This window comes from Trachemys scripta, chromosome 3, assembly GCF_013100865.1.
Source record: "Trachemys scripta elegans isolate TJP31775 chromosome 3, CAS_Tse_1.0, whole genome shotgun sequence".
Lineage (NCBI taxonomy): Eukaryota > Metazoa > Chordata > Testudines > Emydidae > Trachemys > Trachemys scripta.
Window position 1 is genome coordinate 98,863,493 of NC_048300.1, and position 62,761 is coordinate 98,926,253.

General features: G+C 41.6%; 2 protein-coding genes across 4 annotated transcripts; one reads left to right on the forward strand and one right to left on the reverse strand.

Moving 5' to 3' along the window:
- Positions 1-4,570: 4,570 nt before the first annotated feature.
- Positions 4,571-27,870, reverse strand: PEX3 (peroxisomal biogenesis factor 3). Its single transcript, XM_034765502.1, has 12 exons — positions 27,798-27,870; positions 22,580-22,711; positions 20,216-20,297; positions 17,298-17,341; positions 14,626-14,750; positions 12,345-12,411; positions 12,189-12,243; positions 11,728-11,896; positions 9,388-9,458; positions 7,977-8,099; positions 5,884-5,980; positions 4,571-5,396 (listed from the first exon to the last, which is right to left on the reverse strand). Exons 1-12 carry the CDS (start codon positions 27,868-27,870, stop codon positions 5,313-5,315), a joined length of 1,122 nt encoding a protein of 373 aa, XP_034621393.1. The 3' UTR covers positions 4,571-5,312.
- Positions 27,871-28,013: 143 nt separating this feature from the next.
- ADAT2 (adenosine deaminase tRNA specific 2) lies at positions 28,014-44,363 on the forward strand. 3 transcript variants are annotated; one of them, XR_004645099.1, is made up of 7 exons: positions 28,014-28,132; positions 29,976-30,080; positions 35,295-35,445; positions 36,049-36,155; positions 37,125-37,197; positions 37,315-37,445; positions 43,251-44,363. XR_004645099.1 is itself a non-coding variant. In XM_034765504.1 (6 exons), exons 1-6 carry the CDS (start codon positions 28,088-28,090, stop codon positions 37,353-37,355), a joined length of 522 nt encoding a protein of 173 aa, XP_034621395.1. In that variant the 5' UTR covers positions 28,014-28,087; the 3' UTR covers positions 37,356-38,700. The 3 variants fall into 3 exon arrangements, 1 of the variants encoding a protein (XP_034621395.1); XR_004645098.1 differs by lacking the exon at positions 43,251-44,363 and adding an exon at positions 38,561-38,700; XM_034765504.1 differs by lacking the exon at positions 43,251-44,363 and having other exon boundaries at positions 37,315-38,700.
- Positions 44,364-62,761: the final 18,398 nt, after the last annotated feature.

Below are 62,761 nucleotides of genomic sequence, written 5' to 3' on the forward strand. Positions count from 1 at the left end.
GTGAAGAAGTGGGTGGCTATTGCAATCTGGAAGCTGGCAACTCCAGACAGCTACTGATCGGTCACTAACCAGTTTGGAGTGGGAAAGTTGATCATTGGAATCAAGTTGATGCAAGTTCGCAGGGCCATTAATCACATTCTGCTCAGAAGAACCGTGACTCTGGGTAACGTGCATGGCATTGTGGCAGGCTTTGCATAAATGGGTTTCCCCAACTGCGGAGGGGCGATAGATGGCACACGTACTTCAATTCTGGCACCAGCCCACCTAGCCTCCGTGTACATTAATCGGAAGGGATATTTCTCGATGGTTCTCCAGGTGTTTGTGGATCACCGTGGGCGTTTCATTGACATTAACGCAGGCTGGCCCGGAAAGGTGCATGATGCGTGCATCTTTCTGAACACTGGCCTGTTCAGGAAGCTGCAAGCCGGGACTTTTTTCCCAGACCAGAAGATCACCATAGGGGAAGTTGAAATGCCCATTGTGATCCTTGGAGACCCTACTTACCCTTTAATGCTGTGGCTCATGAAACCCTACACAGGGAGCCTTGACAGCAGCAGGGAGCGGTTCAACAACAGGCTGAGCCCATGCAGCATGACTGTGGAGTGTGCCTTTGGCCGTTTAAAGAGCTGCTGGCGCTCTCTGTATGGAAAGCTGGACCTGGCCGATGACCGCATCCCCGCAGTTATATCTGCGTGCTGTACCCTCCATAACATTTGGGAAGGGAAGGGTGAAAGATCCACTCAGGTATGGAACTCAGAGGTTCAACACCTGGAGGCTGAATTTGAACAGCCAGAGAGCAGGGCTATTAGAGGGGCCCAGCGTGGGGCTGCAAGGATTAGGGATACCTTGAGGGGGAAATCTGAGGCTGAAAGCCACCAGTAATGCTGGTGCCCTGCACGGGAGTGAAGTGCAGTGGTTCCAATGTTAGTAGGAATCTGTTTGCTACGCTGACTTGCAGTGCCTGTACCTTTCCTGGGCTAAGATATCTTTTACTTTATACAATAATAAAGAATGTTTTCAAAGCCAAAAAATCCATTGAAAAGAAAAATTTATTTATCGAAAAGAAACACAACTACTTCGGAAACAGAAGGGCAAGGGGGTGGGGAACGGTACAATCACAGATTTGTGTATGTCCTGTCTGGAGTGCTGTGCAATGAGTGCTGCACTTCAGGATGGCTATACTGCATGGTGATGGGGGTTGAGTGGGTAAGAATCATAGTTTTCAGGGGAAGGTGGTGAAGCTACAGGTGTTGGAGGCAGCTGGTGGTGGTAAGAACCCAGATGTTGGGGAAAGTGGGTTGGAGGTGACATGGGGGCATAAGGGAAGAGTTTTGGGACAAGGGCTGCGGGGGCGGGTGCAGTGCTCCGCCTGCATTGCTATGAGCGCCTGTATCGAGTCCGCTTGATGCTCCATGCTTTGGTGCTGGCGATCCGCATTCTGCTGGCAGACCCTTCTTTCACTCTCCCGCCACTCCTGCACGCCTTGATTTTCATTACTTGAATGTGCATTACTTCATGCAACATGTCTTCCTTGCTTCTATGTGGTCTCTTTCTGATTCTTTGGAGTCTTTCGGCCGGTGATAACACGGGCGGCTGAGATCTCAGGGTTGCATCTGTAAAGGCAAAATGCAACACTTAACAGAGGCAGCATTGTTCACACCAGACAGAGCAGTGATTCCCCCGTACTCAAGGGCAAGCACAGTCTACACAATAGCATAATTTGCCCATCCCAAAGCAAGCGCGCACAACCCCTGGGAGCCCCAAAATGGTAAGCACAGCAATCAAGCAAAGCGTGACTGATTGTTTCACGGCTGTATTGCCCTCTGGGTTTGTGTGCCTAAGGGAGAGCCAACAGCGGCAGGGGGCCCTTATGCTGGACATTGTCCCCACATTTTCCACAGGAGTTCGTCCTGGAAGATATCTCGCTGCTGAGGGTGACCCGGGAAGCAAGGGAGGTCGTCTACTGCAACATGGCTTCTGCCCTGGCCCATATGCAGCTTGCCTGTGTGCAGCAATGGTCCCCCTGCCCCTCAGTTAGCCTGACTGGGACAAGGACCACAGTGGCTCTCCCGAGAAACCTGCGCAAGCGCATTGCCCAAGTTCTGGATGAGACCTTTGAAGAGATCACTGAGGCCGATTACTGTGATGTGAGAGAACACATCAATGCCCTAATCTGCATCTAGGCATGCAAGAGCCTCCTCGCCCCAAGAGCTCGCAGTGAATAGCTTCCTTCCCAAAATAAAAGCCGCTTACCGGGAACCGCCTCTGGTGTTTGTCCTTCCCCAAGCACCGGCCGCACGCGACTGGCTACCTTCCTCCTGGCTTGTGAACAGCTCCTGGCTGCATGCATCTAGGGATTCCGGGGTGTCTTCCTCCGCCTCAGCACCCTCGCTCCTGCTTTGCTCCTCCTCCTGCCTTGTTGCACTTGGCTCTGAAGTGTCCATGGTGGTCCCCGGAGTGGAGGTGGGGTGACCCCCAAGTATCGCGTCCAGCTCTTTGTAGAAATGGCTGGTCGCGGGGGCAGCAACGGTTAGCCTCGCGGACTTTGTGGTAGGCGTTCCGCAGCTCCTTCACTTTAATCCTGCACCGCAGTGCATCCTGGTCATGTCCTTTGATATCTGCCCGAAGGTATCGTAATTCCTATGGCTGGAGCACAGCTGAGACTGGACAGCTTCCTCCCCCCAAAAACTGATGAGGTCCAGCAACTTGCCATTGCTCCATACTGGGGCTCGCCTGGTGCGTGGAGGCATAGTCACCTGGAAAGATTCGCTGAGAGCACTTCACGTCTGGCTGAGCAAACAGGAAGGGATTTTTCAAAATTCCCAGAGAATTTAAAGTGCGGGTCTGACAGTTGGTCACCTGAGGGCAGGGCGGTAGAGTTCAAAGTGATGACCAGACTGGCTAGCACAGGCATTGGGGGACACTTCTGGAGGCCGATCAGAGCGCACTATAGGACCAGGGTGTCCACACTGGCGCCGCAGCGCTCTAGCGGGGGCGCAGCAAATGTTATTCCACTTGCCAAGGTGGAGTACCAGCAGCGCTGTAGCTGCGGAATCAGACCGCTCTACATGCCTTGCTAGTGCGCCCGGGGCTCCTTTATTGCGCTGTAACTTCCAAGTGTTGCCAAGGCCTGAGTCTAGCAGAATCTCCGCTATGCTGCAGGTTATTGCTATGAGGAGTATGGTTAATTTTTAAGAGTTACGGAGAACTTGTGCAACAAATCCTTTCACTATAAAAGGCACGCCTAGTGAAGGATATACAATAAAGCAGAAAAGATATTTCTAGAAATATCTGGACCTCTGCTGCCTTCTAGGCGTATGGCTGTCCTTTCAGCAGCATTGTGTCCCCCCAGTAATCACTTTCAACTCACTTTGAGTATTTAGCAGTTCCAGGTTTAGCCAAATGTTGCTTTCAATAGCACTTGTGGGAGGAAGCTGTTTAAAAATCATTCTAATCCTCCCTTCCTCCTATGGCCTGGGCTGTCCATTTATGATGCCCTTTATCTCTTCCTCAATACCCACTTAACAAAATGGATGTAAAGATTTGTGTTTCAGTGACTAGGAGGCCCCATGGGCCAATCAAAATTGATCTTTGGGTAATCAGTATCTGCTGTCCTACTCTTAACAGGACTGTGGTATTGAACATGGTATAAGTGCCTAGGCAGAATTCTAAATCAAGGAAGAGATTAACTAGGCTGTTCTCACAGCCTTCAGAAGAGTCAAAATCCACTACAACTTGTTTTGTCAAAGACATTTGTAAAGAAGCTTCAGTGCCACATTTCATTTCTAGAGACCTAGGGAAGTTAGTACAGTAGTAGCGTCTATCTTACTGCAGAAATATTCATCATTGTCTATATTCCATTGTATATCCTACCCTGGGCAGCAATCCTGCAAAGCGTTACACACATCCATAGCGTTACATACTGAGTAGTTGCACTGATTTTAATAGAAATACTCACAACATATAAAGTTATGCATGTGCTTAAGTCTTTTCAAGATCAGGGCTTTAGTCTGACTGGCTGCAAGTAACATTAGTCTAGGAAAATCATGTAGGTGTAAGTATTTCAAGCAGCTCCCATAGGTGAGGAATTTAACACAAAATCTTAACTAAATTTCACATGTAAAATTATTTATTGTGTAAAATTTAGGAGACTGTGAATAGGAATAGGCCTGAGTTACAAAATCTGCACTTCTGCTATAGTGATGGGCATATTAAAATTCTGAGTGGTGAATTGATGTTATGCACCTGTGCTGTGTGGTTCATTTAGCTATTCTTAAGAGTTAGACGATGCTGTAGTTGCTCTTATTTATGCTGATTGGGTTTTTAAATAAGTGCCTCGTGTGGACTTATAAATTCATATGTACATGAAAATTGCTCTCCAGTAGTCCTACCTTATGGGCCAAAGAATTATATTTTTCTAGTCTTTGCAAATTTCTGCAGGAAACTAATGAAAATAAATGCAAGACTACTATAATATAGAGAAATTTATTTTGATATAAGCAAAGTTTTTAAATGGTGGTCTATTTAGGTATAGACATTCTTTTATGTTGGTAAAATTATTGCACACAAATTTTACATTAAAATTCTTTATTGCAATACAGACAGTGTACTGGGATCAAAATTAATACAAAGTAAGATAAAATATTTACAAATGTGTACATCGATAGCTGTTCATCAACAGCATAAACACAATAGACCCTAAATCAATGTATTCTAAGTCTTCAGCAAGAAGGCAAGCACCCAGAACTTTGGTCAGGCACCTGCATCAGTTGGCAGAGACTTTGTTTTTGACTCTGGAATATTAAATTTTCCAGGATGGCATTTACAGTATTGAGGAAAGAAGAATTTTTTTAAAGTTTTTGTAGCGGAAGGAGAGAGAAGCCTGACTTCACCCATCTTACTGTCTGTTGCAGTTTCTAGAGTTTTATGATTAGAGATTGCTTCTTCCAAAATTCACCACATCCGAAGCAAGTCAGTTTTAATAACTGTAGGTATCTTAATATTGGCCTTTTGTGTTCAATAAAAGTAGTTCTAAATGAATTAATTAAATACAGCTGAAACCTTCTTAATGCAAAGTCTTAGGGAATAGTGATTTTTCCAAAAAGAACAAGTTTTTAATCAGGTGTTGTAAGCAGGATTCTATTATATAAACAATAGCGGGTGCATTCCCAAGTATTTCAATAAGTGTATTCTTTCTGAAGGTCTAACAATCCTACGCCATTATGAAATTAACCAAAATCCTTAAGTTCCCACCTGGTATTCACAAGGGATGTACTATATGAAGACATGAACTGTTCCTTTTGATGCACAGTTCACTTCTCTAATTGTTGAGAAGAACTAAAAGCTTCATACACATTAGCAGCAAAGTCTTTCATTTGTTCCATCATCAACAAGTCCTGGAAGAAGATAAAAAATAACTAGTTTAAGAAGCATCACCTTTTCTTGCTGAAGTACTTTGTCATGTTTAACATGTGTGAGTCTGATACCAGAAAGTGTTGAGTTTTTTTTACTCAAATATAAAAGTTTGTCACATTTGAAAACGAAAATTGTGATCAGAATCGCCAAAGGAGTCTGATCAAGAGATTAGTCTGCATTCCCCATTTCCCACCATTCTTCCCTTCTTCTCCCCGGTCCCCTCCCTACCCCCCACTAACAACAGCAGGTGGCAGGGATGAGTGAATGAGGGGGGGAGGGGCCTTTTTTTGGGAGAGGGAGCCTTTTCTTAAGTGTCACCAGTTGTTCCCACTTCTTAAAAGAAACTGAACTAAAACTCATCACATGAGAATTGGGCAATATAGTTTTGATATAAAATGTTGCATTTAACAATAAATATTTTAGCAGACTTGGGATACTTTTAAGATACTAAGTACAAAGGCTTCTTACCTGAATAAAGTGACTAGGGGTTTCACTGCACACTGAATGGATCTGTCCATTTATGATGGGTATTATCTTTGCCAAAGGAAGACTGACACTACAGAGACTAGAAGGAATAAAAACACACAAGAGGGCAGGCATAAGCTCCCTTTTATATTGCAAAAACTATATATAAACTCTTTGGGATAGCTATAACTCTGAAGAAGTAACTTCCATTTCTTTTACCCTTAAAAGAGTAAGTTTCAGATTTCCATTGTGTGTGGTTTTAAGTTTACTTATTTGTTCTTTATCAGGTCTTTTGTTAAAAAGCACACATATAGAGAACAACCACAACAAGCAGCAACTGGTCGGTTGGTGACTGTATTCCATTCAACAACATAGGTGTGTCACATGTAACAAGAACTATAGTTCAACCAAAGTTTGTACCGACTAAATCACTAGCTATGTCAGTTTGCAGTCCTATCCTCTTCCAAATACTATTGGAGGTAGCGTGAGGAGTCAAGTAGGATAGATGGGAGATTAATAACAATCAAAAATATTACAGTAATTGTAATAATTTAAATAAGTGATACTTAAGGGGACTATCAAGCATTTATAAATAAATCACAGTTTTGCTTTTTTGTTATTGACAATGATCATCTGTTTTTCTCACCTGAAAATCATTTTTAGAACTGGATTAGTTTTCAGATAAGATGTTTTGCAATTGATTTCAGTGTAGCCAGGATTTCACCCAAAAAGTACACACATTTCACTTTCATCTTATTACTAAATACAACAAAGTAATAAAGCCCCATCCACATCCCCCTTTCACAGTCAGCCTTAATGCTCAATCCTGCACTGAGACAGATCTTTGTAAGCAGATCCCTGTACACACGTAGAGCCTCACTGAAACCAACTGGGCTCTCACTAGGTGCAGGTGTTTGCCTACATGCCCGCCATTGCAGGATCAGGGCCTAAAGAGTGTGTTATAAGGGAAGTGCTATTAAGTCAAGCTCCCTTGGAAATGCCCACAATTTATCTATTCTGATAAGTATTTCAGCTATAAAATGACCCCATATTATTCTGTGTTTATCCTGTGTGGGTTTTTTTAAATCCACTTTGCCTTTCAGCATCCACTCTTCCAGGAAGGACCTATTCTGCATTCAACACACTCCAATTATTGTACAGCACTGTGTAGTCTGACAGTATTATACATGGAACGTAGTTCAGAAGGGGTTAAACTAAGCATCTGGGAGTCAAGGAGTGAAACTTCATGTCAGAAAGAGTGCTAAAACAAAGTTTTATAAGGAGGAGAGTGTGTGTTAAGAGGTAGGGGATTAAAACAGACAATGGCATCACAACAGGGATGAGTCTGGCTCAGTGGCTAGGCAGGATCACCTGTAGGACTCTGAACTCAGGGTTTGTAAAAACTATTGCTAAAATAATTATAAAAATAAATAAAAAAGTAAGCAGTCTATTAGAAGAGGCACTAGACTCCAGATTTTTTAATAGCTCATTATAATAATACACCATGCAAATGAACTTCAGGATCTACAAGTACTAACGTAGCGTGTATTTGGTGGGAGAGGGGCATGGCAACTCCTGACTGACTTCATGCCAGTTATTGAAGAGATCTGGAAATGGTAAGTAAAACAAAATGAAGAACTTGTCTGCCAAAACTAACTCTCTCTTCCACCCAGTATGTTTGGTATTTTCCCTGAAGTATCCCATTGTTTCAATAGTTGCTACCAGCAGAGTAAATTCTAAATAAGTCAAAATATAATTAGTGAGGCGGCACGCTCTAGCAGACTAAGCACAGGATAGAGAGCCAAGAACTTCCAAGTTCTAGTTTTAACGCTGCAACTGACTGTGTGGGACCTTAGTCAAATCACAGCTTATATTGCTGTTTTCTCACCTGTAAAATGGCAAAGCTAGTACTTTTCTACCTCACTAAAGTGAGTAAAATCCATGTTTGTTTATGAAGTGCTGTCATTCTTCTCATCACCAGTTACTTCCATTTATACAGGGGCCATTGAATCTATTACCATTTGCTGAGTTTACTGTGAAGTAAAAAGCATAATCAAGACAGAAAACACATAAAATACCATCAAAGTAATATTTACCTATTTACAGAGCCACTCTGACATAGGTCCTGTTCAGTGGGTCTAAAGAACTCTGCCATATTGTCCAATAGTCGACTGAATCCTCTGTTTAAACAGGTGCTCAAAACCGTACTAAAATCTGGGCTGTTAAAAAAAATATATAGTTTTTAAAACTTGCTGTTCTTGTTCCTAATATGTAGTTCTTCACATTTTAAAAAATACACCCATAGGCACCCCTCCAACAATATGGATGCGTATCCCATAAATTAAAGTTTACAACAGAGACAAAGGACTGCTCATAAATTCATCTTCCTCAGCTCACCAAACAGATGGCCTTTGCAGCATGTCCAGAAGATTAATAAGTATGGGTTCTGGCAGATCCAGGCCCAAAAGGGGGGGGGGGGGGGAGGACACAGAACACCCTGCCAGCAGTTCCCTCTCATTTCTATTGAGGCAATTCCACCTTGAGCACCAGTGCTGTTCTCAATTGTGGCAGTATACTAGAGAGAGAGAGACCAAGTCCCAAACCATTTAGGTCTTTACAGTTATAACCAACACATTGAACTCCACCTGTAAGCTGAATAAAAGCCAGTGCAGATCAAGCATTTCTAAAGCATTTATCACTAATATAGGAGAACTAGAACTTCAATAATCATTACTTAGTGCTAAGATACTGTGGTGATGGGCGCAATAAAATCCCCAAGACCTCTAGAAGATCAATTAAAAGAACAGCCTCCCATAGTTCAGTGCTTCAATGTCTGTCAACATTTTTAACGCAAAATCCCTCACTTTTATAACTCCCTTGTAAAAGAAAAACATTTAATGCACTGCTAAAACCCTGCATAAAAAAAAAAAAGTGTTAATTGGAATCCATTGAAAAATGGAATCTGAAAAAGAAAATTAAGCCCAAATTTCTGCACTTTTACATAAGAGTAAGAGTAGAGGAAAGCCATTGATTTCAGTGAAACAACTCTGGACTTACATTGATCTAACAGAGAAAAGAAGTTGGCCCAAGTTATTGTAGAACCACAGAAAATGGGGCGGGTGGAGGGGCAGGAGAAGACCTGTCATGTGAGCTTGTCACTGCAAGATTATTTCTTGCAAGTATATTTTCTAGTGATGTGTCTAGTAATGTTTACAGTGATTAATCAATCAGAATTTTTTGTTTTTAAAAGCTAAAGCTTAGTTTTTCAAAAAGGTCCAATGAGTTCGGTATTCAAATCCCACTGAATTTGAGCACTCAACCGCCTCAGGCACTTTTGAAAATGGCAGTCTAAAAGCCTTTAGCTCATTAATTTTAATATAGTGTTAATAATTTAAGGGTCAAATTTTATGAGGGGAACCACCACCACCATAAGTACATATATGAAAATTGCAATTACGATACAATTTTTAATGCTAATACAGATTACAGCACAGGTTATCACTATACCTTTCCAACATATCTCTGGTTTCATTAAGTAATTTAATAGTAGCAACATCTCTTTCTGTAAGTCCACAGGCCTAGAAAAAGCAAACAAAACATCCAATTTAATAGGAACTCCATTAGCAACTGGAATACAGTTAGACTACAAATATAATGGTCTGGTTTTGAAGTCACTGTTGCAGAACCAGGCTGGTAATACACATGCACCTAGCGTTCATTTCAGAAATTTAGTAAAGTGGGAATAAGTGACCCAGGGACCGCTTGGTACCAACTGGTAGAGTGCACAGGGGGTGTAAAGTGCTTTACAGGGATCCCCTGGGTCAGAAATCTGTAGTTGACTGATGGTGGCATTTGAGATCTCTAACAAGAGCCAGTAGTAGCCTACTGGTTGTCATAATCATTGCAAAATATATGTACAGATATTTACGGAGCTATATTGAAAGTTATATTCGCAGTGTCTTGGAATTAAGGCAGGTCACCAGAAGGTGACATATCTCAGAAATGTTCCTTTCAGGCAAGAGGCAAGACACCTATCTCCATGGCCATTTGCGTTTTGTGTATTATATACCTACATGCATAATGAATCAGGTGCGGACTGAGAGACTGCAAAATCTACAAGAACAAACAAACAGCAGGGAAGGCCGGTATATCTTGGAGCGCAAGGAGACATATTGAATCCTTCACCTAGGAAACAAACTGACAGTGTTCTAGTCTCATGAAATGTGTTGCAGCTAGCCTGTGCTACGAAGATTTTGGGTGAGCAATACTTTATTAGACATGAGAGTATCTAGGCACAAGTCTAGGCACTAGAACGTGTATTATGATTTTATTTTATATGTAACCATTTGTTTCCAATACTACTGCTTGCTGCTACTTGAATCTCTATGCTTTGTTAAATAGACTTATACAGTAGAACCTCAGAGTTACAAACACCAGAGTTATTAACTGATCAATCAACCGCACACCTCATTTGGAACCGGAAGTATGCAATCAGGCAGCAGCAGAGCCCCCAAAAAAGCAAATACAGTACAGTACTGTGTTAAACATACACTACTACAAAAATAAAGGGCAAGTATAAAAAAGATTCGACAAGGTAAGGAAACTGTTTCTGTGCTTGTTTCATTTAAATTAAGATGGTTAAAAGCAGAATTTTTCTGCATAGTAAAATTTCAAAGCTGTATTAAGTCAATGTTCGGTTGTAAACTTTTCAAAGAACAACCATAACATTTTGTTCAGAGTTACAAACAATCTCCATTCTGAAGGTGTTCGTAACTGAGGTTCTACTGTACTTGAGTTCGCTATAAATATATTAAGGGCTGTGTGTAAAGCAGAGTGGTGATCTGAGGTGGAAGTGGTAAACTGAAGTGTACCGTTTCTTTGAAGGAAGCAGTGGATTTGTAAATACTGCGAGCGTCCAGTGGACCAGGGGCTGGACACTCCAGGGAGATGCTGAGAGATCTTGGGAGTTGGGGTATGCCAATCACTAATCTGTAGAGTGACAGTGAGGCCAAGAGGGCAGCGCTTGTGTTGTCAATGGCCAGTGGGGTTGAGAAGCTGACCCATGGCAAGCACAGACAAGGCTTCCTCGTACTAAGGGTAGGTAGCCTCACAGTGAACATCCCATGAACGACAAAAATAAGGGTGCAAATGTCAGAGAAACAGGGAAAGGGGAGAGAAGTCAAGCCAAAAATGTAATACAATAAAATCATTGTAACAAATGTCCAACTGGAAACCGAGTTTTAAATCGTGATCATCAAGTCTCTTTATAATCTCTGTGTACGCAGAAGCATTCACTAATTTTATCACTGTTGTTTCCTTTCAGAAAGTTTACTGGGAAACAGAGTAACTTAGCGAGATATTCTCTACTCCTTAGCCCTCTAAAGTTGAATAATTCAACACGTTTATATTTAGTCATTTAACATGAGATGAGCATCTTATCGCCCGCTATGGCGAAAGTTTATTCCTTAAAACTAGTTTTATATCAAATTAAGAGCTGAATCTCCTCTCAATGTGAGATGTGGATTAGATATGTAACTATGATGCTGGCAAACTTCAGGAAGTTTGGAAAACTGTTTTAGTGAAACAACTGATTACTACTGAAGTTTTCTTCTTTCTAATCTTTGTTTCTCCATGCTGGAGGATAAAATTGAGATTAGAATAAAAAGCAATTCTGTTTTAACTCTTCTAGTCTATTAATTACATTGCCTAGATTAAAGAAACCACGACACTTGACTTAATGTGAAGTAACTGGCATCGGCTCTCATTAAGGGTACAGTTACCATGCTACAACAATAATGTGGTGCACAAAATAGAACAAAAATGATGCACATAAAATTAAACAAGTACCTGGGTGGCTAATGGGTTTTCTTCATCTGGCATCATATAATGACACAATAGAGATCTAGATCCAATCTTATCTGAGTGGGACAAATCTTTATGCTGTTCTATCAACTTTCTGATTTCTTTAAGTTTCTGCTCCAACTCCAAAAGAGACAGAGTATGTTTAAGAGAAACACTGTGGAAATAAAGGACTAAAATGTTAATTACAGAGTCAATAATACAGATTTCATTTATTTGCTTGTGACAAAATTACATTCAAACAACAACAATCACCATATTTAGATATTGATCAACCCAGAAATCTGTTGCAACAAGCTAAGCTTGCCAATGCACATTAATAGATAAATCAGGAATTTTCAGATACTATTTGCAAATCATAAAGTTTCCTCATTTTAATATTTTTACCCCCGACACACTATTTGGAAGCAACCACCAAGGAAAAGATGGAAAAAAACAGTCACCTTTACCTTCCAAACACTTTCTGCACAGCTTGTTTAACTACAGTTATTAACTCAGTCAGACCTATGGGCAGAAAAAAGGTACCAAAAATGATTCAAGTCTCATTTGTTGAAATATTGCATACAATGGCATGACATAAAAATAGTAGTTTACAAGCGTCATACCATCTCCTAGAAGGTGTTGAATACTTGATAAATATTGCTGTTGGACTTCAGGGGGAGCTAAAAGTGTCTGTAAAGAAAAAAAACAAAAACAATTTAATGATGTGCCAGCCACTAATATAGATTAATGCATGAGTCGTCCTCCTTTGCTTTCATGCAGGTTGTAGTAATTCTGGATGTGGATTTTCCTCTCCTAAGTCCTTCCAACACCATAGGTGCGTCCCCCCCAAATCCTTCTAATATCATGCATGGGCTTCCCCAACTCTGCCTCACTAGTGAGGTACCATCTGTCTTCCAGACCTCAGTAGTTTCACAGCATGGAACAGGGTAGAACAAAGACTTCCTCAAAGGAAAATTGGGAAGAAGAGCTAAAAAAGTCTTCTGCAGCACATCCATTCTTTAGCAGCAGGTCATTGTGCTCATCCTTCCTCTCCTAGCCTTGTGTAGAATTGCTACACACAAGCCCGAGCAAAAGATGGGAGCAGCCAATCTAATTTAGCAACTCCTGCCCCACTGGGGACTCTGCGGAACAGCAGGACTGCTCCTATTTGTCCTAGGACACCCAAGAAGAGAACCTCCAGACGAAATCAACTCAAACAGGAGCTCACAAGCAGACATGCTGGAGGTGGGAGATGACAAGTCTCTCTCAGACATTCTCCTTTCTCCAATAAAAAGGAGACCCTTTATTCAGGCTATGGCTTCTGCTTCCTTCCATCCTAAAGGATCCTTTTACCTCTCCTCCAAAAAGAGCTTTTTGCAGGCAAGCTCCCTGATGTTTTCCCTCCACTGTATTGTAGGGACGACTTCTCCATCCCTAGTGGCAGGAAAAAAATGCATCCCTCATTCGCCCTTTGCTCAGATAGGAATTCTCCTGAAGAGGGGAAGCTAGAGTTGGAACCAGCCCCCTCTCCACCTTCCTGCTCCTCAGATAACCTCAGGAAAGCCACTCTCATGGAATGGAGTAACAACTCAAGTTTCACAAAAGCCTTAGAAGTCTCTTTGGTGAAAAATTCTCAAGACATGAAGCAGAGGCCATCTGCTTTGCTCCAAGGCAACCTCTCAGACTGGATCCTGCCAATCCACTCCACTGCTCGGAAGATGGCAGAAACAGAGAGTGCTTCTTCTGCTACACTTCCCTGCCCAAGAACCACCTCAGATTTTACCAACTGGACCCTGACTTCCACCACCTCTGGCCAGGGCCGGCTCCAGTATTTTTGCTGCCCCAAGCGGCAGGGAAAAAAAAAAAAAAAAGCCGCGATCGGTGGCACTTCAGCGGCAGGTCTACCACCGCTGCTTCATTCTTCTGCGGCAATTCGGCGGCAGGAGCTTCCCTCCGAGACGGACTGAGGGACCCACTGCCGAATTGCCGCCGAAGAGCTGGACGTGCTGCCCCTCTCCACTGGCCGCCCCAAGCACCTGCTTGCTGTGCTGGTGCCTGGAGCCTGCCCTGTCCCTGGCTGCCTTACTGGAAAGTGGAGCCTCCTAAGGCCTGTCTCCTGAGGCCTGTCTCTAGAGGCCAACATGTCCCTTTATGACTCTGGAAAGAAGGTGGAAGGAGCCGTTAACAATACAGAGGAGCACTCAGATAACTATTAATGCCTACATCTCATGCTTTTAGAGCAGTCATCCAGTAGCTCACTGAGATCTTATCTGACACCCTATTTGTTCCTGTTGGTACAGCCACAACACAGAAAAGAAAACCAAATCGGTTACCTTGCTAGCTGTTTTCCATGATCTAGCAACACCAGTAAGAACATCCAGTCAATAAGCCTCAAGGGACAATTGGAGTCAGACAACATGACTAGATAGTCAGTGTTGTAATTAGCCAACCATAATTTTTCTTCAGTTGTGGGAGACTGTAACTTGGGGCAGCCTGCCTATATGCTGGGAGGAATTAGGCATGAAAATCCTGCAACTGGATTACTTACCACAGGCTGGTTTGTCCATACTGATATTGCTATATCTCAGAAAATTAATAAGATAAAAGAAGTGTATATTTAGTTGGGTATTTAATAACAAATAACCCTCTCAATTTGCACCTGTGTTGCTCAGAAAGGGTGTTAGATAAGGTTTTTTTTGTTCAGCCCAGTTTTAGGGGTTTCAAGCAACAGGACTATCACTACTTCTATTGAGAGACTATTCCACAGACTAATACCAGAAGAGTTCTCATACCCCCACTTCTGATTTCAGCCTAAATTTTCCTTTCCATAATTTCATCCCAATATTCCTGGTTATACCCTTTCATCTCTCAATGATGAATTTATTTTCATGAATAAATACTTACCGTGCCATTTTTGCAGATTGCTGCATTATCCAGGTAGATGTAACCACCAATAATATTTAATTGGACTCGCAGAAGAACTACAAGCATACACGTACTATACACAGCTACAATGCTTCTGGTAAAACCTTAAAGAGGAAAAAGGAAATAATTTTGAAGTTATATCACTAGGAGGGCAAAGGGGAGCATTCTCCAGAGCTCAATAAGTATCAACTTTCATTTTTATAGTCATTTTTTCACGTCATTGCTTTTCTTAGATCACACACCCCTCAAAGAAAGTTCACAACCAAGATGATCACATAAGTCTAAATATGTACAGTAGTGATAGCTAAAATGCTTAATAAAATTCACAATCATTCACTGTAAAGCAACATGCTAAATTACACTATTAAAATAATTTGCAAAAAGAAAAGATACTGCACAAGTTACCCAAACTATATGCCCTTCCAGCTGATCCCTTTTATTGGGCTAATTAAAAATGCAAAATAGGGTGTTGTATTGAAAGTTCCATTCTTCATTAGCCATGGAAACAAATTTAGAACACTATATTAGACTTCATCATCCAATTCAGACAAAGGCAGCGTAACAAGAAGCCTGCTAACTACCTATGGTAGGGGCTGATATTGCTTAGGAAAGGAAAAGGGAACCAGCATTGGCACTGGAGCAGCCAGCCACTAGAGAGGATGTCTGGATAGAAGGGTAAATGAGGCAACTAGGCAGTCTGCTTGAGTAGCAAGTAATATGAACATGAGAAGAAAAGGACTAGGAAACAGGGAAGGAGAAGGAAGGAACCAGATGGACAAAGTAGCATATATAGAGAGCTGTAGAAGAGAGAGGAACAGAACCAAAGGGAGTGGAAGATGAAGCAAAGAGAAAAAACAGAACAACACATAGTAACTAGGAGTCAAGAAGGGGTATTCAACCTTGGCCCAATGGTATTTCACTGCACAACTATTCAGCTATGTATACACTATGGCATCCTTTCCTGTCCTTCTACCCCAAAACACATACAATGATGAAACAAGGGGCTCCGATGGTATGATTGGTTACTATGGAACTTGGGGGGGGGGGGGGAAGAAATCAGCTGATAGCACGCTTCTCTCAAGTCAGTGGAGAAGTTTTGCTACTTAGGGAGTATGCCATCACTGAACGCCATAATTGGTTATGAGATTCCCCAGTGCATAACCAAGGCCAGGTTTGCATTTGGAATGCTATCATATTGCCTATGGAGTGACAGACATCTAAGCTATATGTCTATTGGACAGTCGTACTTATAACGCTTTTATATGGTTGTAAGACATAAGCAACATATTGCTGCCACATTAAAACCTGATTAGTTTTATGTGCTCAGTCTTCAGTTTATTTGCAGGATGAAATAGTGGGACGAGATTCCCAATATTGGAATCCTTAATCACTGTTGGAGGTCTGGCACTGAAGGCATGCTCAGAAAAGTTCAGCTGCCTTGGTCTCGGTATTTTATTCATAGACCAACTCAATACGCAAGGCCATATTTTATGATCAGCTAAAGCAAGGTATCCAGTTTCATGATGGCAAGTACAAACAATATAAAGATACACTAAAAAAGTTGAAAACACGTCAGATTGACCCAGCAACTAGGAAGCAACGGCCCATGTCAGAGCAAGGTGGCAGCAGTTTTGTCATATTGTCATTAACTGCTTTAAAGCAAGACACCTTAACACCTTATGTGAAAAATCCAAACACCATAGAGCAGGGGTCGGCAACGTTTGGCACACGGCTCGCCAGGGTAAGCACCCTGGTGGGCCGGGCCAGTTTATTTACCTGCTGACGCGGCAGGTTCGGCCGATCGCGGCCCCCATTGGCCGCGGTTCGCCATCCCAGGCCAATGGGGGTGGCGGGAAGCCGCGGCCAGCACATCGCTCGCCCGTGCCGCTTCTCGCCGCCCCCTTTGGCCTGGGACGGTGAACTGCAGCGAGTGGGGGCTGCAATCGGCAGAACCTGCCGCGTCAGCAGGTAAATAAACTGGCCTGGCCTTCCAGGGTGCTTACCCTGGCAAGCTGCGTGCCAAACGTTGCCGACCCCTGCCAAAGAGCAAGGGCACAACAGCTTGCCCTGGTCATGGACAATCTTGTTTGTCCCACATGTAACTGTGTTTGCGATTCTCACATTATGTCGACAATGACATGAGACTCTGGGCTTCAGCAAAATCAACAGCTGATAATATGTACAACTGGCCAACATTTTAGTAGCAATGACGTATTTTTTTTGTTCAGGTTCTTATGCTGTGCCTATTGCAGTCGTTTCTGAGCACCTATTTTGGAGATTTTTCACAATGGTGCAGAAGATGTGGCATGCATATTTCTACATTGTTATTCCATTCTTTTCAGGATTTTCATGAGGGTCTTACAGCCTTCCAAGACTCAGTGAGATATTTCAGCTTGGCTTCTGACCCTATGACTTTCCAAAGAGATATCTTGCTTATCCATAGCACCTTTCTGTGATGGCTTCTACTGTATAATGTTGCTATGAAGTGTAGTAGAACAGTGACTATATAAATAATATTTGCTGAAGCAACAGCAACCCATTCCTGTGCACTTAAATGGATATGTATATTCTAAAATGAAAAGAAAAAAAAGAGATTTTTTCAGGATTATGCTACAATAATATGTACATAAAAATCTTTCATTTTGACTTACTTATTATCTTTAAATCCTCCCATATTTCTAACTTGTTTGGTGGCCTGTTGGGAAAGAAATAATGAAAAATATTAAAAACATTTACATTCAAAAAGAAACTAGAAAGTATTAAAGAAACTAAATGAAATAACAGTGCTGCAAGGCATGTTTATATAACTACAATAATTATTGAAATTAAGTTTGTGTCCACCATCATTTGTTTGTAGTTCAGGAAGAAGCGTGTCTATAATAAAGAACTACAAAATCCTGGAGGTTTTTCAAAACAACTTTAATGTACCAGATTGCCAAAAAAATTAATCTGGATTCTGTAGCTCTATTATCTGGTCTGAATTTATAAGCTTAGTGAGTCAGTATTTAAAGAGAAAACCCGGATGATACAGAAAGTGGTGTTGGTGACATGGGCCCAGATCCTATCATTTGTTTCACACGGACAGACATCTACGCCCACCTGGAGCCCCACTGACTTAATGGGGCTCTGGGTGGGCACACTGCACTGCAGGACCAGAGTCACAGTGGTCATATTCCTCCTTCCAAGTCCAACCATTGCCAAGTTTGGCTGTAGGGAGAACAGTTGATGATTTTTAAAGATGAAATGAAGCTCGAAAGATGAAACTGACCAGCTTTTCGTATTTCAGCAGACTTACTAAGGCATGGCACGATCTTAACATACTGAAATATCAGAGAGATGATGTATCCTCTGGGACATCTGTGGAAAAGAAAATGCAACCCCCGCCCCCTTTTTTTTTTTTAAACAGGCATGTTATCCCCAATGTCTTGGCCAAATTTAACCCTTATTTCTTCTAACCTTATTTCTTCCTCATGTAGCCATGCTTATCTTTAAGCATTGCGGATACAGAATGGCTGTTGTGTTTCACCCCAGAGATGACAGCATTTCAGTGCTGTGTGAAATGATCCCTGAAAATAATGTGGGAAGTATTTTGTAATTCCTTGGTGTGAAAGGTTACGTAAATATCACTGTTTTTATGTAGGAAACAATGATCTACTCTTTCGTCAGGCTGCAAGAAATTCCAGTAAAATAATAAAATTTAAATTATCATTTTTGATCCCCAATTAAACTGTTCTTCACAGGTCTGGCTCTCAACACTTCTGGGCATTTTCATCCTTTTAGAAGAAACACACAGAATTTGGTATTTGTTTAAAATATCAATCAACTGCTCAGTTCTCTAGTACAAATCATACAACAGACAATGAAATATAATAGGCTATCAAATCTATGACTTTGGTGGACAGATGGAGACACACATTAAGGAAGAGACAGAGAAACGCTATGGCATATGTAACAGCAACTCACACGTTCTTTATTCTGTTTTGCAAAATATATCAACAATTTTAAAAACTATGTTTTAAAAAAAATGGAGAGAAAGAAAATCCTACATAAAAAAAACCACATACTAGAGAATTCCTTTAAGCCAGCACATTACAGGGATTGAAAATCTACTTGTCCATTTGTATATAATGAATACAAAACTTTCCATGCCAAATGGGATGGAGAAGAGGAACCAATGCCATCAACTTTTGCAGAACCTATGTTTTCATCTAAATAGAAAAACGTTTCTAGAGCTTGTGATTATAAAGATAATCTTTCAGTGTAAACTGATGTGGTCTTTTTAAGTCCCTGGAAACACCTCCAATATCAAGGGACAGAAGAGTGAAAACTGAGCAGTCATGTCAGTTTTCACTGTTGCTACTCAGAAGCCTGTGGGAGGCAGTGAAACTGACCAGGATAACATCAACTTTACTCTTATTTCTCTGGAAAGCCATAGTTAGCAGCAGAAGCAAGCACTGGAGTTGTTCGCTAGGGAAGACACCGTAAAAGAGTAGCTTGGAGGATGGGAGGTGTTGAGCAAGGAATACAGCGGCACACCACTTCCCTGGTCACAACAGCCGGATTGCTCTGGTGTGAGAAAGGAGACCAAGATGGAACCAGAATACTCTTGCTCCTATCTGATATTTCTTCTTCTCAGAGTCAGTTTCCTAGGAAGACTGAAGAAATTTTTTCCACAACAATGCTAAAAAAAGTGCCCAGCTTTTCGTATTTCAGCAGACTTTCTAAGGGATGGCACAATGTTAACACACTGAAATATCAGAAAGATGCTGTATCCTCTGGGACATCAAGAACTGAAATCTCCATTTCTGCTCCTTTACATGGCACAAGACAGTAGTGTTAGGAAACAGTGGTCTTTTCTATCTACCTGCTATGTATTCTCTTTCACTCCTTCGGTCGAAATGACCACTCATAGACTGAAGAAGTTTGATCTATCTCTGTCAGAGGAAAAGGTGAGAAAGCATCCCTGAATCTCTGGGCAGAGCCCAAGAATACGTAGCTACTTGAAAAACTCTAGCTTTATACCCAATCCAGTCAGTTACTTCATCTCATGATCTGTCTCTCCACAAAAAATAAAACTTACAATCCTATATCCAAGCAAAATTAAATTCAACGCTTCCTCTGCACCAGTGAGCTGGCCGAGGGACGTACTGGCCGCTGCTTCCAGCCGCTCCCATTGGCCTGGAGCAGTGAACCGCGGCCACTGGGAGCCGTGATCAGCCGAACCTGCGGATGCAGCAGGTAAACAAACCAGCCCGGCCCGCCAGGGGCTTTCCCTGCACAAGCGGCGGAACAAGTTTGGGAACCACTGTCTTAGACTAGGTGCTGTAGGGCAAAGGGTCTTTTCTTCTAATATTGATGAAGTGCCATACACACGAAACTACATAATTAATAAGCATTTTATTGTGCTATAACGAATACCATAATAGACTGTTGATTCAAGGATCTAGAGAATCAAAATCTCTCATGCTCTTTAAACTGCAAATGCATCACTTAAAGCCCAAATCAGGGAAAATTTGTGACTCAAAATCACTTTGCACAGTTGCTAAGACAATCTACAAAACATTCTTACCTATTTTTCAGTAAAGATGTGAGGCTTTCAGAATTCAGCTGATGCATTAGGGCATCCCTCAGTGCTGGAAGCATTGACAGCACTATCATGAAAAGAAAATAAATTGGTAAACAAAGAAAAACAGTCAGCCTAAGTGTGATTACCCTCCTCCCCTCCAATAGTTAAGAATATTTATTTTTGTTTCCTAATTTACAACACACCTAGTAGGTGTGTGACTGGAAGGAAGGACAAGATACACAGAAGGGGCTGAAAGTATACTATATCATGACCATAAGATCTAATGTTTCCAATCATAATTTAACAAAAGCAAACATTAATTCAATAAGTCTTGTGGAAATCAAACTGGGGTGGCCACTACCCATCTGTTACCACTATTTTTAGAGGTTAAGGCAGGCCCTTTTCAGATTACATCAAAAAAGAAACACTGCAGTCAAATTTACCAAGTCATTTTAACAGTATGTAAAGTCACAGGGATGGTTTGCTTTAAAGAAGCCCTCACTTGTTCTATTTACTGATTGGGAACTCCTATTTGTGCAGGAAGAAACAAATTCTCATCAGCCCATCTAACTGCTCATATCAGAGCCTGCTCCACTTGTCTAGGAATAGCCTTTACAACAGCTCCAGATAGAGTATTTCCTACTTCCTAGTGTCTGTATTTGCCTCGCTTAACAAGTGCATGAGTCTATAAACCTCAGCTCCAGGCTAGTTCCCAAGTTGGCTATATTTTGTGCCAGGCTTAATTGGCTGGTCAAGTTAGACTTTTGTTCCAAGTCCTCCTTTTTCTCTCTCAGATACTTAAATAGCCTACCTTACCATAGTATCTGAGTGTCTTGCAATCTTTAATGCATTTATCCTCACAACATGCCAGAAGATTGGTAAGTGATATTATCCCCGTTTTACAGATGGGAAACTGAGGCATTGAGTGATTTGCCCAAGATCCCAGAGGAAATCAGTAGTAGAGCATGGAACTGAACTCTGGTTTCCCAAATCTCAGGCTAGGACCCCAACCACTGGGGCATCTTTCCTCTTTTTAGATGATTCACAACTGAATACTGTACTACCACACACAAACTACCAAATATATAGTTCTTAGGGCTTAAATTATAAATTTACGATGCAGTAGAACTCAAAGTATACCAGGTACTTTACAGACATAAGAAAACAGTCAGTGCCTCAAAGAGTTATGTATCTGAAAGAAAAAAAACTGAAGGTAATAGACCAGAACCCAATATAAACAAAGTGCTCAGGATGCCAACTTGCACACAAATTGTTAGTGCCACTTTTGTGTGTCATTATTTTTACATACAAATAGGAGATATCTAATGATTTGATATATAAAATCTTAAAACGTATACTGTAGCTGGCCCAAAACTAAAATTTGTCTTTCTTCAGTGGAGAAGAAAACGCTGAGCTTGTTTCCAAAGAGGAAGGATGCTGCATAACTGCGAGATCTGTTTTATATTTAAAACAAGAAACACATAAAAGGGATATTGGGAGCCAACTTCCTTTCATCTTTGAAGATCTCAGCGCCAAATTCCTATCCTATTAGGAGGAGGATAAAATGAAAGACAGACATGCACAGTATATAATGATAATGCACACAGAAAGAAAAAAAAATCCCTCAGAGATGGTACTTAGTTGTGGTGGATGAGCAGGATAAATAAAACCTAATTTCCTCTGTACAGTCAACCCGGTACTATGATTCTGTTAAGTTAAAAGGTAGTCCAGACTGCTTTCCAAGCACCCTTGGTATCCTCAATCACTTTCAGCAACCCAGGGAGCCATTATGCACTAGAAAGGGTGGGAAAAAAAATGCCTCTCCACCCCTGTGCTATATAAATAAACTTGAACCACTTGTGAATAAATAATTCCCCATCTCTAAATTATAGACTATGTTGTAATACAAGAATAATCACCACCACCTTAGTGTTCCACCTTTTAACTGGTCTATCTTCAAAGTTAGGGAATTATTAAACTGCAAAGTTTCTTACTGGATGTACTAAAGGTTATCTGCCAAGTTAATTCTATGTAACTTAATGAGAGTTTGTTTATATTATTACTCTTGGTGGCTTGCTGTAAATCTACCCACCCCTTTAGTTTGGCGACCACTTGATTCTTGAATAAGATATTGCTTAGGGACCTTAGAGAATCTTGAACCTACAAAAACTAATCTATCTATTTTATTATAGAGCCCAATAAATAATACTATTTGAACTATGCCTTTATAAGGCAATTATTCAACACTAATGCTTCTGAGTTCTAACTAGCTGCTGTGGTAATTTTCTCCTTCCATATTGTGGGTTTAAATATATTGTATAAATCCCCAAAGGATTCTTAACAGAAAAATGTATTTGCTTGCCTTACCTGTCATATTGCAGGTCCTCTGATTACTTTCAAAATGATACTGCCTTCGTGCTTGGGCAATATATTCAGCTGCTTCTCTTTCTTGGATTTCTTTAATTTTCCTCTGCCCGTATTTTCCCAGTAGGTAGACTCCTATAAAGATATATATATTTTTAAATAACAAGTGGCTTTATAAAATGTCATTAAGCTCCTCCTACTTCTGCCCCTTTGTTCTGTTTTACTACTGTCATAAACATATAGTTAAGGGTTAATGCCTCTTTTACCTGTAAAGGGTTAAAAAGCTCACCTAACCTAGCTGACACCTGACCAGAGGAACAAATGGGGGGATAAGATGTTTCAAAAGAAAGGAAGGAAGTTCCCTTTGTTTAGAGTTTAGTTTAAGTTTTGACCAGAGTGGGAAAGCTCCAGAATTCAGCCTCTTATCAAGTAGTGAGTATTAGTGAAGGAAATAAATAGGTTTATGTTTATTTTCTTTGTAACTTGTCTTGGGCATTAGGGGGTTAATCAAATTGGGTATTCTTTTGTGTAACTAAGTTTTTGCCCAGGGGAACACCCTCTGTGTTTTGAATCTGTTGTCTGTGAGAGTAGCTGGTATGCTAATCTTTCCCAGAGGTTTGTCTTTCACCTTTCTTTTCTTTAATTAAAAGCCTTTTTTTTTTTTTTTTAAGAACCTGATTGATTTTCCCTTGTTTTAAGATCCAAGGGGATTGGATCTGGACTCACCAGGAGTTGGTGGGGGAAAAGAGGGGGGATGGTTAAATTCTCCTTGTGTTAAGATCCAAGGGTTTGGATCGGTGTTCACCAGGAAATTGGTGACGAAGTCTCTCAAGGCTACCCAGGGAAAGGAGTTAGAACTTGGGAGTGGTGGCAGCAAAACCAGATCTAAACTGGTAATTCAGTTTAGGGGTTCACATGCAGGTCCCCATATCTGTACTCTAAAGTTCAGAGTGGGGGTGAAACCTATGACAACTACCGAACTCTATTTAACAAAACCACAACATCATATGCTTCTTCGAGAATCTGGGTCTCAACTATTTGGGGTTGAATTTTTCCATAGTACTATTAAAAGTTGGAACTTTAAGTTGAAAATAAAATGCCAGACATAATGCTTTGAATTTATGAAAGAAATATCTTCCAAGCAGAGATTCCTGACAATGGGGCTTTTGGTGTGACTGCAATACAAACAACAAATATTTTAAAAGACTGGAGAATGAAAAGCAGACACAATGCAAAAGTGTGGTAGAAATAAAGGGTGAGTGAGAAAAGTTAAATGCATAAAACCCAAAGAAAAGGAAAAGAGTGAGATACAAAAGAAAATAAAATGGATAGCTCAATTTTAGACAAAAATATTTTATTTAGATATTTGTATGGGCATGGTAGCAAAAAAAAGTCAGAAATAAATTCCTCAGCATCTGAAAGTGTAGATGAGTCCTAATATACAGCAGTGATATTAAATCTCTAACTGGGATGAAAATCACAAGAGCTATCAACCACTTGTGGGTCTGGCCAACACTAAAATGTTAGGTAGACCTGGCTATGTTACTCAGGGTGTGAAAAATCCACGCTGCAGGGCGACACAGTTAAATCGACATAAATCCTGGGTGTAGACAGTGCTAGTCAATGGATAAATTCTTCTATCAGCCTAGCTACTGCTTTTTGGGGAAGTGGATTACCTACACTGATAGGAAAACACCTCCCATCACTATAGGGAGTGCATACATTGAAGAGCTACAGTGCTGCCACTGTAGCGTTTCAAGTGTAGACAACCCTTATTGGCTTTAGGGGTCTGCTATATACAACACATTGCAGGATCAGAGCCCAAGACACCCAGCAGCTGGGATCAAGAAGAAATCTCCCCTTACCTTATAATATTGTAATATGGTACAATTGGCAGAGGACATTATATAGGTGTTCACTGTCCACTGAAACATCTAGCACTGACTAATGGCAAAGACAAGATTCCAGACTTCAGGGGAACTCCTGGACTGTTCCTACTATGTTTCTTTTAAAAAGTCTTTGAGCACTTGTTTCATATCATGACACTGACAGATTTAAATAACTTTCCCCCAGCTGATCAATGGTTAACGTTATTTTTATATTCCTTGTACTTGAGCTTGGACATGAACACCACCTTAATCTTAGAATGTTGAAATTTCCTAGACTATGAGCCAAATTGATGTTTTGGAGGACATATATGTATCCAAAGCATTCAGGTCTTAAATACACTGTTTTGGAAGTATGCAAGTCCTACTACAGTACAATTTTTTTTGCATCATCACCACTATTACCATAAGCATCACTGCTATTTGACCACATACATGTGTTTTTCTACACTAATTCTCTTTATACAGCTCTTCTCATTGAAGAGAGAATCACATAACAGTACACAGAACAAGTTTAGATATTGATTCAAAATTCCTCTTGATGCTACAGTGCACTTACAAAGCTGTAAATACAAATCTACACTTTTTCCCCCCACCTGAATCAAGATTCACAGGCTACAAAGTAAATATTTGAAAGAGTAAGCAGATACTACACTTGGACCAGAGCTCAAAGAGCCGGAAACCCAAACAATATTTAAATGTTGCTCAAGGCTGAAATCTTTAGTCAATCTAGCTACCTTTACAGTAAAGATATGAGCCTGCCCCAGTGTACCCCACCATAATATTTCTGTGCCATGTCAGGGACAGAAATAGAGTTAGAGTGTAAGTTGAGATCATTTTGCCAAGGGGTTCCTCAGACACAGGCTCCTCCCTCCCCCTTCCCCACCAATAAGGAGCTGATTTTAATATTCAAACTGCTCTAAAACTGACCTGCACATAGTGATAGTCTGTCCTTAAAATTGGTGTTTCACAAAAGGGGCTAGGATAGGTTTTAGGAAAGGGAAAACACCCACTGAGATAAATGGGTCAGTTCACATGTCTCAGAGCTATTATGTTATGCTGTATTCATCTCCATGGGATGGTCTGATCCGTGCCCATTCCAAAGCACATCCCATTGAGATGAAACACTTCACACCTCAGTAATCCTCCTACATTGCAGATTCCCCTATCTCTACCTTATTCCTGAAGTGTGGAATATGAAGTATGGGGCTCCGATCCATTCTCCCTTGCTTTCTCCAGCAGGCAGATGTGCTCCTCATAGCTGCAGGCAGCTGGCAGGAGCAGGGCAGGCAATCACCACTGTGCCAACCCCATCACACCTCCAGATAGTCCAGTTTTTTTCCCAACTGACCCAGCCCCAACACTTGTAGTCAGGTCCGTTGGGTTACAGGGCTCTACTATGTGGGAAATAGAGGAGCCAGGAGGAAGGCAGAGCTGTTAGTCAAGTGGCTCTGAGATCCCCTCTTGGGCTGAGGCCCAGGTACAGGCAATGATAGCTCTGAGGTGCCCTCTGGGAGCAAGGCCTGCTAGATCCAGCTGTGTCAAAGCTGGCTCAGGTACAGCTACGCTTGCTGCAATCACACCTCCCAAGTGCAGTGTAGACAACCCTTTGTGTCCCAATCTGCTTTGATAAACGATGTCTATCCTTCCAGATAAATATAAAGCACTGTGGGGACACAACACACAGGTACTACAGTAGAAGAGACTGTTAGTGTGCTTATATTTGACCACTTGTTGCCAGGTATTACCAGCCCTTAACCCTTGTCTTAAGGACTCCATCTGGAATATCACCCACACTTACCTCTGCCCTGTAGCGTACACTACCAGATTAGCACAGATCCCCACAGCAGGAACAGATTAGTGTGTGTAACTAAACTCTGTATTTCCTGCTTTCAGACATTTAAGTATAGGTGCATTCAACATCCTGGTGGCACAAATGGCACTGCCGGTCAACTGGGTTAACTAAGTTTTGGGACAATGCATTTTCCATGACTGGGGCTAAAAATGAGCGCATGTGGTGTTTTTATCAGTGATGGCAAATGTGCATTTCAGCTAAATACACAGCTATCTTACTGAATTATTGCAATAGTTAGTACCTGAAGGATGATACAAAACATGTAATGGCTTTCCAATGTTGCAGTATTAATTTTGTTAAACTATCATTAAAAACTTAAATAATTCAAGGTACGTGTTGCTTTCAAGGCCTCCAAGTTAATTCAGATTTACTAATCTAACATAAGCAACTGAATGGGCACAGCCTAACAATTTTATTTATATTGTTTGCTTCAGCTGATTCTCCTAGTTTCCCCACCAGCAATAGGGGGATCATGGTCCTTGGTAACATTTTAGTAAAAATCAATCACTATGAAAATAAATATGGAACAGGAGGGAAATATTTTAAAATATGAGTTGCCTCACTGGCTACTGTGCCATCATCCTCTCCATATAACTGCAAAGAATAACTACCATGTAAAAGCCAGATCTGTCTGCTGTGCTTTTTTAAACCACAGATTTTGCATCCCAAAATTATTCATAATGAATCAATGTAAGTTATTTCCCCCCAAAAGTTATATATGAACATAGCAACAGAGAGTCCTGTGACACTTTTAAGACTAACAGATGTATTGGAGCATAAGCTTTCGTGGGTGAATGCCCACTTCGTCGGATGCGGGCATTCACCCACAAAAGCTTATGCTCCAATAAATCTGTTAGTCTTAAAAGTGCCACAGGACTCTCCGTTGCTTTTTACAGATCCAGACTAACACGGCTACCCCTCTGATATATGAGCATGTAACTGTCTTATCCAAACCAGTCAGAAGATTATTATTTTTAAAACTGCCTTTCAAGTTAATACTACAAAAGGGTTTTGGGCCGCACCTATTAAAAGGTGTAAGCTTCTAAAGAAAGCCTAGGACAAGGAGCGGAGAGGAAGCATTTCCACCCTACAAACGCAACGATGATTTAGCTACGATATTCCTAAAGCGGGCACGCGGGGCTCCAGGCTGAGCCGAACGGCCTGGCCAGAGAGGCAGGTTGCAGCGCGCGCCATAGGGTCCCGGGGAGCTCCCCCCATTCCCTGCAGGGAGCGCCGCGGGGGTGGGACTAGGGTTTCCCGAGCTGGGCAGGAGCCTCTGCACTGACCCTGGGCGCCCTGATCTGAACACGCCCCCGTTCCCCAGGGCAGGGCCCGGCCCGGCCCCAGACACACACGGGGCACCGCGCAGGGCCCGGCTCTATGGGGGGGAGGGGGGGTGTCCCGCACCTGCCTCCTGCAAGGGGGAAGGGGGAGTGAGCGAGGCCGGGCGGGAGGCCGAGGCCCGGGGCGGGTCACTCACCGCCCAGGAAGGTGCCCAGGAAGAGACATTTCTTCTTGTGGCGCTTGAGGAAGCTCCACAGGGCTCCCAGCATCCTGCCCCCGGCCCGGTCCGGCAGCCCCCAGCCGGCCCCGCGCCCGGACCAGCCGAGAGAGGCCGCCTCAGCCCCGCGGGTGCCGCCGGGAGGGGCGGGCAGAGGCGGCCGCGCAGACACCGACACGCCCAGGCCGCCTCCCCGCGGTGCCGCCGCCGCCCGGCTCCCCCGGAAACAGCCGCGCGGCGCGGCGCGTTCCGGGCCCGGCCGGCGGGGGATGGAGGCGGCGGCGGAGCGCTGGATGGACCGAGCCCTGCGCATGGTGAGTGGGGGGCCGCCCGCTGCAGGAAAGGGGAAAAAGCCTCCAGGGCGCAAAGGCTGGAGAGCGGCGTTTGTTGTTATTTGTAGCCTCCGGGCACCTAGGACCCTCCTCCCCGCCGCCTGGTCCCCACTGTGCTAGGCGCTGGACAGAGCCAGGAGAGCCCCCGGGTCCCTGCCCCACGGAGTTTACAGTCTAGTTAGTACCTGTTAATTTCCTGACAAGCCCAGTGCGGGCGGGTTTGCCTGAGCTAGGAATCTCTGCAGGGGGAGCGGCACGCCCTTATACCTGAGTTAAAATAGAGAGGCAAGAGGTGTGTGTGTGCCAGGTAATATCTCTTACTGGACCAGCTTCTGTTGGTGGGAGAGACAAGCTTTGGAGTTACACAGCGCTCTTCTTCAGGTCTGGGTTAAAAGACACAGCTGGGGTTAAAGTGGTGCAGTTTTGCGCCTAGACTGGAGGTGGGGCACCAGGGTGGTGGGCTCCAGCACTCAGGGCTTGTCTTCCCTAGAGTTGGCTGACTTGAGTGAATTGGCCAATCCGTTCACTTGAGGCAAAATAGCTAGTGAAGACAGAGAGGTGGACGGCCCAGCATCACTCAGCTGTTTGTATCAGGGCAGCAGGTACCCCATGTAGCTGAAGCTGCAAGGGGAATGTAGGCTGGCAGATGTCTGAGTCCAGGCACGGGATTTAGTATGTTTACTCATGAGTGACCAAAAGTCAGCACCTCAAGTTTACCCCTCATCTAAGGGCACAGCTACATTAGAGAGTTCAGCGTGGCCCAGCTGCATGGATACAGTCAAGGTCACCGATATCTAAAATGACCCTTATTGAGCTTACTAATCAGGATGTGGATATAAACTGCAAGCAAAGTGTCTGGGTTAGTGTCTCCTGGACTAGGGAGGTGTCAGTTGCACCTTTCTGCAATAGGCTGGCCCTCTGTGCCTGAGGGAGATTCACCTAAAGGAGGGCAGGAAGGAGTATAACCATCTGCCTGCCTTCATGGGTTGTACATTGGGTGAGAGCCATAGTAGCCACACCAGAGGATATTTGAATGCATTCAATCAGTCTCTCATCACACTCCCATCCCGATCAGCACTCCCACATTTGTGGTTACACTGGCTTCATGGAAGGTGTATGTGTTGCTGTTTGCACAAGATTTTTGCCACAAGGTTTCCTGGGCTGAATCAGGCCCTTTATTTAGAAAAGACATAAAATATCTCAGGTCTGTCTTCTTACTGGAATAAGGTTACCATACATCCTGGTTTTCCCGGACATAGTCTCTTTTTTGAGCTTCCTTTGTCTGTCTGTGTGGATTTTTCTAATAACAGGAAATGTCCAGGGTTTTTGCAGAGCAGACAAGCCGCAGCTCAGAAAGAGCTCTGGTTGGTCCCTCCCTTGCATCCGCAGCTGATTGGTTCGTTCCCCTGCAGCCACAGTTGCTGCATCCTGCCTACCTAGGCCCCAACTCCCATCCCTGGGGAGGCACTGACTGGTGGTTGTTGCTGCGTCATGGGCTTGCACCAGCCACCGTGACAGGGAACGTTACTGCCCCCACCTCCAGTGAGTACTTCCGCTGTAGGTACCTCCTTCAGCAGCCCCAGCTGTACCCCTCCTGCTCCCCCTACCCCCAAGCTCCCTCCCCCTCCGGCAGTGTCCTCTTTTAGGGAACCTGCAATATGGTAAACCTATACTGGAAATACAGAAAGACACTCTGTCACAGAAGCTAACTTTGCCATCAAGTGTACAGTATATACAAACGCAAATAGCAATTAGGTTTTATTTTGTCTGCACTTTATCGTTAACATTTCCCCCTCCACTCCTAATTTTCTTGTGTGTCTTGCAGGCTAAAGAAGCATTGGAAAATGGGGAAGTTCCTGTTGGCTGCCTTATGGTCTACAACAATGAGATCCTAGGAAAGGGGAGGAATGAGGTGAATGAAACTAAGAATGTAAGTCGCAAAAAAAGCCCTATCAAAAAGTACACACTATGTGCAATGGGAATTTCATCGTTCACTTCAGTGGGGCCTGGATTTCCCCCCATATGTGCATATTTTGTTTTCTTTTCATATATATTTCACATTTCTATCTCTGCACACCTAATAATGCCCCCCCCTTCAGCAAATTAGCCATTCTGTTTTTTTTTTCTTTTTTTTGCTATCACTTTTTGCATGTTTATTTTTCAGAGCATGGTCTAGTTATTTCAATATGCTTTTGGTATCACCTGGGACATTTGTGTACTTACTGACTGTAATTTATGCGAGTGATGGATTTCAGAAATTTCCGCTTATCTACTTATTAGTAATTCCTCTAGTTAGAGCTATTTATGACAAGAAATAAACAAAAGAAAAGAAAGTTGATATACACAGATATAACATAGCTATACAAATACATATATTGTACCTTATATGTTGTACTGAAATCATATTTATAGTTAAAGCAGCACCCAAATTTCCTGTGACTACAGGACACTGAAGGTAATGCATTATAATGTAGACTACTGGTAATTTTTTTTTTCTGTATATTTGTGGACATAATAAATTATGCAGGAGAGCCTTGCTGATTCACACTAATGACTGGGAGACAGATGACAAATAATTGATTTTTTTTAATTTAGCATTTAAATGAACAAAACAAGGATGTCACTTTGCAAAATGTACTTTGACAAGTGCAGTTGGGTTTTATTTACTTACAATAATACTTCATAGGATTGATGTTAGTGTGTTTTCTCAAAAGTTAGTTTTAGTAATATGAGACCCAACTCTAGTATTCGTCTATGAAAACTTCCTTGGGAAGAAAGACAATACTGGGACTGCTAGTTTTGGTATGGAAGTTTTAGAATAGACATTTTAGAAAAGTTCAACTGTATTGTTTATCCAAATTATGTCAATAACAAAGACTTTTGCTATACTGAATTTCTGCTTTCAACATTTAGACCCAATTCTTGCAATCAGATCTGTGTGGGTGGGTCCTAAGCCCCACAGAGCCCTATAGAAGTCAGTGGGGCTCTGTGCAGGTAGAAAGATTTGCCCCAAATGGATCTGATTGCAGATTCAGGTCTTCAGTTTGTATTATGTCTCATCCAGTCCAAAAACAAAATAAAAAAAGGAGGCTTATAAATTCAGTTTCAAAGAGATGGTCTAATGACCCACTTCCATTTGTGTTGGATGATAATGCACAAACTTTTTGTAGCAGCTTTGCTTCTCATCTCTAGTTCATGAAAATTAGAAGTGTAGTACATGTTAGGGAGTTCAGTTTAAAATCAGTATGAATCCTTCTCCCACCACTAAAATACAGGTACCTTTTGGATGACCTACAACATGTATTTAATCAATACTACACCATTATTTAGAAAATAAAGTGAAGAATTCTAAATCCAGATAGGGAAAATTTACTATTATAAGGCAGAATGTAACAGTAGAAATCAATCACAAAAAATAAGCAGTAGCACCCTTACTCCTACAGAAAAAAAGTGTAAAGGGAACTTTAGGCACCCAAGTTTCACATTTTTTGTGGCTTGATTTTCAGAAGTGCTGAAAACACACCATTCACATTGAAGTAATTGGGAACTGAGGGTGCTCAGCACTTCTGAATATCTGCCCCTTGTTCTTTAATGACTACAAGCAGTTTGAGTCTTGGATAAAAGATGGTGTTAGAGTGATAGTGATTACTTACTAGAAAATATGTAAGCAGGAAAGACCAAAATGTCTTCAATATTTCTCTTTGTATTTTCTCACACAATTTTCTGGCATTAGTTGACTAGGCACAAAGTGAACTGCTGTGGGCACTCAAAACCCCTTCTCCCTATTCCAAAACTAGTCATTTTTGTCTAAAAATTTCTTTTCTGAAATCTCTCCAAATTTTGCCAGCAACTGAAATCTCTAGTTATTCTGCATATTGTCACATATGCTCTCTTTCTGTTCCATGCGCCAACAGCAATATATGTAAAACCAGTGAGGCAACCTCTTCTGCCAGCCTTATTTTAAAATTCTTTATCATCAGGCTCCTCCTTCTTGCTAAGATTGGGATGGGAGGAAGGGCCGTATACATTACAGAATCTTTCATGTTGCTTAATAGGAGCATGTATCTAGATTCAGCCCTTCAAGATGTTAGGCTTGTCATTACTTGGATTCGTTGGGCAATAGTGCAACAAATATCTTTGTAAGTCATTCTTTTTAAACAACTTAGCAATAGGTACACAAGACCTAGCCAGCATTGTTTTCCCTCTGGCAGCTCCCACGCTTGCCTGATTGTTCTCAGTCTTTCCTCAGACAACCCTACTATTTCCTCTGTAATAATACATGTGGCCCTTCCCAGCAAGAACATTTTTTGGAATTTGTTTATGTGCAAGCATACCCCTCCCACTACACTGTTCTCCCTTTAAGATTCTTTGTTACCACATGTACGTTTCTCCTCTCTATTTATCTCCTGTTTAGTCATGCCAGCATGTGTCATTGCCCAGAGCATCTTGCAAGTACAGTATGTAAGCACTGAAAAGGAAATATTGTTTCCACTCCTAAATTACTAATGATGCCCTGAGATAAAATAGAACTACCAGCTTTAGCCCTGTCACTCTCACTTGTTGATTCTTGTGTAAGATTTATATTGTTCGTTCTTCAGGGCAGGATACTTTTGGGCACTGTATTAATAGCATCATAAGTTTCTTCCCTAATGACTTCACCTTCAGGTAATGTCTATTCTTCCAACATCTTTTATCACCCTTCTATAACAATAATTTTCATGTTCCATTGTTACTGTTTATCTGTTTTTTTCCTTTATATAATAATGAATTAATATGTAGCACACAAATGCTATGCAAATAGTAATTTTTATGTATTGGGCTTATAGGAGATTATAAATTGACTCATATGATGTAATATGAAAGTGACCACATGCACAACTCATATAAAAATGACACATAGGTTTGTTTCAATATACCTGTTTACAAAGTCATATTTTAAGGCCATGTATTGTTCCACTAATGTGGACTCAATCCTCATCTACATCCAGCTCATGGTGGGTGCTGTTGAATTGGCGTGGGGGTGAGCAGAGGTGGCTCTATCTTCATGCCTCCTGTGATCTTCAGGGCATAATTTTGAGCAGTCAAACAGGGCTGCTCTAAATTACATTGACTATAATGGTTTCCCGGGAATCAGTCTGCTGGCCAGGGATTAATGGAGTGCACTGAGCTCACTCCCAGGCACACTCAATGCGCACAGCCTTCATAGATTCTTAGAGTCCAAGGCCAGAAGGGATTGTTGTGTCAGACTAGGTGATCATAGACCATACACTTTCCTCAAAATATTTCCTAGAGCATAAATTTTAGGAAAACATCTAATCTCAATTTAAAAAATTGCCAGTGATGGAGAATCCACCACGACCCATGGTCAATTGTTCCAATGGTTAATTACCCTCACTGTTAAAAATTTGCACCTTATTTCCACTCTGAATTTGTCTAGCTTCAATCTCCAGCCATTGGATTGTGTTATACTTTTTTCAGATAGATTGAAGAACCCATTATCAAATATTTGTTCCCTATGTAAGTATTTATAGACTATAATCATGTCACTTGACAAACCTTAACAAACCTTCTCTTTGTTAAGCTAAATAAATTGAGCTCCTTGAGTCTGTCACTATGTTTTCTAATCCTTTAATCATTCTCATGGGTCTTCTCTGAACCCTCTCTGATTTTTCAACATACTGCTTGAATTGGATCCTACTGGATACCAGAACTGGACACAGTATTCCAGTAGCAGTCGTACCAGTGCCAAATACAGGGGGAAAATAACCTCTCTACTCCTACTCAAGATTCCCCTTTCTATGCATCCATGGATTGCATTAGCCTTTTTGGCCACAACGTTGCACTGGGATCTCATGTTCAGCAGGTTACCCACTAGAATCCCCAAATCACTTTTAGTGTCAACCTTCACCGAGGAATCCTCAGCTACCATATTAAGACAATGTTAAGGTCACATTGCATCACTAAGGATGTGGGAATTACATCTAAATATTGATTTAGATCCACATGTAGATTTTAAATGTGAATCTAAATATGAATTTACAGTTATTAGTTTTAGCAACATAAGATTTTATTAGTAACCTATTTATCTGTATACATGGGCTCCATCACCTTAATATCCAAGCACATCACAATCAACAGTGAATTTAGCTTCATGGCACCCTAATGAGGTATTATCCGTATTTTACAGATTGAAAATAAAGTCACAAAGATTAAATGACTTGGCCAACGTCACACAGGAAGTGAGTGGTAGAGCTGGGAGTTGAACTCAGATCTCCCACATTCCAGTTCAGTGCCTGGGACACACACAAAAAAAATCCTTCTTTTCCTAAATAAGGATTTAAAAAAAGAAAATTATCTTGGTAATATTAATTCAAATAAATGATTCTCAAACTTGAAGAGCTACTTTGAAATCTAATGGAGTCACAGAGAGCCACAAAATAATCAGAACAATGATGTTATATTATCTTGTGATGTTTGTGTTGTGACATTAGGTCAACAAAACTCATGGTGACTGCTATATCATGATGCCGACATTACAGTGCAATATCAGGACATTATTCTGGGATTGTTTTGTGGGTCTCTGCAACTCCATTAGTTTCTGTATTCTGTTTGTGTTCATTATGCCACACCCATCACAGTGATACATGTCTCCTCCTCATTCCCTTCCCACATTTCCTTACTGCAAAGAGGTCACTCTGGTCTGTTTACTCAACATTTTCCTTACACATGGTGCTTCTGAGTTGAGCCCTCTGGTTGTTCTGCCAAGGAGTAGACAGAATGAGAAGAGATCTGATCAAGCTTGTGGATTCCTTGAGAGTTGTACATAACTAAAAATTGAGGCTGAGTATCGTTACTTCAAATCAATCTGTGCAAAATTGAAATTGCACTCTGCGTGTACTCAATTCTTCAGCCGGGACCAGCCAAAAAAAGAGTGCTTTCAAAGAAGCATTACAATGCCAGTGTGATAGAAATGAAAATAACTGATTTCTAATAGACAAGTTGTAGCCCACCTTGTTTTTATTAAAAAGAGATAATTTTATGGTGGTGTGTTCTCATTTCACTTGAGTGGATAAGGTTAATAGGGGTAATATGTTTAAAGTTGCAGATCAATGCAAGCCTTTTTTGTCTCCCTATAAATTCCCAGGCTACTCGACATGCAGAAATGGTAGCAATCGATCAGGTCCTAGACTGGTGTCATCAACACGACAAGGATCCCGCGGAAGTGTTTGCACACACAGTGTTGTATGTAACTGTAGAACCTTGTATCATGTGTGCAGCTGCCCTGCGCTTGATGAGTATCCTTTGGTTCTGATTCATGCTGGGAAACCATATGGCGATATGTTACTTTCAAGTAAATCATTTGGTAATGAACCAATGGAGAAGAGCTTGATGTTGTCAAACAAAGGTTTATAGGGTACCAGCTTATCTGCTCAGAGAACATGCCCATGCTACAGTTCCTATATTGAAGGCCATATGACCAAGGATGAGAGATTTAAGGATAAGAGAAAGCAATTTGCAAACCTGGCACATACATTGTTTTCTCTTAGGGGTGTGAAAGTAATTCTCAGAAAGAGCCTGTTACTGTATACAATTAGTTAATCCATGCAAGTGTCCAGTTTTAGAAAATGTAACAAACTGGTAATATGTGGTTTCCAATGTGTCCCCTTTGGGATCTCTTCTCTTCCATCTTCAAAGGCCAGAGCAGGATGATCCATCCTTCCATCTGCAGAAGGCATGCTCCGTGCGTTACCTAGAAGTAGCGCACGGGAGTGAGGGTTGAGTGCAGACTAATTTTATAAAAAGAGTACAAGCACTAAACTCAGATGGCCAGTAAAATCAGGATACTTTGCTTCATACCACTGTTTTCTTATTAACTTAGTTCCTTAACTCATTCATATAAATCCCACTGGTTGTGTATGGCTGTCAAAATGAGCGATTTGGAGGTTGTGGCTCAGTTTTGAACATCTCCTCTGCTAACTTAACAGACACTGGGGAACCATTTCAGGTAAAACATCAAGATGTGTTCCTTCTTGTATTTAATGTTTAAAACAATGAATACAGTTACTGTTGGTGATGAGAAACTGAGATAGTGAGGCTGTAAAAGGGTTTCCGACATCAGCAAGAACATACTGATGGCATCACAACATAAGCACCTGCTTTTTAGATTGATCACCTGCTGATCAGTGGTGGGAGAGAGAGGAAGCTTGCTTATGAGAGTACAGTTTGAGAGCTTTGTACAGTCTTCTTCTGAAAGATTTTCTGATATTCAAGCTGAAAATGGGTATTTAGCTCTCAGATATACCCAACTGTGTAAAGGAAAAGGCTATTTCTATAGTAAATGTTTTTTGTTTTTTGTTTTTCAAGGAATTGCAGTGGGATGAATGTGTACAAGTTAGCACCTTCTTATGTGGGTGTACTCTCTGCAATTAGTGGTGTTATTGAAAACATCCTAGCTCGTTATTTTTCCTATCATTCCCATTCACATATTTGGGCCAGTTACAGTACATTTTGTGGGTGGGAGTGTTACTTTTGAAGGGACAAGGAAGCCTCAGAATTGATTTCTAGGAATAGGATAATAGAAGAGCTACTTGATAGGAACCTAATTTACAAATACCGGCGTGCATGTTTCTTATATTCTCAAGGTTAGTGTGATTTGCAGAAGTAAACGGAAAGTACACTGCTAGTATGTGGGGGAGGGAAGGGTGGTTGCAGAAGAGTTTTTCTTATAACTCCTATGGAGGATAAGGAGGTCTGTCAACTACTATACTAAGCCTCAGCCTAATTTTAAAAACAGACAAGGTCTTCATTCTGAAAATGAGGGTTTCTGATCATAGATAATTAGAGATGTACTGTCAGTAAACAGAAAAGGAAGTACAAATTCTGTGCAATTATCCTACACCTCAGGTGTTATTGTGTGGCACAAGGCATCTTGGTTTTGGATGCTTTAATGAACATAGAGTTCTCATTTCAACAGTGCATTGCTGGTTATCGAGCTGAAGAAGCAGTGGACATGTTAAAAACCTTCTACAGACAAGAAAATCCAAATGGTAAGTTTCCTTTTTTTTTGCAACTACTTTAACCCTAATCATAAATTAAAAGAGTTCTGGCACAGGCATTGTCATCTTTCACTTTCCATGTCTTTTTTCCTCCATCCTTTCTGGCAGCACCGAAATCAAAAGTACGGAAAAAGGAATGCAATAAGTGATAGTCCTCTACTGATGGAAAACTGAAAGATAACAAAATAATGATTTGTGGAAAAAGATCTCTTCAGTGTTCCCTTTGATACAGCATTTGGGTATGGAATGGAAACATTAATGAATTTCAAATATGTTGATCTGTATGGTTTCACTAGTTGAACATTATCGGTTTCTGTCATTTTTTATGGCTAGTAGGTTGACTGATTTCAAATCACCAAACATAGTCTTTAGGAAGAATGTATGGTTTCTGTTTTGTGGGGAATATTTTGAATTATAGTTCAGACTGAACTTCTTTTCAGCCATATGGATTCAGCACTCCATTGGAGTAACTGCCATTCTGTACAGTACATGGATGAATATCTGTGTCCTTTTGTCTATGGAGCAGCCTCTTGCTGTTAAGCAGCAGATACTTGTAGAGACTAGATCAATACCAAAAGTGGATAAACAAGCCACTTAGAAAGTTACATTCATATACATACCCTACTGCATATTGAATTAGAATTCAATTAAGAGTTACAAGGGGGTAACAAAAGGACAGTTAAGCAACTATACCGATCTTGAAAATTGAGATCAGACCAATGTAGCAGTTCATTGTTTTCCACTGTATATCTACTGTAGGCCAAACTTTCAAAGAGTTTCTGAAAAGTCACATATGAAAAGGCAGATATTTATACAAAACTACATGTGTGACTACTTGATTTGCATAAACAAATGGTGATTTGCATAAGCAAATTCCAGTTTTGCCTGCATAGTATTTGTACATGAAGTTTTGGAGGTTGCCATGAAACTGTGTCCCTCTTACCCCTCTCTTGAATGTTAGAATATTGAAAAAGATGACTGTTAAGAATTAAATCCATCAGTCAGTTGGACTCATTCTAAACTACTAAATCATGGCATTTGAAATGTATAATCACAAATGTGAAAACTAGGAAGGAAAATGGCACTAAGAAAAACAAAACAAGATGCATGACAGTCTACCTTTTGGAACATTTGTTATTTAAATGTCACTTACATATGCTTTTGCTTGGCCATGCTGTAATTCATAATCCAGAAGAGGGCCTTACTGTTCCACTAATGAATAAAAAGTATAGGTCTAAGTTGAATCCTTGATTATATTGCTTTTGGTGGATATTTATCTTGAGGAAAAAACATCTTGTGATTTAGTCGGTTGATATGCAGAAATTTTGAGAAATGTCTTATTTTTTTATTACAGAAGAGAGATTAGAATTCTATGGATACAAAAGTCAAAATCACGGTACAAATATTTTCCACAATTAGAATAACGTTGAAAAAGTAAAAATTTTTGTTTTTGATGGTAAAATAAAGAAACTCATTTGCCACCAGTTCTGCCAACACCTTGGAATTTATTTTCTTTATATAATTTTCTCAATGCTTATAGTTTACTGAATGGGGGAAAAAGGAACTTAAAAAAAAAAGATTGTGCTGGGCTCCTATATGCTATTTTTAATATTACTGTTGTTTACAAGATTTTAAAATTATTCCTTTTGTTTACATTTTCAGTCTATTGTATTTCCTGACCCATTGGACCTCAGTTGCTGCTTGTCTGAGTCTTTTCTTTCCTATAACCAAATAAAATGTTACTGCATTTGTAGGTTCATCAGCATCAACGGAGATTATGTAGTGCTGAAAGGAGATACTGTCCGTTCCCTTCCTTCAGTAAGCAAGGGATACAAGGGACCCTGAAACAGACTGCCTAAATATTCACAATTTAGATAACAGTTTTAATGCTTAGGAGAATCTCAGAGGAAGGATATACCAGTGGTTCAGGCACTTGACTGGTGACTCAGATATGAGTTGAATTCCTGGCTTTAAGACAAGCTTCTTTGGTTTATTTTGAACAAGTCATTTTAAGGCCCAGATCCTCAAAGATATTTAGGAGTCTAATTCCCTTTGAAATCAGTGGGATTTAGGCACCTAAATACTTTTTCAGGATCTGGGCCTTACATGCTCTGCCCCCATTCTCCATCTGTAAAATGGATACCAGTACTTCCGTATCTCACTAGTGTGTTGAAAGGACAAATTAATTAATATTTGAAACCATTTAAGTATATAGATCATTGCTAATAGGAAAATTAAATACTTCTGAAGCCAAGCCTGATTTTGCCATCCTTATTTACATTGAGGAAAGCGTACTGGCATGAGGAATAGTCACTGAAGTCAATGGGACTAGTCACGTGAGTAATAATTCAGCAAGAACCAGGGCTTAAGAATCAAGCTGTTGGGGAGAAGGACTGCATAACGTACACAGTACAGCTGAAGGTGGTGGACACAGTGAGATTCTATCTAGGACTTTCAAACTGGAACAAAAGATGGCAAGTGTGATTCTTTAAAAGAAACCCATCTAACAGAGAGGTTTTTCTTTCTCTAAAAATGTTAGGATATTGATCCGTATGACAGGCCAGATATATTGCTGGGTCATATTTCAGATAGCAGGGGTTGAGAAAGCCTTATCCAAACCACTGGCTTTTTCTAACCTGGTCAATTTCTAGCTCCTAGGACAAAGTTATAATGAAGTGAAAAAACCCAGACTAAATCTGGTGGTGACATTTCTAAGTCTCTGATAGGGTTGATTATCCCTTCCAACAAGTAAAGCATAAAAGAAAAAGCCACAGTTACAGGCTCCTACAAATCTTTTCATCTCTAACCCACGTGAAATCAGTGGGACCATTCATGTGCTTAAGTGTTTTCAGGATCAAGGCTTTAGCCTCTATTACCAACACTGTTTGTAGCATTAGAACTGATGCTAAATTGGCATGTTCCCCAGCCTCATGTTGGGCTGTTGGGGTCCCAAAATGGACTCTCTTGGGTATTGATGAATCCTTGATGACGGATTTGAAAGGGAACCAATTTCTCTCCTCTGAAAAAGCAAAATTAAGTTACAAAACCTATTTCCTTGTCATGGAAAATATTCCTGGATTTTACTTTCTCTCTCCTGACTTGAAAAAATACATTGATAGATCAATTGATAAAGATACTCCTAACAGCTACAGGCCCCCAAAGCCTGTTAGAAAATGTTGGCGTTGTTGTATTGTACTGTGTTTATATTGGGTGCCTCAAGTTCTATTAACTGCTGTTGTGGCTGTAGGTGTTCAAGACATTTGAAAATTATGTACTTAAATACGTGTCTGAGTGTTAGGCACCTGACTTTGAGAAGTTTAACCTAATAGAGAAATCAAGCCATGTAAAAAATCTACAAGCTTTATAGAACTGGGCCTTGACCCACCTTTTAGTTTTTCTGTCACCTTAAAGAAAAAAAATTTTCTAAAGGAAAGAGACCAAGGTATCAATATGGAAGCTCAATGAAAACCTTTGGTTGATGTTAAGCTGCAGTCAGAAAATCAAACAAACAGCAACAATACATGAAGACCAGAATAGAAAATGATAATGAATGTATGATGCTATTATAGCAAACAATGGTAGGGCCTGTGATGTTATGTGATTAAAATATGACCGTATAGATCCGGGATCGGCAACCTTTGGCACGTGGCCCGCCAGGAAAAGCCGCTGGTGGGCCGGGACGGTTTGTTTACCTGCAGCATCCACACGTTCGGCCGATTGCAGCTCCCACTGGCCACGATTCACCGTCCCAGGCCAAGGGCGACCACATCCCTCTACTGCTTTAGCATCCCAGTCTGGATGCTCCCAGCCAGCATATAAACATGCACTGAATCTCTGTGTGATAAAAAGCCCTGGTTCAGCAACTTTGACTCCAGCAGCCTACTTATCACACCACAGCAACACTCTGGTCTCCGCCAGCCTTGGTTACTACTAGCCACGTGATCCCAACACACACCCTAGTCCTGAATTTCCCCCAAACTGTCTGCCCTGAAGGGTCCAGCTCTGGCCTGGAATATGTAGGCAAGTAATAAAGTCCGCTACTCTACACATAGCAGTTATTTTGCTTTAAGTGGCATTAACAATCACTTTAATTCAAACACAGCACTGGGTTGGTTTAGATTAAAAGTAAAATGAGTTTATTAACAAAAAGGATTTTAAGTGAGTTTCTGCATAAGGGATAAAGTCAGAAATGGTTACAAGCAAATAAAAGTGAAAAACACTTTCTGGTGACTAAGACTTAAGAAAACTACAGTCTTGGTTCAAGGTTAAGATTCTTACCATGCTTCCTACCAGCAAGATGGCTGATCATCCAATCGGTAAGGAGCTCCCACCAAGTCCAAAGGGCTGCTTCCTTTGTCATTTTAGGTGAAAGGTAACTTGGGGTTCTGTGCCCCTTTCTTTTATAGTGCATTGAACTTTTGAAATGTATCTTTCTCAAAGTCCAGTGCCCTTGCTGTGAGGAAACGTGCCATGGAGTCTGATGGAGAAGATTCCATGCAGGTTTCTTCCTTGCTGGTGCTTTCTACAATGCAAATTAATCTTTTCCTGCAGCCTCCGATATACTAGAGAATGGCCACTTGATTGGTTGCCAATTGTCTGTGATTGTGCTTGGATGGAGGTGTCGGCCTTTCCTTTGGAAAAAAACTGTTTACTCACTCCCCAGACTTGTCCCTAAACACATTTTAGTATCATGTTTCCTTCACATTTGTACAGTCCTTTGGGCATTTACTATACCTGCACCACATAAGAATATTAATGATCAGGTTGTTATGGTTTTCCAATAACATCTTACACGACACCTAAGAGATACAGATTATGACATAAGTGAATTGGGCTACACTGAACTGGTCAGGCCAACAGAAACTCACCACCAGATACCCATGAGCCCCTTGCCCTCTGGCATTGGGATGCTGTTAGAGTCACAATAAGTTACATAGATGAAGTTATTATTTTAATAAGGGATCTAAGCCCTCATATTTTAGGGCATAAGCAGACCACTAACTGATGGTGGTTAAGAAGAAACTTCCTCTAAAGGTCATGTTATTCTATAACTGTCTATTATGAGTTTTTGCATACCTTCCTCTGAAGTGTCTGGTACTGGTCACGGAGAGACAGGATATTAGATTGTCCATTGGGCTGTTCTAATATAGTAATTCTGATGTCCCCAACAACCAGTCAAAACATTCTTTCATGAAAAATGTAATAAAATTGATATACTTTGCATCATGTTCTTACGATCTACAAACTCAGACTCTGTCAGACCGTCAGGAAGATAGGTTCAGGTTTGTGAACTCTCTGCCAGACTACGCTGCTCCTACTTCTTTTGAAGTAGAATTCCAGGGGCAGAATCATGAAGAGATCCACAGCTGACCTCAATTATTGGTATGGAACACAGGGAGAGAGGGCATTATAGTCAGGACTTAAAACATATAATGATTTAGTGGTCCAAATCAGAACCTTGACCTCAGCTGGAAACAAATAGGAATCCGTTGTTGCTTTTGGAGCATGGGTGTAATGTGTTCCATGGAAGAATCTGCCAAGTAAGCAGGTAGCCACAATATGGCAAGCAGGTTTCACGTGTGGAGAGCATTACAGGAAACCAAGGAGGAGGTGACCAAGGCATAGAAAACTGGTAGGTTCCACATCCTGAAGAAATTATTACAACCTCACCAGGGGAGGGATAGCTCAGTGGTTTGAGCATTGGCCTGCTAAACCCACATTTGTGAGTTCAATCCTTGAGGGGGCCACTTGGGGATCTGGGGCAAAAATCAGTACTTAGTCCTGCTAGTGAAGGCAGGGGGCTGGACTCGATGACCTTTCAAGGTCCCTTCCAGTTCTAGGAGATAGGATATCTCCATTAATTTTCTTTCTTTTTCTTTTCTTTTTTTCTTATTGTAGTCGATGAGAATCTTAGACTTCACTGGGCTTGAAGTGCATTCTTGGCTATCAGTGCCATCTGGAAATCTCAGTGCAATCTTATTAATTATGCAAATTATTTTCAAATGACTTGCTTCATTATTTTTATTTTTGTTTGTTTCTTACAGTGTTGGCCAAGAAGACATGAAAAGGTACAGAAAACATACCCACAGCTTGTATGATATAGAATTAATTTAAGTATTTTAATGCAGGCTTCCTCACTCCCCCAAAAATATGCTGCTGCATCAGACTTACCTTGGACTGTATCTTCTCCAGTTTAAATCACAGAATTCTGTGACCTTATTTCAGCCATTGTTGAACCAGCTTGAAGGGCAGGAGCACAAAGCTACATGGCTCTGTCTGTGCTAAATGGATTGTGATTGACAATCCAAAGATATAATAAGTATGTCTTGTGACTGGCACGACAGGAGAAAGCATTAATTTAAATTACAACTTGGGGCTTTGAAAGGCTTATTGAGCCATTCCATTCTCATTATGAGTTCCTTCCAGTATTTGAGATTAAGTGATACCTTTACATGACAGTTTTATTTATTTAAATATGTACATTTATGGAGTTCTTCTATTAAGTGTTTGAAATGTCTGCAGGTCTTTTGCAGAGATGTATATGCAGCATGGCCCATAATTACCTTGGCAGGCTTAGAGCACTGATAGAAGATTATATTTTTAAAAGTAAAGTCCTCAAACTTTCCCAGGGCTTGGCAAGAAACCTATTCCTCTGTTGTATTTGGAGCAAGATCTGGGGAGATAGCCTGCAGCCAGAAGCGCCAGTGTAGGCAGTAACTGTTAAATCTTAAAAGAAAATGCTTTTGACACTAACAGAGGAAAGGAGAGAGGAAGACAATTAGTGCTAGAGTACAAGAAACAGATGTTTAATCATTTGTTTTGCCTTGTGGCTGCCAATATACAATCTTATAATTAAAATACACCTAGAAATGGGTCATTTTCTATTAATTCTCTAAGGCAGGCCTTTATCTTTTTAAGGGGCTACCTCTGAAGTGAGGTTATTTGAATTTTTCAAAATTGTTCTAAACTAGTAGTCAAGAATGATGATTTTTTTCTTTAACTGAAAAAAAAATTTTTTTTGCAGAAGTTTCTGATATGGCAGATGGCCTGTAGTGATCCAATAGGATGTGAAACTCTAGTTAGGTAGTCACTTGGCAATAAAACATGAGTTAGCCTGTGTTTCCATAGAGACATTAAATGTTTTCAATGCTGTCTTACTTTTGTCTCTTTCAAAATATGCATGATTAAAAAATAAGAAAAAGGTAATATAAAATAAAAAGCTTAGGACTCTGCAGACATGAAAGTTTAGAACTGTTTGATTAATCTTGCCTTTCTTAGGGATGTTATGTTTGTTCGCCTCATATAGCCCTGAGGACAGAGGGACTGAGTTTGTTGTTTTCTGGCTGAAGAGCAACTCAGTGACCTCAGCTATGAATGTGTCCGCCAGCTATTCTTATTTCGAGAGAGAGAGAGAGTGTGTGTGTGTCCGCCAGCTATTCTTATTTCTTTTAGAGTGGGGGGGTGTGAGAGAGAGACAGAGCAAGCCAGCTACTCTTATTCCTTTTAGTGTGTGTGTGTGTGTGTGTGTGTGTGTGTGTGTGTGTGTGTGTGTGAGAGAGAGAGAGAGAGAAAATGTGTCTGATAGTTACTTTTAGGGGTGTGTGTGTGTGTGACGCACACCCACATGTAGGTGGTTGATGATGCTGTTGGGTAAAGTAGGGGCAATTTCTGGAATTAAGGAATTGGTCAGATTGTAGTGATATGGGGTGAAATCCTGCCCCCAGTGAAGTCAACGGCAAAACTGCCATTGGGATAGTTGGAGCCAAGATTTTACCTGCTGTTTTCCTATTTTAATATGGTTAAAAAAATACATTTTGTTGTGAGGCTTTTGTAAGCTTATCTATAAGTGACTATCATGAAAAATTCACTCAGTGTCCCCAGGACCCTATTTTCCACTTCTGTGAAAAAGAAGCCTTGAATTTTGAGATGCTGCCATTAGTTTGCATTATACTGTGACACGTTAGTTGCTCAAATACCATGGTGATGGGAATTATATAAAAACCTGGACAGATAGACCAGGGGAGGGCTAGGTGTGGAGACTGAGGATTCATGGGAAATTTTGACCCTAACTCCCAATACAGATTGTCCTCCTCATTTCACACAAGAATGTTTAGCAATGTTACCACAGTTGACAGATTTGCCATGTGGCCACTAACGCATCACTTTAAGACTAGCTAATGCTATGGCTCCTCTTCCCAAAAGGCTCTCTTGCATGGGGTAGCACAGGGAAGCCGTTTCAGTATGCTGATAACATCCAACTGTATGGCTCTCTTGTCTTGTTTGGATGGCATTGTGGTTCAGCGCCTCAGCCACTGTTCAGTTCAGACAGGGCTGTGGATGAGAACGAGCTAGCTGAAGCTCAGCTCATCAGAAATGGAGGTGAGGATTGTGTGTTGGGGAAGCTGCAGAAGAGATAGCAGATCACCTCTTTGCTTCACTCATCACCAAAGTTCAGGACTTAGGGAGTGATTTTAGACTGCCAGCTGTTGTTAGAGGATCGTACTGCAGTAGTAACTAAGGTGGCTTTTTATACTCTGTGCCTAGCCAGGATGTTGCGACTTTTATTTTTGGATGTGGATTTTACTATTGCTAGCCATGCCTTTGCCACCTGCAATATGCTCTGGGGGGCTACCACTTAAAACCCTTCAGAGACTGATGCCAGCGCAGAACACAGCTGTTCACTAACTGAGCAGGGCATCTTGCTGGGAGCACATAACACTAGAATTCCAGGATCTCGGCTGGTTGCCTATCGGTCTCAGAGTGAAGTTTAAGGTATTAGTTCTGACCTATAGAGCCCTAAATGGCTTGGAACCTGCCTACCTGAGGCACCTCATCTCTCCTATGACATATTGCCATAGCTGTGATCAGCAGAGGCTCTCAAGTTTGATTTCTCAGGGACTGCTGGTACTGTTTTCTCTGCAAGGCCCCCAGGACTCTAACTGGTTTCCCACCTTGGTCTGAAATTGCTCAAACTTCAGAACCTTCCAGTCACACTGCAAAAGCCACCCATTTGACACAGTTTGTTGGAAAAGATGAGGGTATGTCCCTTGGGAGAGAAGTGAAAGGGGCTTTTCTGTTTTGATTTACTGGCTGGTGAGTTAGCTTGTTCCCCTTTTACAATTATTTAATGTTGCTGGATGGTCATCATTTTGTATCTGTAACTATAATTAATTAGGAAACCTAGAGCTTTTTCTGAGAGTGTTTATTAGTACAGCTAAATAATAATTAATAAATAATGCTGCTCCAAGCATCACTAAATAACTAGAATATTTTACACAGAAGGAGAACATATGCTAAGAGCGTCTGTTCTCTGGTTCTTCCACTCCCTGACCTCTATCCCTATGTATGGTCCATCTGCCACATGGAATTTTTGTGCAGGTGTCATTAGCAACTACATAGATATTTGTGTGTGTAGGGATATCCCATGTGCCGTCTTTTTCCTGCCTGCACTCGCACTTCCTGCATTTTTCTTTGATTTGCCTCTCCAAAGTCCCCATCAAATTAAGCAATGACAAGTGGAGAGGAGCACTTAGGTTGGAGTCATGTAATAGCCCTGCTCCTTGCTCTGCAAATGATCCATATGAGTCAAGCTAGTGCAACAATTTGGTGTAAACTTTTTTCAAAAATGGGTGAAGATGAATTTGGACATCTCACATAATTTTGCTGCTGGGGAAGAGAAGAGTAGTTTTTATTTTATTTTATATTAAGAAAATTTTCTTACTTTTAAGCATGAAATCAATCCATGTTGTTTGTGATTTACAGTGTTACACAAGCAAATGTCACTTTAATGTTGGAACAGAATTGTGTAGCTACCTTTGTGTTCTCTGGCTTCACTCATAAACTCACGCTGTCATCAGGCCAAGAGTCCCCAGGCTCTGAAGGAGATGGACAGCTCCTAAGTGGCCAAACCTGTTCTTGTTAATCCTCTCCACAAAGACAGCTGCTACTTCATTTCAATGTGATTCATTTGCTTATCCGCCACACTGCAGCGTCTACAGTTCATTTCCAACCTCTTTTGCAGAGCTGCTGCTGTTGGCAATAGCAATCTGAAGGAATCACTCGCACGCGCACACATATGCACTTACTGAGTGTGCTCTGTAGTATTTAAATCCGTTGTGTAATAATTTGCTAACTTACCAGTAAGGCATCTACTATCTCCAGTGAGATCTTGAGGAGCCTTCACTCCCATTGACTTCAGCAAAGGCCCTCAGCTTCCTGCACAACAGAACCCCTAATTACTGCCACTTGAAGATACTTTAATAGCATTTCCATCTTGGGGTTGCAGTTGCCCACAACCCGTGAGGGGACAACTGCAGCTTGAGAAATCTTTAGGTTTGGGGATTTTTAAAAAAAATATTCTGCAGCGTTCAGTGTTGTACCTTGCCTGCACACCAGAGGGCAGCTGGAGATCTGAATGTCAATAGATGCCTCAGAGCCTTACAGAGTGAATTGACTCCTTGGCCTATTCCCACCCCACCTATTCTTTACCTTAACTTTGTGCCAGGGCTGTCTTTTAAGTACTTGTTTATCTCATTGTGTTGTGTTTCACTATCCCTCCTATTTCAAGTTTCCTTGTTCACTGTGGCAGCTCTTAATGTAGATATGGCATGTCTTTATTCTTACTACTAAATTTGCTGTATCATAGACTAGATGTATAAATGGGAGCACTATGACGTGTTTAGGACATTATTTTCTGTGCTTTTTGTTACTTACACATTTTAGGCCATCTTTGCAGTCTTCCCCAGTCATTAGCTGGCACAGTTTTCAGCAGCCTTCAGGCTACATGAATCTCTGTTGTGAGACTAGTCCAGTGCTGAGTCAGCCAAGGATCAGGGTGCTGCAAAAGTAACTTAAAGCAATCTTTGCACTCACCCCATCTGGTCCAGTGCTCAGTACAGCCCAGCAAGACTAAAGAATGTGGTTTTCTATCTCTTTTTCCTGTGCATTTCATTTCTGCCTCATGTTTGTTCTGTTTCTCTCAGTTGAAAACATGGTGAACCTGCACCATGTGACCAACAAGTGCTCCACGGAGCACCACTGGTCCATGGATCAGAGGTGAGGAATCTCTGTCCTGTCTGATGTATTCCTAGCACTTGCTTATTGGAGATTTTTTTTCCAATTACAAAAGAGGATTAGCCCAGAAGGAGTTGGAGACATTAACTCATGATTGATTTTACATTTTCCAGTATCATGTATTTGCCATTTATTAAAAAGTTTAAGGGTGAAATCTGAAGCCATGTGGTCCTATTAGTTTTTTAAAGCAAAACTCCCCATCAGAATCAAAATCAATGGAGATTTTGAATGCTATCAGTTTTAACGTAGGTTTTGGCCACTGGATAGGAGTATCCTTGCTTTTATCCTACTTTTTAAAAATCTGGATACGAGCCCAAATTTCTCCGTGGTTATCGTAATACTTTTGCTGGAATGAACTGATGATTCATGTCCATTCATCCGTTGCCTTAAAAGTGTGGAAATAAGGGGAAAGAATTGTGTGTTCCTTTCAACCTTCATATTACCTACAATGCTATCAATGACCCTCACCAACGTTCCCTGAGGCTTTCATTCCCAGCTCCAACAGATACTCAAAAAGCAATATCTACTCCAACTTCATCAAATGTGGAATCTAACACAAACCATTAACAGTTACCTCATAGACCTTTGTATCAATAGATCAGCACACCCGACTCACACATTACATGAATTTGGAAAATTATTCTGCCTCAGCAGTGCTGAGGTCCCCACCAGACTCGCACTCCATCACTACCCATCTCCCATTTCTTTATGGTCAGGTGAAGAAAAGATGGGTCTTGCAATGCACATGGAAATTAATAAATTCAGGTCACTACAGACCAAGGGGAAGACATGCTTTCAAAAGGCTCATGTACCTGATGAAGAATACTCTGCCAGCAGCCCCTTGCTCTTATGCTAATGAGGCTTCAACTCAGGTGCCTCCAATATTGCAACTGTGGCAATAGAGCATGGGGAGATAAGTATTCTATAAGTATTAGGGGGGAGGAATAGCTCAGTGGTTTGAGCATTGGCCTGCTAAACCCACATTTGTGAGTTCAGCCCTTGAGGGGGCCACTTAGGGATCTGGGGCAAAATCAGTACTTGGTCCTGCTAGTGAAAGCAGGGGGGTGGACTCGATGACCTTTCAAGGTCCCTTCCAGTTCTAGGAGATAGGATATCTCCATTAATTTTATATTTTATATTTATTTATTTTAATTCATATTCTCTTGTCAAATGCTTTCTCCAGCATCTAAGGAAATAGCCTGGAGAGGCTGCTCTGCATCCTTCACACTGCACATTAGATTCACCAAGCATCATAACACCAGCTGAGCCGTCATCCCACCCGAGAAGGATGAGCAATAGCCTTCACAATGTTTGCAAGTCTTTGGGCCAACTTTTCTTTTTTAAAAAAAAACAAACGTTGTTTATGTCATCTTAAACTATTTACATATGAATTGCTGCTAATGAGGACTCGCACACTTGGCTTTCCAGCAGACTTGCAACAAGACAAAAATTAAGGATACAATTATAGTATGTAGTATGGCAGAGTAGTAGGCAGAGCACTAAATGGTTTTGGGGTAAACAAAGAAGTCAGCTGTTGTTTATGGGTGGGATGCAGACCAGTTAGGGGTTGTTGGGTTTTATTTTTATGATTACTTGAGAATTTTAAAAATAGCAAATTAACAGGCCTATAGATTCTGTAGCAACTTTTCTGATTAATGTGAACCTCAAGATTAGATGCTAAATTATTCTCCATAAAAGGAACTGTTCTGGAATTTTCTGAATGATATTTTAGTCTATGTCTTTATATTCATACTAATCAGAGGATTATGGACTGTAATTTAATTATTGCAAATGGTCCATCATTGGGTTTTTTGGTGGGGAGAGAGGTAAGAAAAATCTAGGCTGCAATTAATGCTGAAATGAAACCCTTTTCCTCTACATCTCTAAAAACATTTCAATAGATTAGGAGCCAGATGAGACTGAAAGAGTTTATAAAATTCTATTAGAAAGTCATCTTCATCCAGAGCTTTTCCAGAGCCCAGAGATTTTATGGCTTCTTTTTATTTTTTCCTCGGCTATGGGACTACCTAACAGCTCTAATTTCCTGAGGAATTATAGGTATTTCCATTTTATTTAAGAGACCTTGAGTCTGTTCAGATGTGGCAACTGACTTAGATTAATTATGTAGGTTTTTAGAACTCATGAGACATCACTGAGGTCCAGAGGTTTTATAACTCATGCACCAGATGCCCAAGCAGAGAGATGATATTACACACTGTGCTTTCTTTTTCTTAAACTGCACTGCCAGCAGCTTCCTGGCCATTTCTCTGTGCTCACAGTTTCTCTGTCATAATAGGGAAAGACCACATCCACCATTTTGTCAGCAAAGGAATCCTTGCTTTCACTCCTCAAGTAAGTTCAACTACAATGTAATTTTGTGTCTGGATTCCAGGGAGCAACAGAACGCCCACCTCAGTATCACTTCCACATAGCCACCCCTATAGATTACTCAAGCTCCTTTGGTGAGTACTGTATTTTCTGGCGTATAAGACTACTTTTTAACCCAGGAAAATCTTCTCAAAAGTCGGGGGTCGTCTTATACGCCGGGTGTCGTCTTATAGGGCGGGTGCTGAAACTTCCGAGCCGGACTGGAGAATCTGCGGTCACTGCATATGGTGGGGGGAGCTCAAAAACGGCTGCGGCCGCATCCCCGCCTGATGACGAGGTGAGGGGGTGCCTCACCGGGAAGGTGTAAGTGAAGGGCGGAGCAAGCTGCAGGCGTCCGGGACGCCCGAGGTATGGAAAAAAGAGAGAGAGCGGCGCTGTGCCCAGAAAAACACGCTTCTTTCACCCGTCTGGCCCGCCCTTGTATCCTATTACCGTACCTCCTTCTCTGCCTCTCAGATCTCGCTCCTGAGGACTGCAGTGAAGCGGCGCAGGCGCGCATGTGCGAGATCTGAGAGGCAGAGAAGGAGGTAATAGGATACAAGGGCGGGCCAGACGGGTGAAAGAGCCGTGTTTGCGCTACCGCTCTGATAGTCTTGGAGACAGGGAGGGCTGGGCAGGCAGGGAGAGCTGACCAATCCAAGCAGGCTTTGTATACACCAACCAGCCAATCGCCGGTAAGGTACATCGCTTGCCGTGATTGGCTGGTTGTTGTATACTGGGTACCACATACAGTACAGCACCAGTATCTATACCTGTTCATACAGTATAGCACCAGTACATACAGTACAGTATACAAATGTCCAACAGTCAAAACCCCATCATGGCTCCACCAGCAAGAAGAAAGAAATATGAAGCCAGTTTCAAACTTAAAGTTGTAAACTTTGCCATGGAACATAATAATTGCGCTGCTGCAAGACAATATGGAGTAACAGAAAAGATGGTTCGGGACTGGAAAGCAAATGAAAAAGCATTAAAGAGTATGCCAAGGGGTAAGTGTGCATTAAGAAGAGGCACTCCACATTGGCCAGGACTCGAAAAACATGTAGCAGACATGGTGAATGAGCATCGCCAAAACGGTTATGTAGTGACACGAAATAAAATACATTTGTTTGCACTTCAGTGGGCCAAATCTAACCCAGATCACAGCAACAGATTTAAGGCCACTGTATCCTGGTGTACTAGATTCATGGGAAGGCATAATATGGTACTGAGGCAAAAGATGAAAATTACCCCAAAATTACCTGCAGATCTTGATAGCAAAGTAAATAGTTTCCATCGATACGTAATACAACAGCGCACTAAACATGGCTATGCGTTAAGTAGTATTGGAAATATGGATGAAACTCCAATGAATTTTGATATGGTTGGAAATAAAACTGTCCATCAAAAAGGTGAAAAAACAATTTTAATTAAAACAACAGGACATGAGAAGTCCAGTTTTACAGTGGTACTAGGATGCACAGCTGATGGCACCAAACTGAGACCAATGATTATTTTTAAAAGAAAAACAATGCCGAAATTCAAGTTCCCTGTTGGTTGTTTTGTACATGTGAATGAAAAAGGCTGGATGGATGAAGAAGGGGTAAAGCTATCGCTTGATAATGTATGGAGCAGGCGACCAGGTGGACTTATTAAAAAATGTAGTCTATTGGTGTGGGATATGTTCAGGGCTCATTTAACTCCCAGCACCAAGCAAATGCTTGCAAGACTAAACACAGATGCGGCAGTTATTCCTGCAGGATTGACATCGTTGGTACAGCCACTGGATGTGTGCCTAAACAAGCCATTTAAAGATCACATTCAAGAACAGTGGAATGAATGGATGGTTAGCGGCGAAAAGTCATTCACAAAAGGAGGAAACATGCGTGCTCCACAGTTGGATGTTTTGTGCAAGTTTGTCATAAAAGCCTGGAATGATATTGATGCAGAAACAGTAATCAAGTCTTTCAAGAAGTGTGGCATATCAAATTCATTAGATGGTATGGAGGACGACTACTTGTGGCAAGATGAAGAGGAAGCCGAAGCTGAGACCACACCATCTGATACGGAATTCGATCCATACGATGACTGCCTTACAAATGTATCACAAGATGTCATTGATGTACTTATGATATCAGATGACAAACAGGAGGATTTTGAAGGCTTTTAAAGGGAAACTGTCACGCCAGCAAAACCTGTAAAAATACCGTAGCTTGCAGTTATGATGGGCGTTGCTAACTCGCCAGGGACTTGCCCGGCTCTTGCTCTCTCTCTCTTGTTTGTTATCTTCCTCCTATCATCATCAGTTCCAGTTTGGTTGACAGCTTAGAAAACAAACAGCATGGCAGCTCCCATGGGTTTATTGTCTTATCCTTCCTTTCAGCTTTAGAGTGAATTAGGAAAAGTTTAATCCACTTGCACTGTTTTATGTTTACATGTTTGATGACAAACAGCCTTATGTTTATAAGTGACAGTTTTCCTGCTAAGTACCTGCATGTCATAAGCATTTGAATTAAAATTACCATATTGAAATCAAATCTGATGTTTTTTTAATTTTTTTTTGGTGTGCGTTGGAAGAGGGGTAGTCTTATACGGCGAGTATATCCCAAACTCTACATTTTAACTGGAAAAGTTGGGGGTCGTCTTATATGCCCAGTCGTCTTATACGCCGGAAAATACGGTAATTTGAATGAATGAGGATGCATAGTGAGCTCTCATTGGAATTCAGAAGCTCTCACATATCACGGCGATTGAGGTGGTATAAGAGTACCCACTTTATCAGAAATTCAGTTGAATGGGGCCAGATTGATGTATTGCCTTACTCCACTAATCCCATTGACTGATTATAAAGTACTATTCAATGTAATTAAGGGTATCAGTCTGGCCTATAGAAATGTACTTACCTACTTCACAATGAAAGAATTGGGTGGGAAATGGAAAATTTTGACAGAGGGAAAAACAGAGCAGAGAATGGGTAGGAAAAATTCGAATAGAACAATAAATACAGTGAGCCAAAGTCATCCCTCATGTATTACTTCACCGAAGCCCAGATTATATTCCATATGCAGGCCACCTATTTGTGCCAGGTTAGCATTTGGAAAGGAAGATGGTTCTATTTCTAATACATTGGCCACAAGCTTCCACAAGTTTTGCTAACAACATGTTTGTAATGAATCATCATTGAGGGAAGAGGAGAGAAATGGTTTGAGGAAGTTTGAGGAAAAAATAAATATTGTGCTCTCAAACTAGTTGAAGAAATGAGCTATGCACTCAGGGGAATACAGTGGGGCTGAGAATTCTATTCATTCCTACTAGCCCTTTTAAAGCTTCTCTGAAGCTACATCTGAAAGATAAGTGAGAAGTAGTGGACATGGCCGGTTTCTGCTTCCCCTGGTATGTTGAAATAGTGGATCCATGCCAGGTGCAGACCCACTGGACATACCACTACTTTACCAGCTTAGAATCCCTCTGTCTTTGTGCTCCTATACATACTGTGACTCCAGATCCACAAGGGTAGTCACTTTGTTTCCAGGCCTTTGTGCTGATGTGTTTTGAGGTCTTGAGTGCCTATAAAGGAAGGATTTGACCTTTGAACTCGAGTCTTGCATGAGGAAATGGAAACAAGCAATTCAAGGTCCATCATCTCCCCTTGTAAGCATACAATCACCTTTTAGATATTTAATTATTTTCAGTAGGTCATGTCACTTTCTGAACAATTAAATATTTACTACCTGTACATTACTAAGCAATTCAAAGAGAGACTACAATACAACTCAACAGCAAGGGGTGACCAGGCAAATCATTAATACCAGTATATTAACTTGTGTAAAATTAGCTGACATGAAATCAATTCCATGTTCACTTGTTAAATTGTGTTCCCCTTCAGTACATTTAATCTTAAAAAAGAAAAACGAGGAAAAGACAACTACAGTCCATAAATTATTTCTAAATAGTGTGCTATAGATTGATGGTAACTAACACTCTCAATTCTGTATTTATATTAAAATAACTGTTTCATATGCATACATACGTATTACAGCAATTATACCAGCCAAAAAAATAAATTTGATGTAGATAATAAATTAATGCCTATTTTACCATTCATTAACATCTTCTCTTTGCTAGGAAATGCCTTTTTTTTTATTCCACGCTTTATAAGATTAATGCAACTACACAATATAACCGTATAATTTAGCTATATAGACTTCTAAATACCTAGAACCCAGACATGAGCAATGAAACAGAAGTCTAGGCTATAATACACTTAAATCAATAATAAACCACTCATTCTAACCAGAATTCCACAGAGGACAAAAAATTAACGTCAAAGTTAAATCTTTCTAGCTACTGACACTTATTTGGCTAGATTCAGTCCCCTGTGAAACGCCATTAACTTCAATGGATTTAAACCAGGAAGAATATGGGATAAAATTTTCAAAGGCACCTAAATGATTTAGGAGTTCAAGCCCTTGATCTATTCAGCATTAGGATTAGTAAAGCCAGGAATGGTTTAAGAAATGGTCAATGGAATTGTTTTTCACTTCCATATTTCTGCTTTGAATCCAGACCATGTTGTCAGTGACTGAAAGTTATTACCATCTGTTGGCTGTTCAGTGTCTCATGTGAAATGAGTTGGTGGTCATATTCCCATTCCTAATCGACAAGAGACAAATAAAAAAAAAATCATCATGGTTGGCATTCATTGGTGTAGTCGCACTAGAGAGGCCTGAATAAGTGGAAAATGAACTACCCCCTAACCTTTCGGCTATGTCTGCACTTCGAGCTTGGGGTGTGATTCCCAGCTCATGTAGATGTACTTGCACTAGCTCTTAATGAGCAGTGGTGAGCAACAACTCAGGCTAGCCACCCTGAGTACAACCCTGCTTGGAATTCGTGGGTATGTACTCGGCAGAGCTACCCCATGCCGCTGCTCACCACTGCCTGTGCTACCACAGCTAGGCTACTACTGTTAGCATGCTAGCTCGATGACAGCTAGCATGAGTATGTCTATGGCAGCTGATAGTCTACATGTCTAGCTCCCAGTGTAGATGTGGCCTTAGAAGTGGTGCCCGCAGCACAGGCATTTTGGCACAGCATTCTGTGAAAAACTTGCTCTGCTGCTGCTAGTGCTACAGTTGTTCTTTTGATCAATAGAGAGGAAATCAGTCTCCCAAATAACTTGGGCCCAATCCTTCAGCCTTTATTCACATGGAGTAAAGGCTGCAAGATAGAACCTAAACAATCCATACTGGAAAAAATTACTAGAGTGTAAGAAAAGAAAATGCTTGATACTTATTTGGAGCATAGCATAGGACACACATTTTCAAGGCCACACTCTGGCTGGGCCTTTGTCACAGATCTGGTCAGAATCTCCCTGTCAGCAGCCCACCACTTTGCCGTGGGGGAATCCCAGCCTCTGGATACTCAGGTGTTTTAAGCCTCTGGATTCTGAACAGACCCCAGGCACTGTCCTACGCTTGGGATTCCTAGCACACTGTCAGAGTGACGACTCTGTTTAGTAACCTCTCCTGACAGCTGCGATCACACAGTCTAGTTACCCAGCCCCTGCTACCAATGCTGATCCATCAAATTCCTCTGTAGCTTAAACACCCCCTCTTCCAAAATCCCATCAAAGGTGTCAGCCTTCTGGGTTATGGTTTAGTTCTCTCAGGGGGTATGTGGTATCTGTAGCATGTAACAGACAGACACTTTGCACAGAACCAAACACATTATTGCTCTTTACTTAATCACCCCAGAAATATACAGATTCATACAAAGAAAAACAAAAACAAACCCTGCACACATTTCCTCTCACTATATCTTGGGAGTCCTTTGGGATCTCTGTTCAGGTAGGTAGGAAAGGTTTTTCCTACCCACCTGGTTCATCCAGCTCCTGCAGCAGCTTCTCTCATCTTAAGATAGTGAAAAATGGCCAGGGAAAGAGGAGAAGCGGTGGCCAGCACATCCCTGGGCCCGCGCCGCTTCCCGCAGCCCCCATTGGCCTGGAGCGGCGAACCGTGGCCAGTGGAAGCCGTGATCTGCGGACACGGCAGGTAAACAAACTGGCCTGGCTGGCCAGATGCTTACCCTGGTGGGCTGTGTGCCAAAGGTTGCCGATCCCTGTCCCAGATATTTATCAGGTGACTTCATTGCTAGGCAAGCTCTCCCCTGATAAATTAGTTCTTCTGGTTGGGACCCAGTGTTTCGTCTACAGCAGTTTCAATGGTTGGGTACTTAAGTCAATGACCCTCTTCTGTTATTCTTTTGCCATTTGCTTTTGGAATTTTAATACAACATAGAGGTCATAGGAAAACAAAGAAGGTAAAGAACCCCAAATCCAAAATAGAGTCTGCAGTCTGGTAAAGATATATAGAGAGAATTCATAATGTCACATATAATTCATAAATTGTACAGACAGTTTCCCTACATTGTTATAGGACCCTACACTGGAAAAGAATTACTGTACGGTAAGAAAATACTTGACATTTTTTTAGAGCATTTACAAAGCAACATTCTGGCTAGGCCTTTTTGATGATTCTGTACCTGTACATCAGCTCCTAGCATTGACCTTATCAACAACAACTGCAACGACGTAAACCCAACCAACCAACCAACCAACCAACCTGTGCCCCTTATACTAAATGGGGGGATGAGAAAGTGAATTAAGAGACAGAGATAATAAGGGCAGCCAGAGACAGTAAGAGGAGAAAGGTGATTAGATTTAAACTGTCCCCTGCCCTTTATCATTTATAATTCTAAATTCCAAACTGTTCAATATTCCGGTTTTGGAACCCTCTTCCCATTTTCATATCATTCACAGAGTGTATTAGGCACTTCCCAGACATAGAAATAGACAATGTCCCTGTCCTACTGAGTTTACTATTTAAATTATTAAACATACTCAAATATGAATAAGCCAGAGCAGGAGGTGCATCAGTAGGCTATTGGTGAGTGAAGACATTAGTCAACTGTAGCAGAGGCATTTACCAGTACCCTGATAATACATACATGGTTATTGTTTATTGCTATAATACAAGTAGAACTCGGGGGTTCTCTTCCCACTTCTGCTATTGACTTTGTGCAAATAATATAACCATTCTGAGTCTCAGTTTATCCCTCTATAATGCAATGCACATGATAATACCTCACAAGCTTGTTGTGAGGCTTAACATTTGCAAAGCAATTCAGTGCCTTCCATCGAGATTCTCATTAAGTGTAAAGTATCTCTAGGGAAAGGCAGCTGATAAAATAGATTCATATGTACCATAATGAATCCGCAGAGAGGCCGAGCTTAGTTTGGAGATGGATGTGGAAAGATTAAATTCAGTCACTGATGGCAACATCGTTTGGCTCCTTCTGTAGGTGCACAAGGAAGAAGTGTTCCATTTCCTCTGCTTAAGGGGAATGGCAAACAGAAACCCATTATGGAGGGTCTCCCTGCCCCCTGTCCCTACTTCTCTGCAAGGGAGAGGGGATGGTATGAGCAGCTCAGGGAGTGGCAGGGATGTGGCCAACCAGGACAAGCGCAGCACAGATCCACTGCCCCCAAATACTACTGTCTCCATGCTACAGCATCAGCCACAGCCCCCGTGGTGATGCTGTTTTCCCCACCCCGTCCTTGCAAAGGACACACAGCACAGAGCCTCTTTACTCAGGAGAGTACTCATTTGGCCTGGAGCGCCAAGTAAAGGGAAGGAAGAAACATGACTTTTTTTTCCAGTAGTCTTATCGTGGTTTGAATATGACTCAACTCTGGAGAGTCCATAAGGATAATGTGAGTTGTGCTTTGTTAGCAATTAGGTTAATGTGTAGAAATATAAGACTAGTGGCTTTATCTGTTTAATTGTTTGGTGCTGCCAAGAGCAACCATAAGCATAGTTCACTGGTGCATGAAGGGAGTAAAGAGTGACATTCACTACTCACTGTTACAATCCTCACATTTAAATACAAGGAGTTCAGCATCCTAGCTGGGGCAGTAAACCAGTTTCATGGTTATCTGAGTGACTCAATGATAATTGTTCTCCATATTAGGGTTTAAAACCTCCCTTCACTGAATGAAATAGAGAAGAAAGAGGTGGGTTAGCACTGAAACTTAGCAGTCCATTTGTGTTTGTTAAATGTACCCCAGACTACGTTGGGCAGTGTCCTTTGCCTCCGTTTCTCACCTTGTGGTGTGAGAGTCTAAGGGCTTGTCTACATGGCACTTTACAGCGCTGCAACTTTCTCGCTCAGGGGTGTGAAAAAACACCCCCCAAGCTTCAGCGCTGTCAAGTGCCAGTGTAGACAGTGCACCAGCACTGGAAGCTTGTGGCAGTGTTTTTTTTAGAGCCCTGGGAGAGCTCTCTCATAGTGTTGCACCGTGACCACACAGGCCATGTTAAAGCGCTGCCACGGTTTAACGTTGCAAGTGAAGACGTGCCTTAACAAACAAATGTCCCTTTAACACACCACTCCCTTCTCCCTCCACTGCACCCTGCTCACGGCGGCTGTCCTTGCTCAGCGAAGACCCAGAGTTCGGATGTGCATTTCACGTGAGTTCACCTCCCACCTGGGGGAAGAAACTTCAAGCAATGCCTCAGCTCTGCTGCCAAGGTAACTGGCTCACACCTCTGAGTGACATATGTTGACTTAAGCTGCAGTGTAGCAATAGCCTTTGATTGTTCATGTAAATATAGTCTAGTCCTGAAGCCTCCCCTGCAGGTCATCATTAGCCGTCAGGGGAGAGCTCATTCAGACCCTGTTTACATTTGCAATGCCCTCAGCTGAACTAGGGTAAATGATCTAGATCTAAGATGTGGCTTTTTTAGTGTTTTGCCAGACACACAAAAAAGGATAATTTGATATGCTTTTAAAATCTCCCCAGGTCCATTCTTGAGAATACAGTAGTTGAAACAGATTTACAATAGTGTAATTGAGAGCTAATTTTGGCCCAGCATCTGCATCAAGGAGTGGAGATAACATCCTCTGTCACAAAGATTTGCTTGGGGAGCTCATGACAATTGCTAGGCTGCTGGTGTGCTGAGACCACAGCTTGTCATGCTGACCAATATTGTCTCTTGGTTTTCTATATTCCCCTGTCTGTCTGTCTCCATCTGTTGTCTCTTATGCTTAGGTTGTAAGCTCTTTGGGGCAGGGACTGTCTTTTTGTTGTGTTTGTACAGCACCTACCACAATGGGGTCCTGGCTCATGACTGGGGCTCTGAGGCTCTACAGTAATACATTTATTATTATTACTGTTAAATTAGTGTTTAAACCCTGCTGTGTCTGGCATAGGCCATCAATCTTAAGTGTAAAATAAGGACAAGACAGTGAATAAGGGGAGTCAATGAACATGGAGGGGTTTTCCAAACTGCGTAAGGTCATATCAGTATTTGTTTTATCAACATTATCAAGCAGGGGCTTTGCCTATTCTCCCTGCCCCTTCCTCATGGACTTACTTAATGAGAGGACTATCCAGGGCACAGCTCCCATGCGTTGCACAGGACCTGGACCCAAGATCTGAGTAGCGCTAGAGCAGCGGGACGAAATGAGGCCTTAGATCCCTTTACTGCCCTGATTAGCCACATTGGGGCTAGTCACAATATAGCCCTTAGGTTATATGCTTTTGGGGCATGGGGATCCATCTGTATCTGTATTTTAAAGCACCATGCACATTTATGGTGCTACCTTCTTTGAGTCCTAAATCATGAAAAAGCTAAAAATATCTTTTTATAAATAAACCTGCTGCTAGCTTCTTTGCCCACCTCTCTCTTTCCTGGTCTAGAGAACAGCTCTGTTCAGGCAGCTACTTGGCTTCACCCAAAGTCCTGCACTTTCATCCTCATCATCCTAATGAGGAGTTTTTACCAGCTGGATCCCACTCCTACTGCAGTCTCTGTAATGAGGACAAACACATGGGGACCTCACTCCCCAGCTCAGGGAGAGAATTTTATTTCATTCTTCAAATCACACCAAATTAAAGGGCTGGAGAGTGAGAGGTAACGAAGGTGGAAGGAAAGGATTAAATGTAGCCCTTGCGTGTCAGCATGTACCACTCCCTTTATTTTGGGCTCTTTTTTATCTGCATAAGTGTTAGTTAACAGCACATGGATCTGATGTGTGTCTAACATAACTGCTTTCACTGGGAATTATCCACATTGTTCTATATTTTCATTCTGATTACTTGTTCTATTTTTTTTTTTTTTTGGCTATATTTTAGTCACAGCTGGTTGGGTGATTTTTTGTGGGTTTTTTTGGTGTTTGACTTCTTAACGTCAGAACGTGTTGGCAGAAGTGAAATTTTAAAAATACATATTCTAAATATGCTCCGTCCATTCTCTCCCTCAGGAATTTGATTGGCAGACATCAGAAGGTAAAAGCGGAGCTTGTCAGTCATTCCTAAGTCCTTAATATGGAAATGGCCACCTACATTTTACAGCACAGTTTGTGCCATTATGTTGAAAGTGCCTGTGTATGCTGAAATACACCTGAAGGTCCATCCTCTTTTTCTTTTCTGATTTAGGCCATCTATTGAGAATGAACAGCGCAGTGTGTGTGCATGTACAGTTGTCTTCTGCACATGCCTCTCAGACATCTTTGTAAATTTACCTCCAGGAAAGAGGTAAATAAAGAGCAAACAGGAGTTCATAGACCTGGGTGCTGGTACCCATGTGCAGAGGAGGAGGCAGTTACTGGTGCCTGCTAAACACACCTTGCAGCTGATGGAAGTGGAAGAGTGTGTGTCTTTGGATATTAATAAGCAAATAGATATATTTCAAATATATCACCTTGGTTCCCTTTGGTTAAAAAGATTCGTGGGTATGCCAGATATTTAGATTGTTGTATAATCACATCTAAGAAGGGCCTTTACAGCTTTCCATTTTCAATCTATGCAGACAGCTTACTTAGAAAGCCAATATACTGGCACAGAGAAATGTGTCTGCTTCTGTCCATGTGGCTTAAGGCAAATGGAAGACCTATCCCCCACTACTTACATTGAAATTTGTATTGCCATTTGAGGTCAAAATGGCTTTCTGTGTTTTTGTTCCAGATGCCTTTGTCTATGACCTCTCAGAAAACAGACCGTTTGTTAGGAACTGACAATGTATCTGTGACCAGAATAGTTGCTCTATCTGCACTAAAATAAGGAAAGGGCAAGTAGCCTGGGGATCATATATGATTTAAAGGTGTATGTCCTTTGTAATCTTTCTTTATAAGTATTTTAACATTTTATAATTTTAGATGTACTTTTATTGTAATACTTTTTTTTTTTTTGGCCTACGGCTAAATTGCTATTAATAAACTTTCCTTTGCTTTGTGGGTTTCGTCTGTAAGATGTTGCATCAACTCTGCCTAACCAAAATGGCAGCTGTCCCTGCCCAGACTCCGAGACAATTACAGGTTTTTTACAGAGAACATGAAATCGTAATGACAGACACCGTAACAATGGCACCGATTCTGGGCTGTGTTCTCATCTCTTTACAGTGCTCTAGCAATGTAGAAGGGCCAGAAAACAGCTGGATCTCATAATCCAGGAAGTCTCCAGTACAGAGGCATTCCTCGAGTGCCATAGGCCACTGTGACAGCGCTATGGTTGCTCTTCTTTTAGATCCAGCACAGAGATGGGAGGGGGATCTGTTAGGAGAAGGAGAGAATGTGACCATATCGCTCTGTGCTCTGGCAATTCTGGGCTCCCAAGCATTCCCTTTGGGACTGTGTAAGCTAGATGAGCTCCTTGTGCTGTTCTAGCTCCTACTGGGGCTGGTACTAGAGGCAGGGCCGGCTCTAGGCACCAGCAAAACAAGCTGGTGCTTGGGGCGGCACATTTTTAGGGGCAGCATGGCCGGCGCCAGAACGCCGCCCCTAAAAATGTGCCCCGGCCGCCCTAGCTCACCTCCGCTGCTGCTGCCAGGGCGGGCGAAACAGCTGATTCGCGCGCCGCTACTCGCCCTCCCTCCCAGGCTCTCAAACCTTGGAGGGAGGGGGAGATCCCGAGCGGCCGTTTCGCACGCCGCTGCTCCCCCTCCCTCCCAGGCTTGGGAGCCTGGGAGGGAGGGGGAGAAGCGGCGCCCGCGCCACGGCCACTCAGAGTCTCCCCCTCCCTCCCAGGCTCTCAAACCTGGGAGGGAGGGGGAGA

Bases quoted from the DNA above. Each gene is read 5' to 3' on its own strand.
- PEX3 (XM_034765502.1), bottom strand. From the start codon at position 27,870: ATGCTGGGAGCCCTGTGGAGCTTCCTCAAGCGCCACAAGAAGAAATGT. The intron at 11,897-12,188 runs GTAAAGGTGACT...TTATTTCCACAG, and splicing joins GTGCAGAAAGTGTTTGGAAG to TGTTTCTCTTAAACATACTC. The intron at 5,981-7,976 runs GTAAATATTACT...TATTCCTTCTAG, and splicing joins CAGAGTGGCTCTGTAAATAG to TCTCTGTAGTGTCAGTCTTC.
- ADAT2 (XM_034765504.1), top strand. From the start codon at position 28,088: ATGGAGGCGGCGGCGGAGCGCTGGATGGACCGAGCCCTGCGCATG. The intron at 30,081-35,294 runs GTAAGTCGCAAA...ATAAATTCCCAG, and splicing joins AGGTGAATGAAACTAAGAAT to GCTACTCGACATGCAGAAAT. The intron at 36,156-37,124 runs GTAAAACATCAA...TCATTTCAACAG, and splicing joins ACACTGGGGAACCATTTCAG to TGCATTGCTGGTTATCGAGC.